At 36.4% G+C, this 72089-nt stretch overlaps 1 protein-coding gene across 5 annotated transcripts; it reads right to left on the reverse strand.

Annotated features, from left to right (window-relative positions):
• Positions 1-1960: 1960 nt before the first annotated feature.
• On the reverse strand, positions 1961-48701 carry TSC22D2 (TSC22 domain family member 2). Of its 5 annotated transcripts, XR_012496804.1 has the most exons (5): positions 45637-48695; positions 34205-34276; positions 22316-22474; positions 4642-4693; positions 3579-3665 (listed from the first exon to the last, which is right to left on the reverse strand). XR_012496804.1 is itself a non-coding variant. In XM_019748881.2 (4 exons), the coding sequence occupies exons 1-4, from the start codon at positions 47610-47612 to the stop codon at positions 3405-3407; spliced, it is 2361 nt and encodes a 786-aa protein (XP_019604440.2). In that variant the 5' UTR covers positions 47613-48695; the 3' UTR covers positions 1961-3404. The 5 variants fall into 5 exon arrangements, 3 of the variants coding, with proteins under 3 accessions (XP_019604440.2, XP_019604441.2, XP_019604442.2); XM_019748881.2 differs by lacking the exon at positions 22316-22474 and having other exon boundaries at positions 1961-3665; XR_002138886.2 differs by lacking the exon at positions 34205-34276.
• Positions 48702-72089: the final 23388 nt, after the last annotated feature.

Below are 72089 nucleotides of genomic sequence, written 5' to 3' on the forward strand. Positions count from 1 at the left end.
GTCAAGAGAACTGAATTATGTCCCCAAGTGCCTGCTACGGAACTACAAAGCTTCCATTTAAAACATATGTGACTTCATCTTAAAAATTTGTTGCCAGAAAATTAGCTAATATTTCTGGTTCTACAAAGATGCATTTCTATGAACAGGTATTTTGGTTACTCTAATCTTAAGGACTGCCCGCCCCCTTAAAGGTCCAGGAGTGACTAGAGTTTGGAACTTGGAGAAATACCATAATCTCTGACCTTGGAAATTCTTTGTGATTACCCATCACTGGGGGCTTGATGGTTAAGCATCCTTGTGTTAATACTTCTACTCAGCTCAGAACTTGGGAAACAGAACTGGAAATACCCAGCTGTTGAGACACACGAGTTAAACACATACTTAATATCCAAGGTGTGGGTGTGTGTAGTAAGCTGTAAAATCACATTATAACTACCTAAAATGAATTTCCTTTGAGGAAGTTAGGTTTGTATTACAGACACATTGCCATATCAGAAACACATTATTTTCTGGTTTAAATTAAACAGAAAATTTATGTGGCACCTTGGTCTATGGTCATTGCACTGAGAAAATTATAGATGGCATTCCTATAAGACTGTGCCCCCAAACTGGCATCTCAATAAATATTCCAGTCAGGTGGCTCAGGAGATCCTAAATCTGAGGTAAAACTGAAATTTACTTCATATCCTAAACAAATGCATTGGGGGAATACCCGAGGTTTCCAAATACAGAGAAGTACACTAGCTTTCCCACCCTTGAGTTTGGCCCTGACTTTGGAGAGGGAGCGAGCTTCATGACAGTAGGTTTGGATGTAAAGGCTTCCTTTCTGTTATTTTTGGGGGTGAACGTAGGGAGGAGATTGGGTTCAAAGGGAAAGAGGGATAGGAGAGCAGCGGACAGGCACTATTATAATCTTACATTTTTTGAAGATTGCATTATGAGTTGAGTATCTTCTGTCATTAAACTGAAAAGTTTATTAATATTTAAGGCTCTTGATACATATTGCCAATTACTTTCTATAAGTACAGAGGAACGCTTGCCTTTCTACATTAGGCCCTATTTATCGGTTGAACCTTTAAAAACTGCCATTTCTTCTCTGAACTATCCATGTTTTCTCTTTTGTATTGGTTTTTTTAAAATGTAAAAATAGAAGTAATTGCTTTTAATTACCATTTTAAACTAACATTAATCATTTCCTCTGTGACTCTTACTTTCATGTTTATAAAATGTTTTCCTAGCCCCAGAACCAAAATTTGTATTCTCACAAATTCCCACCTTTTCTAATACTAGTTTTTCTCTGCCTACATTAAATATCACACTGTTTGCACTTGAGGGGTACAACTGGTTAGCCTTTTGGTTATTCCAACATGGAAATTTCACTTTCTGTCATGTGTGGCAGCTCTACTTAAAATCTTACTCCACCCACATCTTTAGGGATGCTTCTTCAAGCCTATGTACTAAGTTTCTTTAGTTATTTCTAATGTTATCATTAACATTAAAATTTTGTTTATATTGAACAATATATCCTGAAGAACAACTAGAATGTAAGATATTTGGTAATCCCATGTATGCTCCGATTTTATGTATTTAGTTTGTGGCTCATCTGATTAAAATTTTATGTTAAATAGATAAAGAACATTTATCTTCTTTTAACGCAGAGAGCTAACTACTGGTTCTCATTAACTCTTGATTAGCTAGCTGGCTATAGATATAGGCACCTTTCTGAATTCAAGTAAATGTTTTGGTAGACAAGGATTTCCTACTTAAATGTCATTGACATAATATGAATATTGAGTACAAATATTGCTCACCATTCTTGCATTCTTTAAATTATTTTACTTTGAAAATTTAAGAACTATCATCAAGTCATTAATAACATAGGTTTTCAGTAAGGAATATTTTGAACTGTGAAAATACAAATCTAATCAAATTAAATTTTGAACACATATAGAGCCAAATATTTCAACAAAACTGCAGTTTAATTTCAGAAAATGTGTTAAAATATATATTTATACATCAATTTCTGACATACACTTAATGTTAGTATACACAAAATGATGCTTTCTCTTGAAACTGTATTTATGAAATGTACATTTTAATTTAAATACTCAGTATACACTGCACTTAATCTGCATGTTGCATTTATTAAATACATTAAAATCTGCAATGTAACAAAACGTTTTCTGCATACGAAATTCAAAACACCATTTTAAATGAACAAAAGATGGCTCACTTCATTTTTTCTTGTATTTTACAACTAGTGTACAGTACACTAGCTCAGCTCCACATCCTACCTGTTCGTTCTTTTTTATCTGACATTGTTCACAGACTAGTACATATTACAATAAGAGTGCTGGATAAAAACATGAGGTACGAAAGTGGTTCAAAGAGTATAGATCATGCAGATCATGCTAGACAGCAAAGAAAATTGTGACCGAGAAAACACTAAATAAAAATACATAAAGAATGTGCATTATAAAAAAAAAAAAAAAAACTCCATTACACAGCTTTGCATCTTTGGTTACAAAGTAGGTTGAACAATTTCACAGCTTTTTATTCCCACCCGAAAAAAAAGTCATACGAAATGTCGAAAAGCAGAGGAATCGTGGCAATTTCTCTATTAGAAAGTAGAAACAAATGAACAAAGTTTTCTTCATCAAAATAGCCCAATTATTTATTATATCACAATGACTGGTGACTACCTGTACAGCTGCACTATGTTCTTCATACTTACACTATACAAAATTTACATTCAAGCTGGGTCTTTACTACTAAAAATAAATACCAAAGGTAAATTGCCATTAGTGTTAGAAATATGCCAGGATTCTTTTGTTCAATTATTGCCTAAACGTTGTAACTATTGAAAGCAATCCTGTTTTCAATTCCTTTACTGATACTTATAATTATTCAAAAAAATTAAAAAAGTTCTGTGACATTGTTCATGTACATTATGAAAATAGCAGCCCTGTAATAAATAAAACACAAATAAATGAAAACTTACATAGGCAAATGTTACTGATATTGAAAGAAAAGTGGCTCTTTAGATGAACTGTTATTTATAATGTGAGAGGAAGGCTCAGGGTAAATCCATGGGTATAGGAAACATGGGAGAGCCACCAAAGCTCTTAAAGACCCCACTCATGCGCACCAGGTAAAACGCAGACTTTGCTCGCCTTAATAAACCCCATCTATTATTCTCCTTGTGTTCTGATGACAAAACTGGACATCAACAGTGCCGCGTGACATCTGAGAGAGGAAAAGCTCTTGCAGAATGATTGTCTAATACTGAAAAGGCCAAACACACAACCGAAGCATGGCTACTTGCTTTCGTATTAAGTGGAAAGAACACCAGTGGCACACAAGGATAGATTGCTTTCAGTTTTTCTTAATGAGGCAAGAAAGCTTTATGCTGAGGAGACATTCGGCTGCTGTGGAGGTTGTGTTGGCTGCGGAGGCTGTGCTATCACTGCTTGCTGTTGAGAAGTGCTACCAGGATTGGCCTGTTGGGCTGGGAGTTGGGATAATTGATCATTGTTTGAAAGAGATTTTAACAGTGCATTTTCTCGTTCAAGTAAAGAGTTTCTTTCAACTAATTCTTTTATTTGTTCCTTTAGAACTTCCACTTCTTCTCTTACTGCATACATCAAATGGCTTTTCACCAGATCCTGTGAAAAACAAAATTAGGAATATCAAAAAGAGATAAAGGGGAAGGTGCTGTTATTTGGTTCTAGCTTACCTGCTGCCTTATAAACATAAGGTGTTTTTCTATTAGTTTCCCTGCTCTGGCTTTTCATGCTTCTACTGTATCCACCCTAAAGGGGGTAGGGTGGAAAAATAATCCAGTTCCCAATTAGGGCAGCAAGCCCAGGATTTTCTTTTCAAAGTTTGGAGTAATTTCCAAAAATACTAGCTCCTTAAATTGTCAATTATAAGCTTGGAATTCAAGAAAGTTTAAAATCACATGCTTAAATGTTGACTAAGAGAACAAAGGATATGAAACTGTCTGATATTAAATTAGTTACTGCTTTAATAGATAAGGTGAGCTGCAATTTCCAACTTTAAAACCTTAGTGTGTTTTTCTTAATAGTTTGAGAATAATGGTCCTTATTTATAGCCTATCTACACTTTTAATAAACTTGAATCAAAATAGTTTATATAATATGAATAGTATATTTTTAATGGAACAAAAAAACTGATAGTAATAGCAGAAATCAGAACCAGAATCAACAGAAAACAAGTCTACGTACTAAAGTTGAGTACAACAGTGTCTGTAAGTGACCAAAGGATGACAAAAATTTCTAGCTGAAGTTTTCATTTAATAGCTTTTTTGTCTCAACTATTTTTGATGCTGAAATATTTGGGGGAACATAATACATTGTATGCTTCTCAAAATGGCCCTTATAAATGGTAACACCTGAAATGTGAGATGTTCAAACGGGGGCAATATTTACTCCATTGGTATTTCTTGACTAAAATTTCTCAATGTTCTAACATCTTTAACTAAATCTCATTATCAAAAAATATACTTTAGACATCTTGGTTTAAAGAAATCAGGTGTTTGTTTTTTAGAATTGATAAAAACCAAGTGCTTCGTAATAACCAACAACCTATGAAATGAGAGAACTATGAAGTTTTACTTACCATTGCTTGTTCTATTTTGTTGTCAATGGCTACACCACCTCCCCCAGATGCACTGGAAAAAATTAGAATATTTCATTAAATTATTCTAAAAAATGTAATCTCCTTTCCAATCCTTAAAATAATTACGAACATTTGTGTTTTACTTAAAATAAAAAATAGTAAGTTAAAATAGCGTATTAAGTATATTTTCACAATTTCAGTACTCAGAGCTCTCATTGTGAAAATGAGGATCTCAGTAAACAGGTGACTTCTAAACAAACATCCTTTGTAGTTCCAACTTTTCTATTTTGCCTATGACAAAATATGCTACTTTAATAGTAACTCCCAATTCTAGTCAGGAGTTCTCGATTCAGTGAACTTAGAAAGATAAATTCTGAATGAGCAGTACCCTCTGTACATCTCTCTTACTTCATTTACCAACTATACATTCTAATTGCCTTTCAGGTGGAAATTCCAGTAGTTACTTATTGCATTACAATTTGGATGATGCCTTTTCTTCTATAGATTTTATATGTTACTATTCGGGTTTTAAATTCTAGGGCTGGCTTCTAAAAATGATTCAGAGGGCTTTAGGGCAAGCCGTATTTGCAGGATTGGTTAACAAAGAACTCAACATTCTGGCAGACCTATATGCTTTGACTGTAGTTTATTAGCTGGCAAAAATCACCTACTAAGGTATGTGCTTTGGACCAGTTTTTCCTGGAAATAATTGGAAGTAGTCTAGCTGATAAGTACATCCCAAGTTCAAAAATCACCTTAGCATTTGTATGATAATGACACAGAAGATGAATAACTGTATTCTTTGGCAGTTTATATTCTCCCACATAATAGCTTAAATATTAAGAGCAGCGAGGATCTTTTTCCTTTCCTTGGTGTTTTTGTAAATTTTGAAGAACAGTTATTAGGTTGTCTCATAAAGACCAATCTGATACTTTAATCCACTGTATCAATAAAAAAAGAAGTCTTTAAACAACTTTTATATTACTAAATACTCTTCATAAAGTATACCCCACCTACAATTTAGATGCTAATATATTTAAAGACTATTTTCCTTTAGATGATGTGGATCCTCAGTGTTATATCAAACTGAGGCTCAGAAATATCCTGTCTGATGTAGTGGTGCCTTTTATATTATAATCCAAGTAGATGTGGTTATAATCCTGGTTCTGCTACTCACTACCTATGTGACCATCAGCAAATCAACTATTTAACTTCCCTGGACCTCAGTTACCTCATCTGTAAAATGAAGGGATTGGTGTCTCAATACCTCAATGGACTTTCTACTTCTAAGTCCTCAAAACTCTGACTCAATACATGAAAACACTAAGCTGGTTTATCTGAGCATTAAACACATTAATTACAGCATACTACTTCACTTCTTGCTGCTATTTCTAAGATGATAAGGGGTTTCTGTATACCTAAGTGACTAGAAAGGAATATATATGTACATATATACACATATATGTATACACACACGTATGTATCATTAAATACTTTTATGTTAGCTTTTAAATGCTTCGAGAGAGAGTTGTACAAAGTACGTCTATATGTAACTATAAACTATACAACTATATAAACCATAATGCTTCACTGTAAAGTTCAATCCAGACACCATATGGATATATTCACCAAATAATGGCCACAATTTGGTAAAAAAGATAGTGATAAGGATTTAGAATTTGCCTCAGAATCCTAGATTATACTTTCTATATTTTTTATTTCTATGTCAAGGAAAAACTGAATTAGTTTTAGTCATTTCATGCCTTAAATAAATTCTTTTCAACACGTTTTAAACAGAACACCTTAAATGCTAACTTTCATACCAGTTTTATATAAGCAACCAAAACAAACAAACAAAAAAACACACAAATAAACCCCAAATCCTTTAAAAAAGGGTTTATGGCTTCATTTTTTGATAATTAAAATAAAATCAGTAAGTTTCCAAACCATTCCCTTAGCTAAGAAACAATAATTAGCATGCTATTCTTTGCTGATCTAATAAACTTAAGTCCTGACTCAAACCTCTTAACAGCAACAGAGGAAAGGGTTTGCAAAGTATAAATAGATCATGTTGAAGATGTGTTCCTTATATTTCAATTTTGTTAAGCATCGTACTGTAGCAGAATTAAATCAGTCGCAGATACGCATAAATTACTATCCCTACAGTGACTTTGGACTATTTTGAAGGGTGTTTGTTATTCAAGAATTCTATAACCTGCCGCAGTGGTTCTCAAACTTCAGTGTGTACCAGAGTCAGCGGGAGGTCTTGCTAAACACAGCCTGCTGGCTTCCACCTCAGTTTCTGATACAGTAGGTCTGGGGTGGGGCCCACGAATCTTCATTGCTAACAAGTTTCCAGGTGATGCTGATTCTGCTGCCTGACAGAACGTTAAGTATTTTGAGAACCACTGGCTTACAGAGATTCAAGTCAGAGAAATAAGAAAAACCCAGTTCTATTTTAAAAACTTCTTAGCCTGGTACACAAAACCCTTCATAACCTTGAACCCTGCCTTCCATAGTCGCCTTTCTTCTCATACTCCATCTGGCCTATTGTGTGGTGGCCTTACAAAATTATTTTCAGTCTGTGGGACATATGTTCTTCTCAGGTTTCCATGCCTTTGCAGAAACTGCTCCCTCATCTGGAAACGCTGACGGTTCAAATTTATCTGGTTATTTTTTACTTGTTCCTTAAGATGATCCAGTGCCATCATTTCTGTGATGCCTTCTGATTTTCTAAGGTAGACTCAATTACTCCATCCCTCCTGTGGTCCACTAATCTTCATACACTTTTTATAGTGCATAACCAGGAGAGCAAAATAGCAAATGTGAATTCTGGGAAATTATTTAACCTTTCTAGACCTCATTTTTTTCATCTCAAATAAAGATTATATGCCCCAATTCATAAACTCCTGTGAGGATTAAGTGAGTTTAAATAATACTATCACTATTAACTCGGTGCTCCATGAGGGAGATTCCTTATCTTCTTCACCTCTGTGAAGAAGTGAACACAGTGCTTGGGACATATGAGCTCAAATGAATGAGAGCATCATTATGATAGTAATTGGATGTGAAACAATTTACTGGCTCATAGTAGGACACCATTAAAAATGTCTGAGTTTGATTAAATCAATAGTTCTCAAAGTGTGGTCCCCTGCCCAGCAGCATCAGCGATCACCCGGGAACCTGTCAGAAACGTAAACATTTGGGTCTACCCCCAAACCACTCAATTAGATATTCGAGGTGGGACCCAGGAAGTCTATTTTAATAACTCCTTCAGGTGACTCTGAAAGAAGCTAAAGTTTGAGAACCCCTGCTTTAAATAACCTATTTACAATAAAGATACCAATAGGGTGATAATAAACAAGCAGGTAAGAGGGTATTCTATTTCAAGATCCCAGAACATGGTTTAAGAATTTTGTTTCAATGAGGGTAACAGGTTTTCTATTGTGTTCAAAGTCAACGTAATTGTTTGGGCTCCATGTTTCCCTTTTAAAATGAGAAAGATCAACTGAAGCAGAATGAATAATTTTCCTTAGTTTTCTTCCTTGACCCAACATTATAGTATTACACCTGTTTTCTTTTTTATTATTGCATTCACCACACTATAACTTGGTTAACCAGTTTCAGAAGCTAAGTTTCTTAAGGGAAGGCTTCCTGTTTAAGACTTTATAATTATTCTTATAAACTGTAAGTACTAGATAAAGGTGAAGCATTTTTAAAAAGAAACTTTGTTTACTATGTGTCATTCTTTTGAAATAAAATTGTACCTTGATTAGCATTTACTAGGTGAATTAAAAATTATGGGTATGGGGAAAATGAACAGAAATACAGAACTGTGGGCAAAAAAGACAAGAATGATCCATTTTTATTTACTTAAATAGTAGCCCCAAAGGAACCAAATAAGCTTGAATTTAGTGTTTTTAAAAAGTCAATTATGATCACATTCAAAGGAAAAGTAAAACTCACTTAAAATATCAATGCTAGGCTACATCAAGACAGCTTGGCTTTTCAGGCTGCAGTTCATCTTTGAATTCATCCCAACCGGCTGCCACCAGCTTTTCTCCCCAGGCCGCCTACTCTTCTCACGATGAGCTCACCTGCAGCCTCACCGAGACTACAAGAGGCCAGGTATGAACCTCTGGCTTTACAAGTTCCCTACATTTTTATCCTTCTTCGTAGGCTAACTGCTTATTTCATACTCTCAGCTTAGCAATGTTGTACAAACCATCCCCAGTCTTTCTGTTGGCAAATCTACCTGATACACTAATGTTCAAGCCCCTTACCCAAACCAGGTAAAAATGATTCTTCATAAATTCACAAGCAGAAGCTATAATCTTTCCTGGAGGCCAGTCCTCAAGAATCACGTACTACTGTTTCCAATATGTCACCTACAATCTTCACCCCTTCAACCTCCAGTAAGCTCTATAAATATAATCATTACTAACTAAAATGCATTAATTTTAACCTGGGTAATATTTTGCCTCCTCCCTAAGAAATGCACGTTTTTGTTTTTAGAAAGGAACCAAAAAGCTTAAGCTGATTGCAAAAAAATACATCTAATGAACCTAGCTCAGCAAACCTGTGAAGGTTAAATAGGGGGGGAAAAATCCAGCAGTCTTCTGTAAGAAGAATCTAAAAAAATACTTACAGCTTGACACTTAATTTAAAAGCAAATAACAATTCTCCTTCCAAAAAGGAGTCTAAACAGATAAAATTCATGCAGACTTAATCTCTGGCCAAAGCAAACCTGTGTGATTAAGAACAAAAAATATCAAAGGTAATAATAGTAAATAAAGCTGAGACCTTAAAACTTTATGTATTCTAATTATTGATCATAAATCCTACTAATGTAAAAATAATCTGTTACATTTCATGATGTTAAAAAACTCATTAAAATGCCCCATGAAGATTTTTATTATTGATAACACTAAGTTATTTTTTTATGGATGATAAAAGCTAAGCAAAGGAGGTAAAATAGCTACTCACTAAATATTATTTTTTCAAGTAACCAGTCTTATAATAGTGTGAAAAAAGCTTTTACCAAGGACCTATTAAAAAAATCCAGCTAAATATTTACATAAAGATTGATATTTGGTTTTAGCATCTACAAAAACTTTGCTTACTACTGCCCTCAGCATATTTTACATTCATCTAACTAATTTTAGGTCAAAATCCTGGCCAGAAAAGAATAATTTAAAAGAGGAAAAAAGGATCCATGCTGTGGATTGCACCAATGCCAACTTCCTGGTGTTGGATGCTACACTAGTCATGCAAGATGTTAGCACTGGGTAAAGGGACACAGGACACCTCCCGGTCCTTTTTTTTTTTTTTGCAACTTCTTATGAATCTATAATTTATAATTATTTCAAAAGTTAAAAAAGATACATACACATGGTAAAAAATTCAGAGTATACACAAAAAGGTATACAATCAATACAAAGTCCCTTTCCTATGTTACCTGTATTAATGGCTTTTAAAAAAAGCCCATTTTAGGAAGAATTTCTTTAATACTTTAGAGTGCAAGAGGCCTTTCTAATTATGTCTCAAAAATAGAGGAATATAGAAAACTAAATATAGAAAAACTTTGTTAATAATTTCCCTAAAATATAAAGTATTAAAAAAAATAAAAAAATAAAGTACTTCTACAAATCTGTAAGACTAGAATCCCAATAGAAAAATCGCTGGAATTCACATGGACAGTTCACAAGAAATGACATGAAAAAACAGTCAACGTCTCATTCATAATACAAATACGGATTAACACTACAATGTATCATTTCCCTAAACAGACTGGCAAACATATTAAAGTTTAATACACTGTTAGTGAGGCTGTGGGAAATGGGCTTTGTCATACAGTGCTGGTGCAAGTGCTATAACGGCATGCCCCTATAGAGACCAATTTGGTTACACCTAACAACTTCTCTCTCTCTCTCTCTCTCTCTCTCTCTCTCTCTCTCTCTCTCTCACACACACACACACACACACACACACACACTCTGTCTCTTATTTATTCACTCGTTGAGCCAGCAATCCTACACCTGGGAATTTATCCCATAGATTTTTTTACATACATAGGAAATAATGTATTTACAAGGCTACTTATCATAGGAAACTGGTTAAATAAATCATGGTAGAGCTATCCTTCAATTGAACAGTACCCATCTATTAAAAAAATCATCACAAAGATGCTTTTCTGTGTACTGAGATGGAAACAATGCATCCTGGAGATCTTTAAAAGTAAAAGTACAGATGTGTGTATATTAGCATTTGTGTGAAGGGGGATAAAGAAACTGGAAGGATACACACATACATACTAAGAAAGTGGTTATCTATTTGGGAAGGCACGCAGATGGGGAAAGGGATAGAAGCAAGACTACTTTCAATGAGTTATGAGTTTTGGAGAATACTGAAAAACATTCCAAAATGAAAACGACTCATGAAGGAGTTATTACACTATACAGTGTGAACTCATGGCAGACAGGAAAGGGAGAAAGAAGGGACAAGGAGCCAACAATTCCACTTTCTTCAGGAACTATTTCATTTGGAAGGTAAGGTACTATGTTCAACATAAGAAACAACAATCAATGTTGTTATATTTATGATTTGTAAAATTTATTTCCTTGGCTTAGGGGGAATTATAGTTCACTAAAAAATATATGGTGTAAAATAAATAATGTTCATAACTCCCAGTATAGTTATTTCTGTTCAAAATGATTCTGGTTAAGTAAAAAGTACAATTTTGGGATAAACATCTATGGTACAATGGGTTACACAAAAATGTTAATTAAAAATGCATTCCAAAGAAGGTGTAGATAAGATTAATATTAACTTCACCTTTTTCCAGGTCTCTCTACATTTCCAAGTTATGATATTTTGGGGGGCATTATTTTAGTATTTGGTAATAATATTCTGATATAATTATAGTTTTTATTTGTAGAGCCACTCTAAGGAAACAATTCAAAAACTAGCTAAACTAAAATTGTATTAAAACACTCAAGATGGAAGATATGAAAATTTAGTCTGGAAAAACTAGAGATTGATACAAAAGTGAAATATGCATAGCAATTTTACCATTACAACTCAGATATTCCAAATAAACTAAGAAAGTTTAATATTTTATTATTTCAAGTTAAATACTTAAATGTTATAAGAACATGGAATCATATCTACTTAAGATACATGAGCTTATGGACTAGCTAGTTATTTCATATTATACTAGCATTAGGCAAGGTTTGACAGGATGAAAAAGTTATTTCCTTCCTGAGTCACAGTGAAATAAGAAAGGGGTAGAGGAGAAGGGTGGCATTTCTCCAATGTTGGAGTGCTTACATTTAGAGCAGGCTCTCTTGAAAGAGATTTCATTGTACTGTTTACACAGCAGCAATAGGTAATTTGATGACAGCACAATTCATGACTGGAGAATGAAGAACACACACTAAAGGGCTTAAGCCCAAGTTAAAAAATTTGACACTATAGTCCTGGCTACTTTAAATTAATTCTTGGGGACTGGAAAACAGTGTATGACTGACAATTATTTAGACTGATATATATATATACTGGTACTTAAAGAGTAAAAAAGGGAGAGGGATTTAGAAAGGATTTCAAATTTTGCCAATTGACATCTAGCTCCAAATACCTCACAAAAAATCTAAACAATATAGTTATACTGAAAAGGAATAAAACAGATGCAGTTCCATATATTCATTCTAGATATAAAACCATTCCTTTAGAATTTTGGGATAGAAGCTGATGGAAACCAACTTCTAAAAACATCAGAATTTTAGTGATTAAAGTATACCTTAATCTAGTAAAAGATCTCTGTTTTTCAATACTGATTTTAAGGACTATCTTTTCTAGGAAGTACAAAATTTTAATAGGAAAGGAGAGAAAATTTCAATAAAAATTCTTAAATATAAATGAAGACAATAAAAAACTAGGAGTTCAAATTACTTCAGCTGTGTTAGGAAAACAATACAGATTTAGGAAAAATCTGCCAGGAAAAGGACTGTTTAACAGTCATTTTGTAGTAAAGATCAATTCTCCTCCAAAAGGTTGAAAATAGCATTCCTTCCCTTGACTATGAGGAAACAGCACTTTCACCACCTAAGGAAATTTTCATGGTGTAAATGTATGAAAATGAACAAAATTGGAGAAAGAACATGATAGAAAAAAATGTCAAAGGAAATAAAAACAAAAACTCTTAAGATTTGTGTTTCATTTCAGAGACCAACAAGCATTGAATAAATTTTCACCCAGCAGTGGGCCTATTATAAAAACAACCCTTTTATATAGCTAAATCCTTCTAACATTTCTAAAATGATTCAGAATTCAATGACATAAAAATGGGCCAAAAGGAAAAAAAATAAGAAATGAGCTTACTAATTGATTTCCAATGCTAACCATTACAATTCTCCCCCATTCTAAATGCCAGCTGAAAATTTAAACTGGGTATCTGAAACTCCTGAGACCCACCATGTCTCACTCGCACTCTTTGCTCACACTGTTTCTTACTCTCTAGGTACTTCTGTGGAAATTCTACCATTGTTTTTATAGCTTTCAGCTAAAATATTTTCTATAAAGGCTTTTCTAACCCTTTCAGAAGTACTACTACTCTTACTGCACTAACCCCATAGACTGTTTTAACAGCTGTGTGTCTCTCTTACTAGACAGAGGTATATGTGCTATATAAAATCTACCACAAGGCTGGCAGCCATCTACGAAAGAATTCATATGTTGTAGAAGCCTGGACTCATAGACTGTATACTTGGAATCTGAGTTCCAAATATATCACTTGCACTTTCTCTAGCGATGACATGAGGGAGCTGTACTGGATCATCCCCAAAGCCACTTCCTACACGAACACCAACAGTTTTTCCAAGCAGTCCTAGGACATGGGTAATGCTATCATTTTAACTAAACTCAAAACCAATAACTGAGGAAATATTCTTTAATCTTATTCCTCAGTCTGGAACTAAACTTGCTGTGTGTCCCTGCTGCCTAATATCTAATTCAGACATCTAGGTAATCCAAATTCCTTTGGAAGCAATTGAGTCCTAAATCCTGAACTAACTTTGTCTCTTATTTCCTATATGGCTGAGTCTCAGTAACCTGTTTCTAGATGACACTTTTATAAAAAATGATGAATCCCAATCTGTCTCCTCTGCACAAAGCCCAGCACTCAATGCGCCCTGGATGGAAGAATACAAAGGCGGACAGTGTCCACCACCAGGAAGATCGCTAGGTGTGGCCTTAGCAAATACACGGTACAGCGTGGCCTCACCTCAAATCTGCTGTGTGCTGAGGCAGGTTAATAATCTCACTGGGCTTTTTCCCCTCATCATTAGTTTCAAAGACTTTTATGGAACTTAGTGTAACCACTTGAATGTGGTTTTTGGTCTATGGAGGTGGTGGTGGTGGTGGTGGGTGGTGAGAAGGAAAGACAGACATTCAAGAGAGATCTTGAAAAGATGTTACCTAAGTAAGCAAGAGAGGAGGGCTAGCAGGGCACTGCAAAATGTCTGGTCACGGGCATTAAGGAAGGTAAAATGATACAGGTTTTGTAACTGAAGCATAGAGAATCTGTGAGATCAGAGGGATGATAAAGGAAAGGGGCTCCCCCATAATGAAAAAAGGCCAGGACGACTAGAGTTTTTAGCCTGGAGCAAGTAGGAGTTAAGAAGACAGTTAATGTGTCACAGGAAGAAAGCCGTATTTTGTCAGGAGTGGGGGGTAGGGGGCATGAAGACTGAGTGACAGAGGAATTTGGGAATAAAGATGATAAAATTAAAACTTCAAGTTTCACTTGAGACTGCTGAATTTTGGGACATCTGGAATGTAGATCCTGGAAATACAGAGAGAAGGTTGGTGGAAATTGGTATCTGGAACTCAAGAGTAATCTGTGGCATAGGAGTCCAGGTTTGCGAGTTGTTGGAATGTGGACAACTGTGAAACGTGAGCTGGCTTGTCCAGTGAAAAGGCAAGTGGGGCCAAGCATTGGAGAACACCAACATGTGAAGAGTTATGGGAAGAAACTACCATTCTTGGGAAACCTAATTATTTATTTCACTGACTGGCTTCATAAATGTCTCTTCTTTCTCAAGCATTCTATTTTTCCCCCCAACAAAACAGCTACTGTTGAACAAATCCTCTCAATCCCATTTCTACAATGAGGCTTAACCAAATGAGTGAAAATGAGACTATCCCCTTGAACACCAAATGCCAAATACCAGTGAAGAGCACATAGGTAAATTTTGCTCATGTCATATAGTTATGGGCATAAATCTTTTCATTTATGCCCATTTCTTGAAGGCACAGAGACATTACTTAAAATAGCTTTGTAAAAAAAAAAGCATAATTCTATAAACAACATATTTGCTTGCTACCTTGTAGCTCTTCCTAATTTGTCCCCACAGTCCAGGGATAGTAATAAATAAAAATGGAGGCTACCAAGGAACTGTTTTAAAATAGGCATCAACCCTGAAGAACACACGAGTGCCATGAGGTTTTTAAAGAGATAGTTGCCTCACTGTGATTCAGACCAAAGGGGACAGCACCAATCATGGTCATTATGCCTTAAAAAAAATAAAGAGAATATTATATCAGGAAAGAAAAAAATCTGGTCTATTTAACTTTTACTAAATCAATGAATGTTTTGCATTTGGCATATTTTAAAAATTTGGATTGGCTTGGGTCTGAGCAAAGAATTAGAATGCTCACCTTCAATAAATATACAGTAAGTACTGGGAATACATGCTCTGAAGAGTTCAAGTTTTCTAAGTTATCAGTTTACTACCACTTGGCTTAGTCTCTCTTGCTCTCTACTTCATTCTGGGGGCAGACATTCTGGGGTAAGAGAGCTAATCTCTTAGCAGCTGCCTATGCTAATGGCTGAATTCTCAAGAAATAATAAAGTGGTTTAAAAGCACAGGCTTTAGCATTATACAATCTGGTTTTATATCCCAACTCCACGACTTAATGGCAGGGTGATTCGAGCATGTTAAGATACTAAAACCAATTTCCTCATCTGTCTATGAGGTCATGGTTATCTACCTTAAAGGTTTGTTGTAAGTATTATATGAGACTTTTTACAATAGTAAACACTTAAAAAAATTAGTTCCTTCTACTGTTTGAATCAAGTTGGACTTCAACAGTGCATAAGGTCTACTATCCCAATGTATTTTAAATTACAAAGTCATGAGGTATAAATAAAAATCAATTATGATTAGCATCAAGAAATAGCGTTCGTATTTATGTCTCAGCCAAAGAATGAAATAATCCTAGTTATGCCTTAAATTTACTTGATTTCTTTGTAATTAGTCACACGTTAAAAGATTTAATACAGCCACAAAATATATGCTAATAAAAATTGTTTGACTTGAGATTTAAACTTACATCAATAGCTCTCAGCACAGCGTTCCTGTGGATTGAACATTAACAAAGTTCTTACTGATCCTCTTTAGGATCTCAAGGCTTCATTGTGTAGGATAAAAATCATCTTAACATACTGTGGGAAATTTTTCCAAAGGCCACTGAGATATAACCAAATTAATTTAATTAAAAATAAAAATTTCCAAAACAGTGTTTAACTAAAAACATCCTATACCTTCCTTTATATGAAATTTCAACAATCAACATTACTAATAACAAATTATAAGAATGGGATAAAGTGTTTCTTTGCTTCTAAACCACATATTACTCTAGTTGAGAATCGTTGCTTTAGAATTACCTAACTCAAAAAGCGATTCTGGTACAGGACAATAAACAAAAATATAAAGTAACACTATTATAAAATCTAAAGGGTTTTAAGAGTTTTTCACTCAAGCAAAACTGTACTCAAATAGGTACATTTTCTATGACAAGAAGTTTTTAATAGCCAACAACTTTTCTCATTTCAGTCTAGATCCATGTCCTTGAATTATAGGCAATAACAATTCTATAATATAGATATGGTAAATTACAGAATTTTACAATAGTTTGTACACATCACTTTGTGTAAAATCGATGACTTCTAGACTTACATCATAACGTGAAATCTGTTAATTCGATTTAGATTCTAGAGTTAAGACTGTCATCTGAAATGGGATGCTTCACCTACATCCTCTTTGCTCTCTTCTTTTCTTGCCAATAGGCCCCACCCCTCTGATTCTTCCAGAGATAATTTTGTTTTTATTGCCTTTATTGAATGTTCTTCTCCTTGAATTAAACCTTAAAGGCAGGAACTGTGTCCATCTCAAGGGTCTATGAATTAGAACACTGCATATAATTGATACGTATTAAACATTTAATTGAAAAAAGGATGGAATCAAATGTATAGTATTTAATATATTATCTAATTATAATTTGTAAGTTCAGTATGAACTTATCTTATGTTGGGCTCATCATGCCAGTAAGAAGAAGAAATTAATCCGCTATTTAAATGATTAGAAACTAATTAGAAGGGTGTCACTGGCACATGGTAAAAATGTGCAGACCTCCTGAGAAGTTGTTTCTCCCTGACAAAGACAGCTTACATACAAAGCAAATAAACCTTTTTGAGATGTTCCTTGAGTCTGGTGATACTAACTGAGGATAAAAAGTTAGCCGTTTCTATATAATATAGGTAACTGAAACAAGGAGAAAAACTGTTTAGGTTTGATGAACAGAGAAGCTAAAGCTAGGGATTTTCAGGTTACTTTTGACAAAATTATACCATAGATAAAGTCACAGAAGACTTCATGGAAAACAAAGTGGACTTTAAAAATTCTTAATGGTCTTTTAGATAAAAACCTTGACAAAGATCTTTTTATATTAGAATCATGAATTTGTGGAGAAATCATTTTCTAAACCCAGTGAAAGGCTTAATTGTATAATCATGCCTCATAAATATCCATCTGCGGGTTTTCTCAATTGCCCAATATCAGTCTATAGACGACCAGAACTGAATCTAAAGGGAAGAGGTGAAGAACCCAAAACTACCCCTGAAGGTGGGACGTGGAGGCCAAAGCCTTGCTGGTTTGGTCCGGGAGGATACGGAGGACAGTTCAATTGTTATGCAGTTAAGTCTCCCGGACAAGTAGAAGTTCTAAGTGAACCAGGTCCAGGAGTCTGAAGAAATTCAGATGCAATTCACTCTTTTTACCCTGGTGGGTCAAAGCACATATGAAGGAGTTGTGTGAAATCCTTGCATCATAACCAGAATCAACCACCAGGTGGGAAAACACCCTTGTGATCTCTAATATATTAAACAATGTCTCCTCAGTCATTTTTGAAAAAGAATTTTAAAACTACATTTGTACTAACACCAATGACCTATGGCCAAGAACAGGAACCCGTATTTTTTTACTATGGCAGCTATGAAAACAGACATAACTAGAGAATGTTCTCAGTTCAATGTTTCCACAGAATTGTAGTGCAGCTTATATTTTTACATGAACCTAATCTCTTTACTAAATGCTTTAAGTGATGTCAATCATCTGATTTTTCTGCTTCACATTTTAGTTTTTGTTGTACAGAAAGGGTTTACAAAAGGTCTGAACGTGAAATGGAAAGGAAAGAAGACCAGGATGCCAAGATAATAAACATCACTGGAGTTGTTCAAGGGTTAGATGACAATTTAGAAAGTGTATTGTAGCCATGATTCAAGTATGAGAAAAGTGGTTGCAATAAATGACCACTAAATTTCTTTCCAAGTCAGATTCAGAATTCTAGACTCAGAAGAGAAACTCAGAGGTGGTACTGAATAATAGGCTTGGGGCTCTGGAGTCATACCCAGGTTTGAATCCCAACTCCATCACTTTTATGATATAACTTCACCAAGTTATTTAAGCCTTTCCAAAGGAAATAATAGGACCAGATACTAGGTTTCAGTAAGATAATGCATTAGTGTCTGGCACATGGTAAACACTTAATATGTTAACTATATAATTTGTATTACTAAGGTATAGTGACAAAAATCTAAGGATCATGAAATACACAAGGAACACTGACTTAGGAGTTAGGGGATCTGGTTTCTACATTTGACTCTTGTCTCTAACTATATGTAATTAACTTCTGACATTCTTTCCAGATACCAAATTTTGTGATACCACACTGCAGAGGGATTTTAATGTACTTAAACATTTAGCAAATGCTGTTTATAGGGTTACAAAACAAATAAACATAATCCCAGAGTTGATAATTTAGTGCAAGACCGACAAGTTAGAGGTGTGATAAATGCTAAGACAGGGCAAGATTTCAGAGGGTGTTTTAGGGTCAGGAAAGAATGTTAGTAGAGGAAGTGCCACAGCTGGGTAGAGAAGAAAAGGGACACGCACATGTTCCAAAAAACAAACAAACAAAAAAACAAAAACCCAAAATCATGTTAGAAAACTCAAATAATGAAGACCAGTTAGAAGGTTGTTGCATTTCCATATAAGAAAGGATTGTGTCCTGAATGGGGATGAGAGATGTAAAGGCTGAAGAAATACTCAGGAGGCAAACACTGATTCACTGACTATGAGAGATCAGGGGAGTTTCAATGTAAGGAGAGATGCCTTGGTAACAAATTTGGGCTTCCCACAGCATAAGGTGACACTCAACACCATCTATATGCTCTAAGCATGATGAAGAATGTGAAAAGAGGGTCCTGACAGCACTTAAAAGGACAAAGAGAAAGGAAAAGCCTGCCAAGGTTACTGAGAATAAACAACCAGAGAAGTAGAAAAACTAGAAGGGATGCTGCTTTCATAGATGTTAAAATATCAGTCCAAAATTCAAACTCTATGACCTATCAGTATTAGCTTTGTACAAGCAGACGAATATTTGGAACACTAAAAACTAAAAGCTACTTAAACATGATTGCAACTATCAATATCCATGCATACATGTATGTATCTCAAAGTCAGGAAGGGAATATGCAAACACTGAGACTGTGGCTGTGTTAAAAACATGGAGTAGGTTTGAGTTTCTTATTTTCCAAACTTTCCATAGTTTTAATTTTCAAAAGGCAAATACATTACTACTAAAGAAGCTGAATGCAAATTATCCAAAAGAAGACTAAAAGAAGATAGGATTCTCAAATTCTGATGATCTATCAAGCTGTATGTTTTTAACCATGACCCTGAAAAAATTAAGTTTATACTTGATCTGCAGACTATTTCAATTTAACTGAAGAGTAAACAAGTTCTTATGATTTCACTTTTTTTTAAGCAGTACTATTATTGTGGATTTAACTTAAGCCATATTTAGACAAAGGAACTTTATTATAAACACTCAAAAATAGAGAATCGGTTATAAGGTTTGGAGCTCATTTGAGAATAAAATTAAACCAACCAAAAGAATTTGCACAAAGTTGGTGCTGGATTAAAAAATTCCATGTATCCAAAAATAAATTTTGTCCCATTCATATTTTAAAAGTAGACATAAAATAGGTTTTTTAATAGAATTATTCACAATTAAGAACAAATGGGAAACCGATGTAGCACTTAGTAGGGGGTTTTACATGTGACCCCCCCAATTGAAGAAACATTTGCAACTCAAAGTAGTTTTTTAAACTGCTTCCCAGTATTTGCTATTTATAAATCCTAAATATTAATGGTTATACTTAGTACAATACTATTCTAAGTAAGTACCAAAACTTTTATAATACATACATAATAAATTTGCTTATAATCATAAGCATTAAATTTGAACAGAGCTTATTTTTTAATGCAGCGAATACTTAGACAGTAAGCAACTGTCTTACCAAATTTATTTTTTGGCAAGTGCTTTAAAAGATGGTTTTGTAATAGAGAATGACCCATTACTACGTAAGTCCAAAGGAAATCAAATTTATGTATCCACATCTTTATTCAATATAAATTCTCTTATCCTTCGCGTTTTCCAGGGTTACTCTGCGTACCTGCATACCAGTTGAGAGCCCAAGTTCCAGTGAGAAAGCTAGATTTGAATCACAGCTAACAGCTATGTGGCCTGAGCAAATTACTTACTCTCTATAAAACTTGCAATTTCCTTCTCTGTAAACTGAAGATATTGAACATACTAGTATCTATGTAACATGGCTATTATGGATGTTAAATGAGATAACATGCCAAAAATACTTAGCACAGTATCTGATGCATAGTAACCACTCAATAGGAAGAACAAAACTATTCTGTGGAGAAATCCAATCAACACTGAGCATACAGATTGACAGTATGAAATTCCTCAACTGCAAGTGGCTAGGCTCTGATTTGTTCCATCAGTCTAATGATCACTTATAAGAAACTAGCCTTGGATAAATAGCAGTAAAAGTTACAGAATCAGTGTATTCATTAAAAATTTCTTTCATGAGTTACACACTTAGGTGTCTAACAAGGCTTGTCCCTTAGACACATTCACTAGCAATGTTACTCAACTGTTTTTGAAAATCTGACAAATGCTCTGAACCTTTCACTGAAAAGTGAACATACATAAATTTCAATCCATTATTCCATAGGGTTTATAACCCCTTGACTACTAAATATGGATATCATACACTAAAGAAATTATAAATTATTTTCCTAATTACCAAAATTATATAGATTTATTGTAGAAAATGAAAAAAAAAAAGTATATAGAATAAGGGACAACTGTTGTTAGTTTGTTGTATTTCCTTCCAGACTACCACTGATTGCAATTACTGGTTTAAGAAATCTAAGTTTACAGAATACGGTCAATACACAGCCATGGACTACCATATCAGAAACCATTTAGAATATTATTCAAAAGATAGAATGGGTATGAGTATGTGTAAAGGAGAGAATAACGTATCTCTGGTTTAGAATAAAATCAGAGATATGGTACCCTGTTTAGATGATAATTTCAAATAATCTTTGATAGACTTCCACGATCTGTGTACCATACCTTAACAAAAATATTAATTCTACAACTCTATGACCATGGACATATATCACTTAACCCAGGTTCTTTTTTGTCACCTGCAAAATGTGATCATCAGATTACAGATTAAGATCTTATTCTAATCTAAACTGTATTATTTCAGGAGTCCCCCTACAAAATACAGCTGTGTTAAAACCAAAGCAAAATAAGAAGGTACACAAAACAGGTTAAAAAATTATTTTCTAAGAAGAATATAATTCTGAAAGGAAATGTTTTAATTTTCAGGGGATACAAAAAATGTATATTGACTTCTAACATATAATTTTCATTTGATATTGGCATCTTAGGTGTTCTCAACGTAAGAACTGAGAAAATTTTCTTGTCTTTACCTTTAGAGACATCTAGAAGAAAAAAGCCTTTTATGAAGAGAAATAAAACCCCAAAGGCAATAAAATTAATTTAAACTCTATTTTCTGAAGAAAATGATTTTTTAAAAAAAATAAAAGATTAATATATTATTTCTCAAGTATCTCCTGGGGTAATAACTAGAAAGTATTTGGGGCTCTTACCTATATTGTAAGCATCTACAGCAGATGCAATAGCAATATTTAAATAATCTTACTATAATACAGGATGTCACTTTATTTTTTAAACTGATTATTAAACACCACTGCAAAGATATGGCCTTTAGCCAATTTGAAAAAAATTACATACTTCAAGTATTATATTTAAAATTCCAAGTTTTAACTTATACTTAATACTATACTCTTACTTACACACTGTGTTCATTTTCATAAATATTCATCTCAATACAATAACATCAGGTATAATACATAAAATCTAATCCATTAAGTCTTACCAATTTATGACCTGATGAGACACTCTTGTGGACAACATTCAGTCCTTAGAAGCTAGAATAACCCTCCAACCATGTGAGGGCATCACAACTTTTAAACTTTCGGCTTTCGATCATTATTATGTCACATTCCTCCTCCGATGCTGAATTCTAAAAAAAATTCTAGCAAAGAGTTTAAGTAAATAAGTGTTTTAATCAAATAGCCTTTAAAAATTTTTTATAGCAAAGTTTTATGTTTTACCATGATTACACAACTGATATTTTGTACTTAAGTATTTTTTTGATGTAAAATAATTTCATATTTAATCTGGATACTTCAAACTTTAAATTTCAACATGGACTTTCAGGCCATTGGAATACTTGTTAGTAAAGAGTCAAGTAGAAATGGAATCAATTATAAGTTTAAGATCATGATCTAGAAATTATGATTTAACACCATAACTTGCTATAGACAGCTTGGTAGTCCTGTAGAATGGCACTGGAATTCTATTGTTTGGTCCACATCCACATATAAGTTTCTAGACTTACAGCACAGGTGGCTGTATTAGCAGTCATCTATACCAATCATTTAAATGCTCAAGACAGCAATTTTTATACCTAAATCTCACTCTGTTTCTGCCACTCCCAATTTTAAAATTAGACGTGATGGAAAAAATAAAAAATGTTATTATGTATTTTATATAATAGCCATAACAACGTGTCCTGTTCATCTGTGTCTGGGCACATAAGAAAACTGGGTGTAGGAAGATTTAATAATGGTAAAAATTACTTCATTAAGAATATAATCTTAAATTTATTAAATTTTTACAAGAACCTTTCAATTGGGCATCTATTTTAATCACTGAAGGGTAATATTAATAAAAGTTTGTCTGATAAGGCTCATTTATATTTTCAGTTGCCAGTTATCCACAGAAAAGGCAACCCACATATTTATGGGCATTTTTTTTCTCCCTAAATTTACCTCCTAATAACATAATGAGGCAAGGGGCAAGAGGGAAGAGGGAAGAAGGGAGCCCATTATCGAGGAAGATCAATATGTGCAAAGCTATAGAAAACTCAAAGACAGCATTGTAAAGGAAACTGCAGCCATCTCCAGATATTCAACCCAAAGATAGGGGTCTGAGTTATGCTGTTACAGATTTTAACTTTTAATGGAACTTCTCTATTACACACGGTCATTTAAAAATCTCCCATAGAATCTGAAGAACTATTAGGATTTTTCCAATTTATAAATATAATCTTTCCAAATGTAATCTCACAACACATTTGACTTCAATAAAATCATACTTTACTGTCATTTGTCAAAGCACAGCCTTACAATGTAATCACCTGGTGAAGGCAAAAATCCGTATCTATGAGGATAAATAAGAGTTTAAAGTTGTGGTCATTTCATCAACATATTACCAAAATGTTTTCAGAAAGTTTTAATTCAACTCGTCTCCTATTAACCAAAGTACTACCTTAATTTTTTTTTTAATGTTATTTTGATGATTTTTACCAAGCCATGTTAAACAAAGTATATGCTTCCTGAAATACATGTATCTGTAATGCTGGTAATTTGCTTGCCTGTAAGGCTTTGATGAACTGGTCATTTAAAGGGTAGACTACCTGACTCTTTGGGCCTGCCAACAAGCATTGTTATGATAAACGCCTGGAAAGCCTTTGGAAGATAGAATTTATACCAGCCATACAAAGCAAAAACAGTTACTTCACTATGAAGCTTGTAGAAAAAAACTTTAAAGTGTATGTGCATAAATGTATGGTAAAATTTGGACTTAAGAGCTACATACATTTAAAAAAATATGCAACTTCTATATAAAAATTTTTCTGAGCATGCATTTTCAAAATTGCTACCAAGTACAGGGGTCACACTTGAAGAGTTTCAATCACTAAATTCCACCATGTAAGAATTCTTATTAAAAAATCTGAAATAAAATTAGGTAACTGAAAGGCATGTGGATGAATAGAGGTAAGATTAATTAGATATCCTTTAAATTTAATTTAAAATTAGAATTGTCCTAAAAATGTATATTTACTTAGAAAGCTGTTCTAATATAGCAATCATAATGTTTAATCTCTGGCAAAATTGCTATCAAAAACAAGTCCTGAATGTTTCCTATAGTTATTTCATTCTTTTTCAATTTGTTATGAGGAAAAATCCCATTTAACTGAGAATATCCTATTAAAAGTTCTTATAGTACAGTCCAGCAAGAACTAGGCTTAATTTTACCATTATTTGGCTAATTTTAGTGGCAATTTTATATTAACAGAACAAAACAGAGAGCAGAGGGGCAAAAAGGTAGATGATTTGTAATTTCCAAGTCATTATTTGAAAATTGGTATGTGAAATCAAACAAATCTACAAGAGCTCCTAAAGGAACTTTAGACTATTTGAATGAATGTGCTTAGCTTCACTAGATACAAAATTTCACTTTCAAGTGTAAACTACATTGTTTAAAAAGTTCACTACACTCTTTTGAGAAATCCTAGACATGATAAACCAATGCTTGCTTCTCTAAAGGTCAGAAATGCTTATTTTTGAATGGAGAATGGCGAAATGGAGCAACCCTGTATGCCCCCAATAAATTACATAGTCTTCCCATAGATAATGTACTGAGGAAATGATGCTAGAAATATCAAAGATAAACTTATAGAAAAAAATTAGTCCAAATGTACATGACAGAATGAGAATACTAGAAAGACAGTGTGCTCCAAGAAATTCACACATAAAAAGACACAATTATAGGAAACCTCATATATCTTTTGTTGAGCCAAGATACTAAGTAGTTTTTTAAAAAGGTGTTTAGTATGTATGCATTGTATCAAATGCACCTATTGGTGGAAGATATGCAAAAAGAATAGCTTAAAGAATTTCATTAATACAGCTTTAAAAAACAGCTATAACAAGATAGGTTATTGATATTTTTAATTTCTACTCCTCATTCTTTCAAAAGGAGCAGAGAGAGATTACAGAGATACAAAAAAAGAAATTGAAACCGGGGGTGGAGGAAGGTAAAAATGGAAAAAGAAAGTTAAGTGGAAGCCAGCTATATATTACTAAAATATATGCAATAAGGACCTGCAGGCTGTTAACAGAAAGCTCCATATCTGACTCTGAGCTTTTATTAATGACAGTTAGCAAAAAGGAAATACACTGCTCTTAAAATTTAAGATGCTATCATATTATGCTTTTAAGAACCGATATCTCATTTCTTGAAACAAAGTATGTTATGATCATCCCAGACATAATTAGTCACATTTTTTTGGAGAAATTAGCAATATCTAAAACAAACAACTGCTGCAAATAAGCACAGAAATTTTCTGAAGATCAATGGTTAACAGTCACTGTGAACAGAAAAATGGGATTAGTCAGACACTACAATTCTTTTCCCTCCTTTTTCCTCTTCTAATAGTGTGTAGGTCTAGGAAGAGACTGCCTTATTTATCTTGATATTACCAAGCATATATGTAGAAAGATACGTTTTTGGATTCCAGGATACAGTTTATGTACACCACTATTTCTGGGCCAAACAGCTCGATTAAAACCAACCAATCAAACAAACAATGAGCACCTTCTGAATCTTTTAGTATTTACAATGAAGGATCTTCAAACTTCGAAAACAACCAGGAAACAAAATGGCATAAAAATACTATTTCTTAAAGATATTTATCAGGGATACACATTCAAAATTATCAGCATCTGTTTAAATTTATTTCTGTCAAATATGAAAACTATTTTAGAATTAGTCAACTGAAACCTCAACACAGAAGCTAATTTTTGGTAAGCTAGTACATTTAAATACTCTATATCAATCACAAAATCTATTGTCTGATTTGAGTGATTTAGAATACTAATACACAAATAGAGTGTCAGTTATTCAGTCATCGCTCTTATCTAACTACCTACCAACTCAAATCTTAATAAAAACAAAAAATTAAAATAAGCCTACCTTTTTTTTCTTCTCAAAAGGCTGCCAAACTACATACAGGTTTAAATACATTGAAGAAGTGTGAATTAAAAAATTTAAATTACTGAGGACTAGAAAACAAAACAAATGTTATATATTTGTCTGGTTTAACAATTCCAGACTATATTTAAATTTCCTTCTCATCTGAATAAGTTCAGTAAGAGTTTTTTCTTAAAAAGTTATGCTACAAAGTTCTAGATTCTATAGAAAAGAATAAATTGGATTTAGTAGACTATTTTATGCACTTATAAACACACAAGTTTCTCTTCTACTCAAAGATTTGGTTTACTTAAAACACATTTGGTGAAAAGTAAAAATAAAATAAATTCCCAACAACAAAAATAATGTTACCAACTATTTCTACCCTTTTCAACCGTTTCTCGATTTCACCCTGAAAATAATTACCATGACCTGTCAGAGCAGGCTGTGGTGACTTATATTGAGAAAATTTACTAACTAAAGAGGAAGATGGTAAACACATGAGCAGAAGCATATAATGGATAAGCAGTTAGTAATTCCTCATCACCAATTCTGAAGTCTAGTCATGTGCTGAAAATAACGCCTACACATTAGGTGTCCCATTTCAGCTCACCACAGAAAAGCTAAGAAAGGAGAAGAAATACTATATATAAACATATATATATATATATATATATATATATATATATATATATATATATATATATATATATCAGTGTTAGTCCATCAATCAATCAATTTTCAGTCTCTTTTTGCCTTAACTTTATCAAGCTTCAGGTCTGCAGCTCCAGCTGTACCCTGAGTATTTCCACCTTAACTTTTCATCAGTTCTTCACCTCTTCCAAAGGTAGTTAACAACAGAATCTCATCACTATTTTCTCCTTCCCAAACCAATTCTTTCACTAAAACTTTCAATGGTACCTCCACTCCCTCAGTTGGGTTTGACACTTTGGAGTCAAATTTAACAGCTTCCCTATCGTGTCCAATCAGTTGCAAAACTGTATAATTACTACCTTCTGATACCTATTCTTTCCTCCTGTCCATTGCCTAATTAAGGCCTTTATTACCTCTCTAGTATCTTTGGTTTCTACCCAATCCAAGATTTCTTCTCTGTTGTCGCCAAATGCTTTATGCACCAATCAAATTTAACCATCTTAAAAAAAAAAAATTAACCATCTTTATCACATAAGCCCCGTACTTTCACAATGGTTCCCAGTAGTTTCTCTAACTGGAATGCTCCCTTTCCCTCAGCTCTTTAACTCTTCACGACCAAATTCTACCATCTTTCAGGTTCCAACTCAAAAAGCCACCTGGAATGAAGCTTGACCAATCCTGCCAGCTGTACCTGAGAGGCATAAAATGCTTAAATTTTAAATGATAGTTATCATTTTCAATCATGTGATGATGTTCTTACCTATCTTTTGTGGCAGGCCTTTCCCCTGCTAACCAATACTATACAATGCAGTCAACTAACACATCTGGGTATTTTTTAGTCTATTCAACCTCAATTTCAACTTTCCTGAATTTACAATTTCTGTACATGTTTCAGATTATTAAATTTATAAATGCTGTCATCCAATAATAGCTGTAACTTCCTGCTTTAACATCTGAACATTTTTTTATTTTTATTTATGTTTTATTAGTTTCAGGTGTACAAAGCAACGTAATAGACATTTAAACCCCTCATAAAGTGATAACCCACCCCAAGCTACTACCCCTCTGACATCTTATATTGCTGTCTTCCCTATGTTGTACTCCACATCCTGTGACTATATATACCTATATATTTAGTTATAGGTGACATTCAGTATTATTCTACTTCAGCTTCAGGTGTACAGTACATTGGCCAGGCATCTACATAGTCTATGATGTGATCCCTCTGATAAGTCCAGTGCCCATCTGGCACCTTACATGATCTTTACAACATTGTTGATTATATTCCCCATACTGTATTAACTACCAATTTGTATTTCTTAATGCCTTCACCTTTTCCACCCTGCCCCCAACCCCATTCCCATCTATCACCTGATAGATCTAGCACCTACTTGGCACCATATCTAGTTATTACAGTATTGTTGACTATATTCCTTATGCTATAACCTACATCCCCATGACTACTGTGTGACAACCAATTTGTCCTTCTTAATCCCTTCCCCTTTCATCCATCCTTACCCCTGCTCCCATCTTAAAGAAGTCCCTCTAAGATTCCTTGTAATACTGGTTTGGTGGTGATGAACTCCTTCACCTTTTTTTTGTCTGGGAAGCGCCTTATCTGTCCTTCAATTCTAAATGACAGCCTTGCTGGGTAATCTTGGTTGTACGTCATTGCTTTTCATCACTTGGAATATTTCCTGCCACTCCCTTCTGGCTTGCAAAGTCTTCGTTGAGAAATCAGCTGATAGTCTTATGGGAGCTCCCCTGTAGGTAACTAACTGCTTTTCTCTTGCTGCTTTTATAGTAAGATTCTCTCTTTGTCTTTAACCATTGGCATTTTAATTATGATGTGTCTTGGTGTGGGCCTGTTTGGGTTAATCTTGTTTGGGACTCTCTGTGCTTCCTGGGCTTGTATGTCCATTTCCTTCACCAGGTTAGGGAAGTTTTCTGTCATTATTTGTTCAAATAGGTTTTCAATTCCTTGCTCTCTCTCTCCTCCTTTTGGTACTGTATAATGTGAATGTTGGTACGCTTGATATTTTCCCAGAGGCCCCGTAAACTCAATTTTTTGGATTCTTTTTTTTCGCTGTTCTGGTTGGGTGTCTTCTGCTACCTTATCTTCTACATCGCTGGTTACAGCCTCTGCTTTATCTAATCTACTGTTGATTCCCTGTAATATATTCTTTGTGTCCATTATTGTATCCTTTATTTCTGACTGGTTCTTTTTCATGGTTTCCATCTCCATTTTTATGCTTCCTATCTCTCTGTTGAAGTTCTTCCTGAGATCATTCAGCATTCTTATAACCAGCGTTTGGAACTCTGAGTCTGACAGATTGCTTATTTCCCTTTTGCTTAGTTCTTTCTCTGGAACTTCGTTCTGTTATTTGGGACGTTTCTTTGTCTCCCCATTTTGGCTGCCTCCCTGTTTTGGCTGCCTGTGTTTGTTTCTATGTATTAGGTCGGGCTGCTATGTCTTCTGGTCTTAGCAGAATTGCCTTATGTGGTAGATGTGCCGTGGGATTCAGTGACAGTCTTTCTGGTCAGTTGAGCCACGTGCTTCAGGTGTGTCCCTTGTGTGGGTTGTGTGTGCCCTCCTCTTGTAGTTGAGCCTTGGTTGATGTTTGCACATCAGTGTGAGGGACTGACCCTTGGGCTCACTGGTTGTGAGGATTGGCCTTGACTACAGTGGAAGAGTTGTTGTGCAGGGGCTGATCCTATGGAGCAGGATCTGCCTCAGCAGGACTCTGGTGCCTGCCCAGTCTGCCCCTTGGGTGTGTCGTGCTTGGACCTGGCTAGGTGATGCTCCAGCTCATTTTGAAGCTGCCCTCTGGGGGAACCAGCTCCAGGACCACCTTGGAGGGGATCTGCTGTAAGTCCACTTCAGTCACAGCCTGTGCCCCACCCGGGGCCACCCAGCGGGAGCCAGAAAATAATCCACAGATGGCTGCTGCCTGTGTTGCTTGCAAGTGCCTTGAGAGGCCAAGCCACGGACCAAGGCCGGCTGCCACTAATGCGGACTTAGGCCTGTTCAGCCAGAGGTACAGGATATGCTCAAGCCATCATCTGAACACTTTATAAGCATGTTCTTAGGTTTTCATCTAAATCTGAGACCCAGAACTAAAAGGTGAAAGGTCATTAAAACCTTGTCCTCTAATTTCTAGCGTCTTTGATTATGCTGTATTAGATATCCTTAACTGGAATAGGTCAAAATGTAATCAGGTAATAAATTATGTAAGTACTAGAGACAAATTATTCGGAAATATATTTGGGGTAGTTACAAAACAGTGCGGGTTCATATCCTCAAGGTACTTAATATAATTATTAGGAGAGGACATTAAACCAGTAACCATCTCCAATAAGTAATCCACTATGGTGATTCTTTTAAATTAATTATGTAGTTCAGATCTACAATTACGCTGAATCATATGGATGAATCTCAAACATAATATTGGCTCAAAGAGAGCAGACACAAAATATATAGTGTATGATCCCACTTATTGGAAGTTAGGATAGGGGAGGGGAAGTGATAGGAAGGGGGCATGAAGAGCTTACAATTTTCTTTATCTTGATCTGGGTGTTAGTTACAAACGTACGTTCAGTTTGAGCTGTACATTTATGAATGGTGTACTTTTCTGATACAAATAAAATGATTTTTTAAAAGTCACACCACTGAGCATTCAAAAATTAGATTAGTCAAGTTCTGAAACCTGAGTTTTACGATTTGGGTTAACAAGTAGTGTTAGTGATGCATCCAGCTTCTTGGAGGATAAGTAAAACAAAAACTGTCTCATACAAGCAGCTTAGTTCTGATTTACTCTTAATTTCAAATATAAAATCTCATAGGGAACGATGATAGGAAATACTAGAAGCCTTTTCTAACACAAAATACTTTAGGTTACTTAAACAAGAATTTTTTTAATCCAATAATTTAAAAATGATGTAAATAATTAAAAAAAAAAAGTTAACTAAAACCATTAAGTATCTAGTAAAAGACATACCATAAATGTATGTAAGCATTAATTTTAAGTTAATAACCCATGTGTACTTCCTTCCATATTTATTTCTCTTTAAATATTCGTGTTATCATAAGAACAAGCTGACCCCAGGGGATGGTGCACCTAGCAAATGTTACTCTCCTTACAAGCTACCTGATTTCTTCGTTTAGTCTACCTGAGTTAAAGTTTCTTTCCTCTAGTACTCCTTCACCTTACTGACATATTTACAAGAGGGTAAAATTGTTTGCTATAAATTCTCACTCTCAGCTTTTGCAGACAAAGGACTCGTCGCAATGAGCACCTGCTTCCCAGTGATCAAGTTTGTAAACTAATTGTCTATTTAACAAAGCAATGCCAATAAGTAAGTTTGGAAAGCTGTTCTTTAAAGCAGAAAAGTAGGAAGTCAAACTTTAAAGTTACTATAATGAAATGCCAATAGGCCATGATATCACTAAAAATGAACTTCTTCATAGTAAGATAATCCCCAGAAAGCAAACTATACAAGCTGCATTACTCATTTTAATAATCGGCGCAAACATTTGGGCTTCCCTAGAAAGGTATTATTTTTGAGCTATCAGTATCTATTAACCTTATATTTGGTGATGTGAAAACAGTTTCAGCTGATTCCCTGAGGACTCTGCAAATGACACATGGGGGAACTAGAACAATGATGGCACTTAGGAAAACGGAAAGGAAAGCTTTATAGTAGCTTCAACTTTTGTACCAAAACTGAATACGCATAACACTTTAAATATCCATGGAAACAATAAATATAGATAGAGGCATACTGTTTGATGAAAAACTTCTCAATTTGCTAATTCTAATAATTAAAACAGGAAAGGAAACAAAGGGGCTGGGCTCTGAGAGAAGAATAAGTCAATGTGAGAAAGATTTATTAATTACTTATATTTTGATTAAAAAATACTCTGGGTAAGGAATCCTAGAAAAAAGATTCCAGTCTTTCAAATAAGACAAATCCAGCAATCTTCAGATTTCTAGGGCAGGTTTAATGAAAACTGGCACAGGGCTTATAAGCTACCCCTACTGAAAATGATTTCCAAGATTTCATAAATAGGAGCCTGAAATATGGTATCTATCAACTGATAGGCAAATTTATACCTCAAAGCAAGGAGATTAACAAAGGATTTATAGTCCTTTAAACTCCGAATGGTTCTATTTAATAGAATCACCACTGCAAAATACTTATTTGTCAAATTAGTAAAATTTTAAAAAATTCTAAACTTACAATAGTCAAAAATAAACAAGACATTTTGGTGAGATCTAACACAAACAAGGTCAGGAGAAGTTATGATATGTTTTAAAGCTTAAAACACACAAATCTTCAACTCCTTTTTGCAGCGAAAAAGAGTATCCCACAATAGTTTATTAGCCAATACACCTATTAAAAAGTCTGTATATTATTTGCTAACTGAAATTGCAGATAGTTGGAACTAATAAAGCTAGCGACCACTGCTCTTCTCAATTGAAAATTTAATAAACTAGTTAAAAAGTTAAAAGGAAGCCACTAGTCAGTTTCCATTGGGTTGGGCTTGGCACCCTGGTACCAACAGGCCAACTTACAATGAAGTATGGGTCATCTAGAATATAAATTCTGGTTATATTTTGGCTTCAACATACTATAAACAAGTATCCATTAACTTCTTTGGCTCTGGACAACAGGCTCCAAGGAGAAGAGAAAATATTTTCAACCCATGAAAAACTATAGATACAGCAATATGCCTCATTTCTGATACCTTAAATGTTTCTGGTATCTAAAAAAGAGAACAGATAAGGAGTATTTAGCTGTAACAACAAACGAGGAGCAGACAATTTCTATGGTTGTTTTATAATGAAACAAAAGAAACCTTTCAATATTAAATCCAAATTACAAAAAATAAAGCTACATTAATTTGATGAAAATAGGTATTATTCATATTAATGCCAGGGTAGCTCAAGAAAGTTAGCCATTTGAAATAAATTACCATACCTCTGAAAACTATCCTTATTACATTTCTAAACAGAGTGCTATGTTTCCTTTTTCTGAGGGAAAAGTATAAAGTACACCCCAAAGTACTCACCCTGGCTACATCTGGTAAGCCATTTGAATGTTTAAACCTTTATGCTTGATTCATGCCACAATTTACATTTATGTCTCAATTTATATTGCTATAGCTATACAATTTAAAAAGTGAATCTATAAGCATGGTATTATAAATTTTAAAATTTCTTGTTCTACAAGTAACTATTTAAATACATTTTTAGTAAGGAACACATCATCAAAAAGATAAGTTTGTTAGAAAATTTCTTAAGAGTGACACACACAGCAAATCAAGCCAAAGAATTAAAAGACTGTTACCATTTCTAGGCAATGTAGACCACGTCTTAGCATGACATGTACATGCACTTAGCAATACTCTTTCCTAATGGAAGACATGGAGTTGAGTCTATGAGTGTTATCCAAACAATGCCAGAGGACACAAATGCGTTGCCAGGCAGAGTTAAAAAGAGTTTTACAAAGCTTTGTGAATTTTAAAAACATCATTTGAGCTCAACTTCTACTAATTAGACACAGAATGATGGTGTGCTAATAAATATTCAGCAAAATAACCGAACAGAGCAAATACTACTTAAAATGTGTATTAAGCAGAAAGATAAACCAAAGTATCTTTTGCCATAAATGAACTCCAAGACTTCATTCAGTACTTTAAAAACTTAAAAATAAAATTTATACATTATTTCTGTGAGAAAACAAACCACTTTAGGGCTTTACAAAACAGTAATGCAGATCTAGTGAATTCCAGCAAACAAGCTTGATGTTGCAGTTTCTCGCCAAGAGTTAGCGAATGACCACTACACACTGATTCCTTGGTCTTATCTCCCCTCCGATTTCTTAATATAAAATAACATTTTGCTTTGAGTTACTAAGGCTCTTACAGAGAAATCATATAAGATAGCACAAATTAAAATAACTGTAGGTAGTTTATTTTATAGAATATATTTTTACATTAAAATGAACGTGGGCTAAGTAAATATTTCATATAATAAAACACAATAGAATATGTAAATCCTTCCAAAAAAGTAAATATAATTAAAAGCTCAGTAAGAAGAAATGTTTATATTCTATTTAAAATATAGACTGTCCTTTTGGTTTATTTTGCTGCTTTATCTCATGCTAGATATGTGATTTCCCCCCTAAAATAACAAAGATCAGTTTTAGTGATGAGAAACTAGTACAGCGCAAAGCAATTCATGCATACACTTTTGCATGTATGCATTCCATATGTGAGTATTCATACCTATCCCCGAGGTTCTTTGATTCCTGAAACGTGTTCAAATGGAACGCTTGGTAGAAAGCAGTTGAAGGATTCCTGTGAGATCCAAGAATCAAATGGAAATGAGGTTGAGAAAGTACAGTAAAATCACTGTTCAAAAAAGATGGAAGATTTTAGATTTAATACAGCGCAACTGCTTCAATACAAAGAGAAAAAGCGACATAAGCTTGTTAAACGCATTCTGAAAGAAATAATTGGACAAAATTTAGCCCCCGACAATAATTCAGAGTCGCAGTGCTAAAAGAAAGGGGTAATAGAGATAAAATTAAATACTAATTAACATTCAGGTAGGGGTGTGTGTATGTATGTATGTGTGTGTGTGTGTGTGTGTGTGTACACAATTATATACATAAGAATGTGACCAATTCGCAGCCTAATCAACACTACTCTGTACCAAATACCTTTATAAATGCCTGTAAGTTTAGTAGTTTAACAAAGCTGTTCTGAGGTACATGCAAAATAAGCTAAGCTATAACTTTATAATATAAAAATTCTTCATAGGATCTATTTGACAGGGTTTGATGATGGACAATAAGTCCTTTTCTGAGTTGGGCTTGACACAATTTCCACCTTCAGAATCCATTTATTTATTTAGATGTAGTCTCTCTGGGTTAGGGCAAAAAATGGTGCTACAATTGTATGGCAGCTTTTGAACTTCTTGTATTAGTACAGTGTCCTTTTAAGAGGTAAGAGCTTAGGCACCTTAATCACCATCCACTTCTGTAATTCCCTGGGGACACCTTCCCTAGGGCTATAACCACAGAATCTTAACTGACGGGCTCATCTGGGCAAGCTCCCAGCCTGCATGATTCACCTCACATCTCAGTTGTTTCTCCTGGGACTAAACCTTTGACAAACCTGCTCTCTAACAGTTCCCCTTGCACCTCAGTGTATTTTCAAAGTCTCTCCTACCCCCAACCTGTATGTTAGGGAGCTAACAAAAACTTGAAACATCACCTCTAAAATTCTTGACCTTTTGCTGTAGCAGAATAACAGCAGCAAGCGTATTATATACCAGACACAATTCTAAGTATTTTACATTTATTAACTCAAGTCTACAATAGCCCTAAGAGGTTGGTGCTATTATTATTTCCATCTCTCAGTAAAGGAAACTGGGTCAGAGAGAAGTAACTTGCCTTATGTCACAGAGTCAGTAGGTGGCAATCTGGCCCCAGAGTTCCTGCTCTTCAACCACTACGCTAAACATACAGCAGAGTTAAAATTTAACCTCTTTAGGTCTGTCTCTTTATCGGTTAATGATATTACTATCCAGACTTGCAGGGTGGTTCAAGAACTGAGACTATAGGTAAAGCTCCTGGTGCATAGTTAGTGCTCAATAAATGACAGCTATTGTTTTACCATCAAAATGAGGTTCAGATACAACACAGCAATTATGAGACCCTAGCAAGAACCTTAAGAGAGTCTCTGCAGTATTATTAGTACAAGAAACCCATTTCCAAGTTTAGTGGAACAGCAAGCAAGTATCAATGAACATCAAACAAAACAAATACTCAATAGAATTCCATGACTTCAATACTCAGATTAAGACTCACTGTGTTATCTAATGAATTTCTTAAAAACATTGTTAAAAGGCATTTTTAATTTTAACCAGTAGGGTACCTCTTAGATGATCCAAAACTAGGAAAGGCAGACAGCCACTAGATACCAGAGTGTCACCAAAGCAACTGTCTGATTAATTACTAGTCTTCAGTAAGTATACTTCTCTTTGTTTACCCTACTTCAACTCCTTTCTACTCTTTTAACCCTTTCTCTACTTTTTTCTTGACTAGGTCTAAGGCAATCAAAGGCACTGATTAGACCTACTAATATCAAGTAAGGATTAAGAGGCTGCTAACTACTATTGATTTAACAGCTTGTATCCTCTCAAGATGTATTTGTCAGGCCGCTTTTTTCACTTAGAAATCAGTCTGCCAAATTAAATGAAAGCTAACTGAACCAATTGAAAACCCAATTTAGCTTTTTTACAAGGCTTACCCAGGACTATATGGGAACAAGTATGCTATTCAAAACGGTCTGTTTGGAGACCTTAGGTTTAAAATAAACAGTGATTCAAACAGGAAGGTAGTAAATACAAGAGAATAACAGAGTAAACTTGGAAGTTATTCTGTAAGTCTGAAATTTAAAATTCATTAAAGAGTATTTATAAAATATTATAAGGACGACATTCTTTAAAAGAATTTCAGATCACCTGATTTTGGAAAAACATATACATATACATTTAATTTGAATCAAATTCATATGCTAAATAAATTGGTTCTAAATGAAGTAATACAATTTAAATTATGAAATTCCAGCATTTTTGCAGCATAGACTAATAACAAAATGTTCCTCATAAGTTAAAGGTAGACGTGAAAACAGAACTTAACTGCAGTTAGTTGTGTATTTGGGGGTGAGAAAAGAACCTGTGAAATAAAATACTGTAAATGGACCTAAAGTCCTTAGAACATGTCAGAACACATACATTTAGGATGCAAAAATTTGTAGTTAACAGTCACTTTCTACATATATTCAAAATGAAGAAGCCATATGGAGCTACACAATCTATGAAAAATTTAAGTAGTCTATATTCCCAAGATAAAGACAGTCTTATATGAAATTTTTGGTTTCTGGAATACTTCAGCAGGGATGTTATCCATAACTGAGGGATTTTTAGCAAACAGCAACAATAAAAAAATTAATCTCAAAACAGTGATTCCTAACGGGCACAGATTAAAGGAGACAAGTCTGTGAAACCTAGCTGATTAAGAACTGCAAAACACCCATCAGAGACTGAAGTGTTCGATCATCAGAGACTTGTTTTGGAATGACATAAAATTGAAGAAATTAAGAGCCCAAGGAAAACGCTGTTAATGGAACATCATTTCAAGGTTACAGTCTCTGAAATCTGAAAGGACCAAGAGGCAACTGACATTAAAAAATTTATTAGAAAAAAATACTGAATTTTATGCAGCACTGGTGACAAATTCTCTTCTGCCCAAGAAATAAAATTTGAAACCAGTTTTCTAACAACATATCTGATGTTAATGTAAACTACTAAATATAGAGTCAACGAAACGCTTTTTAGGAAAACTGAGGTGTGGTTATTCTGAATTTATTTCAGCCACCTAAATGAAAATGACATTTTCCTATTTGGAGACATTTTTCAAAACCAATTAATAAAATGTATTCTTTTCTCCCTGTCTTTATATAATAGTCTATCATGTTAATTTCCAAGTACATGAAAGTAGTACATCAGAAAGTGAATCAAATGTGAATATGTCTACCTGCCTTACTAAGGTACTATCATTATAGGGTAACTACAAAAGAAAAAACAAACAAACATATACATATACTGTATCTCAAAACTAAAAATCACTGAAGCTTCAAAGATAAGGTACATAAGCTCTGCAGTCAGAGAATTATCTTTTTCTCCTATGTCTAAATTCAACTTCAGAGTTCTCTAAATAGAAACCAGGGAAATACTACAATAAGCAGAGGAACAAGGGCCGTCTCTAACATTATTATGTAGGAATTTTAAATGTTAAAACTGTCTTTTAGGTAAAGGATAACAACACAACAGATCAGTGGCTACAGTAGGTTTTGCTTCCTCCTATCGTACAGTCAGCAAAATAATAAAACAAAGCTAACTCTGGGAATATCCAAGAGCACTGCCTTTGGAGTCAGAAGGCCTGAATATGAATCTATGCTTTGTCACTTAATAGCTATGTGACTCAAATCCTGTTTCCTTAATTCACAAAAAGGGGAGGAAAATACTTCCTTAGAGTTGCTTAGAAGACCAAATCAGATTATGTATACGTAGGGCCTAACACAATTAAGCTTGGTTTGTGTTTAATATAGGGCTATAGTTTCCAAATTATGCTACATAAGAATCAATTTTTGGTGAAGTATCTTAACATATACCAAAATATTTCATCATTATTAAGGTAATATGGAGGGAAACAAACTACTTAAGACAAACAGAATACTTAAACTTAGAGCTACGTATACCAAGCTATTTAATATATTCCATTGGATGAGAATCCTGACTTCTGGGACTCAAAACTCCCCCAGTATTTCCTTACACACAACTTTTATCACAAGATTTTAATTAAAAACACAATAATCATTGAAAAGGGTACTGAAATGATTCCAAGACATATACTACTTCTATAAAAAAAGCTTCAAGAAACACCTTTAACAGCAACCATACACTTATGATAAAAATCTCAACTTCTTACCATGACATTTAAGCCCTTCACTCCTGGTTCCTGTCAAATTAATCACATCATTTTCCAAATCTGACACATTCCTACTCTTCCACTTTGTTATACAAACTGCCTTCTTCCTCCACTTAGAAAAATCATCCCCTTCTTTTATCAGTGACCTAATGAGAATGACCCTTTTGAGATTCAGTTCAAGAATTAGCTTCAGAAGAATGCACAAGTTATGGCTGAAGAGGAGGTGTCAGGGAGACTTCCAATTTATATTCTTGCATATTTTGAACTGTAAAATGTTATTGCCTATGTAGAGAATAAAATAATTTTAAGTGTAAGTCAGTTGAAATACTTCCTCTCCATACCAGTCTGACATGATATCCTAAATTGCTCCCATTAGCACCTTATATTTATTATTTTCATATATGGTCTACCTAGCCTTTGAAAACAAAACAAAAACAAAAGAGGAGAGGAAAGCTTTGTTCTAATAAAATCAACAGTGTGTTCAGTTATATATTAGCATGTTACATGAGTGACCATTACAGACCACTCAGAGAGCACAAAGAAAGTTGAATGATTTGACTCATTGTTGCTTTAAATGTTTTCTTGAGCATTCACCCTACTTAAGGAGTATCTGTAAACTTCACGCTTTTTTTTAAATCACCATAGTCTGGTGGAAGGAAAGGGTTTGACAAGGTGAATGCTTAAGATGGCAGCTCTTCAATGAAACATGTCTAAATGTATGAATCTTACACACAGGTAACCATAAAATTTGACCAAGTCTCAAATTCTAATTTTACCAGTGAGGACAACTGAGAGAAGTTAAATGACTCAACTGAAGAAACCAGCTAAGTGTAGAAGAGCCAGCATTAGAACACAAGTTGCTGTACTTCTTACTACATCAAAATTTTTCTGGCCTAAAACAATGTCTCCTTTTCTGATTACATTCATACCAAGCAATTACACTTTCAGATCAAAACTGCAGTATGATTTGTAGCATGTCAATGGGGTGATCTGGGAAAGCATTTTAGACACTGAAATATTGATGCTTCTGTGATGTAGGCTTGCCATGTTATGTACATACTGTTCATAACTTACTTGCATAACTCATTTAATCCTGACAGACTCTCAAAGGCAGGTATTATCCCCATTTTTTCATATGGGGAAACAAGAGGCTTAGATGGCTAAATAAACAGCTCAAGGTCAAATGCCTCAAGTAATGCAGCACAACTGGATTTCAGTCCAGGTATTTCGGACTCCATTGTCTGTAATGGTCAATCATATAACATGCTAATACATAACTGAACACACCATTGATTTTATTTAACAAAGCTTCCCTCTCCTCTTTTGTTTTTGTTTTGCTTTCAAAGGCTAGGTAGACCATATACCAAGGATTTGTTTTGGTTTAACTTATAAAACCATTTAGAAAAACTGAATTCTAATTCTACTTTAGAAACAAGTTGGCTTTAAATTTTGCTTTGTGTATCCTTCACTCACAAATTAAACAATTTACTTGAGTAATAACGAAGAGGGATACCCTATAACATTAAAAATAACATTTAAAATACACTGGCAGCATTTATAATAATTGACACAATTAATCAGTTTCTCTTCTACACATCAATATTGTTTAGTCAAATTTCAGTGACAGATTATGGGAAAGAAGGCTTTATGCAATTTAACATTCAGACTTCTCTTATGTGTCTTGCCTACTCTGATATGTGTTTATATTAGCAAGATATTTACTCATAGTCTGTGTCCTGGGTGATTACTATTAAAATTAATTCAATGATCTGCTGAATTTTCAAATAACCACCAATGTAAATGTACAACTTAAAGCCTGAGAGTTCATCCTTTTAAGCAAATGTTAGCTTTGGTTCAAAGAAATAAAACTACAAACTTAAATCTGATTTGGAGCTTTAAAGTTGAGAGGTAAACAATCCATAGTGGCATAGATGACATTTAACTCACCTGATTTAAAAGTAGAAATTATGTACTTACTTTTTAGAGGTAAAGCAGATAATCAACCTTTAATATTATCAGTCAAATTTGAACTGTATAAATTAAAATATATTATGAAAGTCAGGTAATTATACTAATTGGTTACTGTTCCTAAATCTTTATGGAGGAGTCCCAATTTTTGTCCTATGCAACGCCAGATTAAGAATATAACATTGGGTAATTTGGTATGTTCAAGAATTGCTGTGGAAAGATCTAAGTTATACCGTACCAATAATTCAGGTATGCATAGTCTTTGTGACTACAGTAAATCATCTAAAAGACCAGCCTCAAATTATAAGTCCACTGGCTTCGTATTAGGAAAAAAACTTAAAAAATTTATTCCTATTCAAGAATTTTGCTAAACATACCCCTTTAATACTTTCAATTATGAAGACTTATTAAAAATCTGCTCTTCCCATTAATAATTACTTAGGGAATATCATGATTCAGGCTACATTTAACCAGACAGATCTGTTTTTGTAAAGCCTCTCTTCCTCATACTCGAGTATTTAGAGTAATGCAATAGAGAAATAAACAGTATCTGTTCAGAAAAAGAATACATACTGGTTTAAACAATTATTAAAAGAAGGAATTAGACCATTGTTCCTCAACAATGACAAATATTCCTATTCCTTCTGAGACTACATTTTATGTCATTTCACTATATTTTCTCTGTCTTGGTTATCTGCAATCACTCTCTAGCCCCACATCTCCCCAAATCCTGCCATTTTAGGAAAGAAAAGTCAAAATCCTTTTACACTCCCCTATCAACCATTCCTCAGGAAAGAGATCCTTTCTGGTTTCTTTACCATCTGACTGGAGGGGCTGCTCTTTGTTACTGGAGGACACTAGAGAGTATGACTGCTTCCCATCTCTTGGTGCAGAGGAACACAGAAACCCTAAACTCCATTCCAAATTAGCAAGTACCAGATCCATAAATCCACTATCATGTTTTACTATTTCCAAATTAGTGTTGTCGAATAGATTGGTATTACATTTATTCTCACGAATTAGAAAACATATCAGTACTATAAAAAATGACTTCTCATAAAGGCGATTTAGTTCAAGATACCTTCCTTCCTTCCTTCAAGATACAAGGAAAAAACAAGGGTAACTAAGTTATTTGGACTGTGTCTTATCCTCACACATACAAGCCCATATGCTTTCTAAAAAGTTAACCAATGTTCAGCCTATATAAGTTAGTTCACACAAAATTTAAACAATGTTATGTGTCCCTGTGAATAATAAAGGCCATACTCCTACTCATACAACATGGTTTTGGGAATTGCAGGTACTTTTGGATCATCAGCCTTTCTGGAAATCTATAATTTCCTTTACTGAGAGCCATGCTGATGGCTACAGTCATCAACTTTATACTTTAGTCATCAACATGGCTCTCTGATGAATGCATCAACATCAGTTTTTATAGTAAATAATAATGTTACTCATACCCAGGATTTTACACTTTGATTACAAAATCCTCAGTAAGAGTATTTAGATACTTAAATAGGCATAAGATGGTATCCAGTGTGTGATTTAAACATCAACTGTAAAGCTGGAAGGGCAAAATTACCTCCACAATTCAATATAAAAAAATATATGCTCCCAACAAATACAGATTTAAGTAAGGGGCTTTCATTTTTAAGACTTTCAGAACTCTAAGAAGTATCTATAAATTTTACAACTAAGTGACAATTCTGCCTGCTGATATACATTTACATAATCCTCTCTTGACTTAACCATCAAGTAAAAAAAAAAAAAAACTCCATTAAAAAAATAGAGATGGCATGTGTATATACTTGTATATGAGACATATATCTCACATATAACCATACAAACAAAATTTGTATTTATAGCACATATCAGAACATACCACTAGCCAGTCACAATTATAATACTTTATCAGTAGTCATTAGCAAACTACACAAATAAAACCATTAACAAGATATAGAGATATTTGTACTAAGGGATCCTTACAATCAGGTTTTCAACAGTCTTTTGGTTGCAGTTGACAGTTCACAATTGCAGCCATTCATTAGAGTTCCTGGAATGTGGCCTACAGAGTTCACACTGGTCAGCTATCTATGGAAAAACGATCTGTACTGCACATTCACTTTCAAAAAGGGCCAATAATATTTCGCATCGTCCCCATTTACCAAAAAGGAGTTTAAGTGTGTAGGTAGTTTAAACAATTTTTGTTCACCATAAAAGTGACTACAGATTTTTCTATGAACTGTATTTTCAACCATCATTTTAATCTCCAATTTATACAAAATCAATTTGATGAATCTCAACAACTGACTGTCTTTCTAAAGAGAAAAGCTAAAATGATACATTAACTTTATGGTAATTAATAATATATGGTCACTGGGCAATGGTAACTAGGAACTTTAAGACTTTCCTTACTTTGTATATACAACCATCAGTTCTTTTAAAGGTATGATAATATTAAGTTGTATTAATGTAAGGTCTTTTCTGATTCTTTAAAATAAATGGTCTCAAAATGAGCCAATATACAGCCTTGTATTAGGTAATGAAACCAAAATCACAAGATAGAGTTTTCAATATATCTACCGAAATCATCTCAATGATTCTGTGTGAATTGTCCATTTTCCTTCCTTTTCTCAATGCTTTTTAAAAAAGGAAACACCCTTTTAACAAATATTTTCTTAGGACCTGACATTTGTCAACCTATTCAAAGTTTAAGTCATAATTACTCAAGACCTCTCACTCCAACGTTATATTTTACATTTGAATGACTGCAAGTAAAACTGTATACAGATTTTAATTTAATAAGGCAACCCCAAATCACCATGTAAAAATTACTATTTTGTTATTACTATCTCCTCAAAAGTACTCAACTCAGTAATTTAAACATTAGCCTGGAAAAACTGTTATTTAATTTCAAGCATACAACTTTAAAAGGCCCGTTTACAAAAAAAAACAAAAAACTATATCTACTTAATGGATTTATTCCTTCACCAGGTGTGTTGGTGCAGTGACAAAATAGTCAAACATGTAAGATTACATCTTGGAAACTAGCATGTTAAGTTAAAAACCAATGAAAGACTAACAAAAATTAGAAATGCACATTTGATAAGCAATGTAGATTTTAAAAGACTGGGTGGGAAGGGAAGCGCCATATTTAAAATAGGACTGCACACGTATCAAAATCCCTGCACTGGATTAAGTGTTGCAACTGGTAAGCACACTGATAGAGTAGGATCTGTAGTTCAAACATTCACATGTTTAGAAACCAGATTCTTGAGATTATCAACTCTCTTAATAAAGAGAGGAGAAATACAAGGATCTTTGAGGTCATGCCCTAAAGAATACATCCCAGAATTTCCATTTGTCAACAGATCTCTGCTTCTTGCCAAATCAACATATTAAAGTCATGGGGGAATGTAATTACATATGTTGTAAACCGAGAGAGGTGTGAAGAGGGGAGAAAATACATTTTCATTCATAGGTGTGCATGTGTTTTGGAAGGGGGTTGGGTTTGGAAAACCAGTCATTTCTTGAAGAAATATGGGGGCACTGTACAACAGGAAAAGAGAGGTAAACAAATAGCTATTTACCAACCCATCATTAAAAAAAGGCTTCTGGCAGCTAGAAAAGGGAAGATTGCCTGTTGACTATTACCAAAGGTGAACAATTAAACTCAATCTGCATTTCAGGTGTGCCTCTATGTATGGAAAGTACAATATGGGAGCAAATGTAAAGAGAGATTTTTCTGAGTGGCTTGTGGAATCAGTTTCTCTACTTGGTAGTACAATTTCCCAATGACTAGCTAGCTGAGCTCACTTATGGACACGTGGTATTCTCTAAGAGTTCTCAAATGGAAGAAACACTCCCCATAAGCAAGTCACCTACAAAAAAAGATGAACTTTGAATTACAAAAAGCAGAGAAGATGAATTGCAGTGAGCATTTTTCAAATCAACGTAAGTATATGACAAAAATACAAGGATAATTAGAAATGAAAAGTTAAGAATGTGAAGGAACTCAGAAGAAACATAGGAAGAAAAAGCTTTAACAGATCTCATTGTATGCTACATAACAATTATTCTAGAAATCCATAAGAACAGTTTTGATCTTTTAACACATCTAAAATTAACCTCTCTCTAAACAAAAACCCAAGCAAATAAATGTCTACCTGTAAAGTACCTGAAACTTTCTCTGTAATTTTAAAATATAAATTTAAAGCTTGTAACAAGTCAATTTTTTAAAATTTACATTATACGTCAAATTTTCATGTGACATTTCATGTGACGAAACCATTTAAAATCCTCATAAACCATAACCAAACATCAACTGTTGTATTATTAATAGGGCATTACACCAACTTTCACTTAAACCAATAAAAAAGCATCCCTTAAATGGAGGGAGCCAATAGTTGACATTTACCCTTTTACTATAAAAATCACTCTAATTTCAAGAACTACAGTTTTTACTACTGTCGAAGAGTCTATCTCATACCTCCCTTTCCTACAGTAAAAGATTGATGGAAGGTGAGAGCATCTTCAAATACACTTTTGCTTTAAAAAAAAAGTATTTTAAAGAAGACACTGGTAAGACTTTCTATCTTTTATTAAAGGCTGAATGAAGATATGATCTTCAAAGCCGGATTTGACATTTCACCATTATCTCTCCAGCCTTTCCAGATACACTGGAGTAGATAGATACCCTACTCGGATCTTTTTCTACTAGAGGGCGTTCTGGTTTTCCAGAATGAGAAACTTCTCATTTTAAGTCTCAGTCTCAAAACTCACACTGACAAAAGTCTCTGCTGTAAGTGCTCAAGGGTGACTGACATCTAAGAAGGGGACAATCCTTCCGGGCATAACCTACTAGCTAGCTACCACCTCAAAATTGAGGATTAAGCAAAAATCCACCTTTTTGAATGAACAATTTTGCATCCTTATCCACTTTAGTATTTTTAAGCAATTGTGACAAGACTAATTCTCTCACACACCTTTACATCAGCAACCTAAAGCTCATGTCTTTTCAATCAACTTTACTAAACACAAACTAATTTTTATATTTAGAAATGCTAAGGGCCTCAAATTGACCCCCCCACACAAAAACAAAACAAAACAAAAAAAACTCTCCCAAAGCTGCATCCTAAACTACATTTGGCCAAGCATTCCTATAAAATATTTTAAATAAGATTTCCATACCTGTCTTCATCACCATCAACAGGAATAGCTATGCTGAATACAGAGGTGGCCAGACTGTTCATAGGTGTTAACTGAAGGGGGTTTGCCAGGGCATCTGCAACAGGAGGCTTCACAACAGGCTTATTTTCAGCAATGAGAGAAAGTGGTGGTTGAGGTAGGGGTTCTGATTTTCTTCTAGTATCGTCAACTTGCCCGACTAAAGGCTGGGTCTGAGTCTGAAACTGGCTTAGGTCAGACTGTGGTAGACTTGGTGCACTGGGTGTGCCTTGCGCTAAAGGCAGCCCAACATGCTGGATTATGCTGCCGCTCCTGCTGACTGGCGTATGGCTGCTCAGCTGCTGCGACTGGACCAGAGGCGCGGGGACATTTGGCATAGTAACAGAAGTGGTAGACACACTAGGCACGCTTGGAGCGGGCACGGCGGCAGGCACGTTTGGAACTCCGGGCACCACGGCTTGAGGGCCAGTAGGCCCGGCTGACGGCGCACCGCTGCCACCCAACTGCGGCGGAGGGGCAGACTGGGGCTTCCCGGCCCCGGCAGGAACCAGGCCCGGCTGCCCCGCGCCTCCCATAGCAGCAGGGGGGACTCCCGCCGGCTGAAAAGGCGCGGCCTGTCCGCCTGGCGAGGGTCCCGGCCCCGGGGCCACGGTTTCACTGGGCAGAGAAGAGGCGCCCATGATTTGCGTGCCCCCCGAGGAGGTATTATGGCCGGTGCCCACCGGAAGGCTGGCCGCCGCGGCGGGGCTCGCTCCGGCGCCGGTGGCGGAAGGCTGCGCGGGGCTTGGCGTCTGTAGGCCAGCCACGTGCTGCTGCTGTAGGTACTCAGTCGGGCCAGAGGGCTGGACCGGCATCAAATGCCCCGGCGGAATCTGAGGCTGGGGATACGCGAACTGATGAGGCTGCTGCGTTGCAGAAGCGCCGGCGGCTGGGCCCGGCTGCGGAGGCAGGGACACGCCGGACTGCGCTAGGGTTACATTCGTCGGAGGCAGACCCTGTGCACTGGGCCCCGGAGGGACAACGCCGGGTCCGGTTCCCTGGGGCTGGGTTGGCGGCGGGGCTGCCATCATTTGCTGCGGCCCGGCCGCAGCTCCCGGGAACGACGGCATCGGCGCGGAGCTTGGAGCCACAGCCCCACCTACGGGCGGCGGCGGCTGAGGCTGCCCAATGCCAAAACTCAGTGGCGGGGCCGAAGCCGGCAGGTTCATTTTCTCCGACGGGGGTAGCTGTGACACAGCAGTCAAAGAACTGTCAGTTCCCGAGTCGGGCCCATGCGCCCCCGGCATGGAGGCCACCACCACCACCACCGACCCTCCGGTGGCGCCCAGGCCGCTGTCCCGTTCCGCTGTCTGGTCAAAAGTACTGCTGTGCCTGATGCAATCCCCGGATCTGGTCAAGACGCTGCTGTCGGAATCTCGCTCATAGTATTCCATACACGTCCATCGGCCGCGTCTATAGGGCTCCCCGCTTCCGTGGTCCAGCTTTATCACGCGAAAACGGGAACTACAAGTGGTGGGGGGCTGCGATGGAGCTGCAGTCCCTGGCGCGGCAGATGAGCCTGCGGCTGGGTGGGCGCCGGGTGCCCCCGAGGAGGGGGTCGAGGTGGCGGCCGCCGACAGAGTATTGGCCAGCGCCCCTGCCACGCTCCGGGCCGAAACGGCTCCTCCTCCGTTGGCTGGAGCAGCCGCCGCGGCCGCCAGCTGCCCGTCCAGGGGGAGGTTTGGGGAGACCGTCCCGGGAGTCTCCGCATCCCCAACATTGTTGAGCGTCTCTTCGGAGGAGCTACGCTCGCAGACCTCCTCGGGGCCATAATCCGTGGCCCGAGAAACGTCGAATATCTCAGAGGAGACGTCCTCTGTGCGTGACTCGTCCGGGTCGTCCAGGCTCTCGGTGTCCTCGGTGATGCTAGTGGCCACCTGGGCCGTGGTGACACTGGTGATCTGGAAACAGCTCTTCTTTTTGGCCGGCATCTTGGACATGGTGAAGGCTGGAGAGCAGAGAGGCACGTCGGCTCCTCTGCGGTCTTGCCGGAAACCAGGAAGGACAGAGCACGGGCCCCCAAAGACAAAGTCCGAGTCCGCGCTGGGGTCTGAGGCCCGCCGCTGTGAGAGTCACGGGCAGATCCAGGCGCCCGCCGTTCTGTGAGACATCCTCCTCCTCCCCGTTTCCTTCTCTGTGTCGGTCTCTTCGGCTCTGCCCCCGTCTCACTCGCGCGGCGGCTCCTCCTTCTTTTTCGCCTCCGCCAGCCGCGGCGCCTCAATTCAATCCCCTCAGCGGCGGTGAAAGCGCGATCCCAGGGGCGGGCCGGCTGCTTCTTCCTCCTGCCTCCGGGCCACCGTGGTCAGTCCAGCTCGGCGCTCCGCGCGGTCAGCAGGCCTTGGCGGGGGGGTGGGAGTGGGAGGGCGAAGGGGAGGAGGCGGCGGCGGCGTGAGGGGCGGTGCTGTCCCACTCCGGCTTCTGAGGCCGGTGCCGGCGTCAGCTCCAGGCTCTTGGACGCTGAGGAGAGAAGAGGAAGGAGCGGCGGGTCCGGAGCCCGGGATTTCTGATTCAGCCAGGAGTCGCGGGCTGGCGACGGAGCTTCGGTGCGGGCGGGCGGCCCTCCCTCCCCGGCTCTAGCCGGAGCTCAGCCCCAGACCATGTCGACGGTCTCTGGCGGAAACCCACTCCGGGAAAGGGAGGGGAAAACCGACTCGGTCCTCCCCTCACAGGGGGAGCCACCCCCACGGGCGGCGGCGGCGGCGGCAGTCCCGGCCTCCCCTCACGGCTCTTGAGAGAGTGAGGGGCGGCGGCCGGCTGACGGGCGAGCGGAGGCGCTCTGGCTGTGTGAGGTAGCGGCGGTAACTTCTTCGGCTCCTCTCGGTGCGCCCGGTTCGCAGACCCTGTAGAAACTGAAATTCAAACTGCTGAAGCGGCGGCTGCAGCTCCCTCCCCTCCGCCAAGATGGGGCTGAAATGGCCGCGCCAGGGATGCTGGGAGGAGCAGCAGTCCCGCTGCCGCCGCCGCTGTCGACTAAAATGCCGCCGCTGCCGCAGCCACCGCCAGCGCCGCAGCCGCCGCCGTTCCGTGACGCACCGGCGTCGTGACGTCACCACCCCGCCCCCTCCGGTTTCCTGCAGTTTCGCGTGGAGGCTTGAGGGTAGCGGCAGTGGGCGTGGCTAAAGGTTAAAAAAAAGGGAGCGGTTTTTTATTTAAAATTTTTTAAATTTAAATTTTACGTTGTAGGTCTTTAAGAGTTGAAGAACTAAGAACTCTTAAATTCCAAACCCTAGAGAAGCTTACAAGCGCACCAAGCGAATGTTTTTATATCTGTTTCGAGACACTGGAAGACTGGAGGTCATGTGCTATGTCTAATGTTTAGCAAAATCTTAGTGTAACAAGGGCGATAGGAATGGGGGTTGGGGGGTTCAGCTATAATAAAAAGGGATACAGCTGGAGTAACCGACTCACTTAAAAAGTCTTTCCTGAAGATAAATGTTGACCACTACAGTCAGAGGAGTGAAATGTTGAGAGAAATAGGGATGATTAACCAAGAATAGCAAGCCAGATTGAGTCAGAAAAATGATCTTCCAGCCAGAAATTGTCTCCAACAATGGCATCAGGAGATGGTTACTTGCCCAGGGTGAGGTCAGTTTAAAAAAAGATTAGAGGTTACCAACATACTCCTAATTTTCCTGAATTTGCTGTGATTCCAGGATCCAAGAGTTCATTTAAAGTCTTGAGACTGTTTTTACTTCCCCCAGGAACTCAGCTTATGGGCTCCATAAATGTAGAACCTACTGCGTTGAATAGTTACAGTTCTTCCTTTTGTTTATTCTAAAACTCTTAGTTGGAGCCAGAGTGTTCTATGGTTTGGATTGGGCCGTGAAAACCAGAACAATTCAGAAAGCACCCTTTCCTGTCCCAGTACAGATAGCAGCTATGAAAGTACTGGCAAATTTATTATCTTTTACCTACTTTCTGGCCAAAGAAAATGGTAAGGCCATTATTTTAAACCATGGGAAAAAAAAATGAGGAAGGAGGCTCTTGAACTTTGACATTCTAATACGTTATTTAGGTAAAATTTAAGAAGTCTTGCTGGGAATCAAAATGTCCTATCTATTACAGCTTTAGCAGTCATATCGTGATCACTTACGTAAATCAGTCATTATACTCAGTTCTCTAATATTTGAAAAGTAGAAATGCTTTTTTTCCCAAAGGATGTTTTGATAATTAAAATTTACCAAGAAATTTTTAGGTCCTTAGTTGTAAATAATATACAGAGATATGTCTTTTAACCTTGGTAGAAACCATGTCTTCCAAACCCAAGTGACTGAGGTCAGGATGTGAAATAAGACCACATAATAACATCCCTGTTTCTTAAGGGGGTGGGAGACAGTGAAGGAACAAAGTGTGGCATTATGCTGCTATTGTGGCAGAGATAGCTAATGGAATGTTTCATTTCTAAATCTATAATTTCAGTAATTGTTAGAGACAGTTTTCCATCAATAAGTTAGATCAACTGGTTAAATCCAATATGAACGTTTAAAAGCTTAATTTAATTTTGGATTGATTTACCAGATTGTTAAAAGTGGTGATCAATGGATGATGTTGAGCATGTGGCTATTGGAAAAATAGTTTCGTATGCCTGCTTGTCCCATTACATTCTTATTAGATAAACTTCTTGATCACTTGTTATGGTACTCTTAAATCACACATTTTAAGGAAAAATCTTAATCTGTAAGACCGTTTCTCCTTAATGAACATGTAAAGGATTTATTATGAAAGTGATGATAATTTAGGCGAGATCAGTAAATGGGCTATATTTCTTGTAAGGATGGGAGTAAAGATGTCTAAAGACATCTTAGCAAAAAAATAAGATTTATTAAGTTAAATGTTTTATTTATATGTTTAAGGATTTGTGTATGTTTAAACTAATAAAATAATTCTCTTAAAAGTAAGTTTTCCAAAAGTTTTAAAGGCCCTAGCTTTTTTTTTCCTTAATACATTTGTTCTTTAAAAATGTAGAGACTTTATTACATAAAACTCCCATGAAGAAATGATAAGAATTCTGGTTGTTGCAAACAGGTTTGAAATCATTTTACAGAGGACAAAAAAATCATATATCATCAAACTACAAAAAACTATGTAATTCATGGTTGGTCCACCAAGGGTAAAAAGCCTTTTTATAACGAATTAAAATAATTGAAAGCAGGATATTTGTGCAGGTATGCATGCTCTGTGTGGGGAGAGTTGATAGTAAGTAAACTATGATAGCCTAACTCACTGGAACTGGGGAGAACTCAGTGGAACTGGGGAGATCCCTGCAGTCCCAGACTTCAAGATCAGGGGTCTTACTGCAGCTATCCTGGCTCCAGGCCTGCACCCAGAAACTATACGTGGAAACTGTGAGAATCTTTAATTACTGTTCCAGAGTCCCCAGCTTGACAGTCTTTATACTCATAGCTGATAATTTCGTCAAAGACTGAATTTGAAGCAATGTATGGGAAGTACTCTTAGAAAGAACAATGAGTGTGGGTGGGTGGGGGGAATGACTTAGAAACTAAGGACTGTTTCCGCTGATGAAAAAACAACAAACTGCAGCAAGATATTTGCATCATACCCCCAAATTTTACTAGGTTATTATCTAACCATATCAGTACCAGATGGTAAATTGTTTCACGGTCACAAGACCCTGGAATGTGAACTGCAGATATTCAAGAAAAACTAGCTATTTTTGAATGAATGCATATTATATTTTAAATAGTCATGGTTCATTAATCTAAACAGACTGGGATAGAGAAAAGAAAAGCATACATTCCGTAAAAATTAAGCAACTGCTTAGGCTAAGAGAAATAACCCTTTAGAATTAATACTATCAGTCAGTCAGTGACATTTATTGAGCACTCCCTGTATATATTTGGAATTGGACAGCCTGTATCCCAGCCAACAAGTTTTTCTGAGATTTAGAAATAGCTATGTTTATTTTCTGTTTTTATCACCAAATTGTTAGACACATAAAAAATGGAGGACTAGTTTTCAGGTTCCAAAAAGCATTTGATGGAAGTAAGTATCAGTTGTCTGAACAAGTAGTACTTGATTTATCACAATGATTTTCCTGGGGTTCCGTTTCTGGAGCAATATCTTATCAATAACCCCGTGCAGTGAGGCCATTTTGTAATATTATCCCCAAAGGGGAGAAAATGCAACGAAATTCTATGTATGCTTTTATAAAGGAAAACATAATCTGATTGGCATGCATAAATTTTACTTGAGAATGAAGTGTGTAAAATTTTCACATTTAAGAAAAGTTCTATTACTCTTCTAGTATTTAATATACTATGAAACAACCATGTCTTTTTTAAATAGTGAAGGTTTCCATGAGTCCCAAAGACTTTTGAAGCTCAGGCAAAACAGCAATTTGGTGGGGTAAATGGGTATATTTTGAACTAATAATAAATATAATGCCCTATTAAAGCTTGTTTCCTTTTAAAACGGAACTTAATTTAGAATCCAAAATATGTATTAGTTCTGTGGTTTTGAAATCTAGCTTAAATGCTGCAATGTATGGCAGCTTCAATAGAAAATCTATTAATGACTGTATTACATATATACACATATATACCGTGTTTCCCAGAAAATAAGACCTAGCCGGACCATCAGCTCTAATGCGTCTTTTGGAGCAAAAGTTAATATAAGATGTTATTATTTTATATTATATTTTATATTATACCCGGTCTTATATTAATTTTTGCTCCAAAAGATGCATAGATGCATTAGAGCTGATGGTCCGGCTAGGTCTTATTTTTGAGGAAACACAGTTATGTGTGTGTGTGTGTGTGTGTGTGTGTGTGTGTGTGTATGGGTATATACAGAGGGTGCCAAAAAACGTACACACATTTTAAGAAAGGAAAACTATTAAAATTGTAATAATATATACCGATAATGAAAGATGAATACAAGCCACGTTTGACTTCTCCAATTATAAGCGGTTCTCAAACTGGTTACCGTTAGCGTCCAGATGTTTCTGGTTATGGTGAACTACTGCTTGAGCAATGTTGACCAAAGTGTCCACTTGTATACATTTTTTTGGTACTCCCGGTATATATATAATATATGATCACTAGGGATAGAACTAAAGAAATCTACATTGCCTAATTGGAGAAAACTTGAGATCAAGAGTATGCTCTAGTTTTGCTATAAACTTGTTTTGTGACTGCTGACAAGTCTATTAATTACTCAGTTTGCGATTACTAAAATGAAGCAACATTGTGGTCATGAAGTCTTAAACTACCAATCCCACTGAAAGAGTGGATAGGGAAAGGTAACACGTGTGGCATCTTTGGGAGAAAAGAGTGCAACTCAATGTGATACTATTGGCAGTAATATTTTCAATACCATTCATTAATAAAAAGAGAAAAACAGTTTCTAGGTGTACATAATTTTATGAAGAAGCCATATCCTGTCATCGATGAAGTAGTTATTTACAGACATTTAGTGGATTGTCCTTTGGTAAGGTGAATCATCACCATCTATTTTGTCTTTCCTGTGTATATAAAGTTGGTGTGCACACAGGTGTGATTTTGTATCTCTTTAAGTGGTAGGTAATATACCTGTAATTTTAAGTTGTAACTTTAACACAAAAGAACATTGAAAGACACTGCCAATTTCTAGTCTTCTAGGTTATAATACCTTCTGAATGTTACAATTATCAGCTTATAGAGTTTTTAAAAAGTGTGTTTGAGTGTAGAAACTTGTATAAACTGATTTTGACATGAAGGATGGTCTAAGTGTTCTTGATTGATCATCTGAAGGTCATTCTAACTTGGCTGATTGGACTACTTTTAATTCATAGGAGCCAAGGGTTGAAAGGCACAGATAGAATCTTGACTACTTTTTATTCAGTTATGTTTTAATTCAAAGATAACTGGCTCTTTAGTCACTGGAAACAAAACACTTTTAGCATTTAACTTTAGAATACTTGAAATCCTAGTTTGACAGCATTCATACTCATTAAAAGCTCAACCCATGATCCATGTTTGCACAAGGATTTGGGTGTTACTTAAAATGGCCATGTAATAAGCTGCTTTTCTGTAAATTAATACTTACACCCTTCCCCCATCTGTAACCTGGGATCTTTGGAGAAGAAGGAAGCTAGTAAGCAGTAAAGAAATAGGGGGAAAATGCAAAATCAAAATCATGGTGAAATATTAACCATAGGGTCGTTCCAGTTGTGGCCATCAAATCCCTAATGAATAATCAATCGGAACAGTCTTATTATGACACCCATTTTGTGGCACTTACCTATTTTCAAACTAAGTCAACTAGATACAAATATATTTTCGTCTTCAAATATTTAGAATATTTTTTCCATCTTCACTCCATTTCTTTTCCTGGATTTTGATACTAATCTTTCTTTTTTGCATTTGCATATTATTTAGTCAACAACTGATCTAATTCTAGATTTTAAGTTTGTAGGTATTACATTCTTACTTGTTTCATAGGCACTCCATTAATACAATGGTTCTACCCTTTAAGGAAAAAAAACATCAGTCCATCCTACAAAAATGCATATTTTCAAGAAAGATAAACTATGTGGTGATGATTCATTCATATTAGTCAAGTATTCGCCACCGAATTTCCTTAAGCTTAGCTACTGTGTTAAAAATCTTTCTTCTATTATTTCATTTGAAATATTTTGGTGTAAGAAAAATAATTACTAGTAACATCAATCTTACATTTTGAACAAACAGCTCAAAATATCTGCTTGTTTATTCATTCAACATATATTTAGAAGCCTCCTCTGGATGGGCCTTTTTGCTAGACTTGGGGAAAACAGTTATGAACTAGACAAGAAAGGAAAGCCCTAGTTCTAATAGGTCTTATGTTTTAATAGGGGAAAAAACACCAAAGAAATAACTAAATGTGGTAACTTCAAATATTCAATAGTGTTAAGAAGAAACAAACTAACAGTGGAAGGCGGAGGCAATGGCCCCTTAGGTGTCTGGCAGGTGGGCCTGAGGAAAGGCTCTGTGAGCCAAGATCAAGCTCATAGTCAGTAGCCAGTATTTAAAGAAGAGGGACAGGTGTGGACAATGATCCTTTGGTAGAAACTAGTGTGTGGTGGGGAGAGAGCTGGGGGCACCTGAGAAGGAATAAGGAATTTAAGATGGTATCTGGAGGGATCAGGGGCCAGATTTTATGGACTTTGTTGGCCAAATGAAAGAACTTGTATTTTATTTCAAATGTAATGGGAAGCCACAGAAGAGTTATAAACAGGATTAACATTATCTGATTTACATTTATAAAGAAACTTTTTTATTTTCTTAATCTCTCACAGTTTAGAATATGTTGTGTATTATGTTTAGACAGGTGTTGGAAAAAACCTCCTACATAGTCAAAGATAAGTTTCTCTTTATAGAGCTATAATATTGTATCATGCCAAAATGGTAGAAATATTTAACAATGTACATGACATTTCTTATACAGAGACTTAATAACTTTATAGCAAAACAAATTAAATACTTGTAAGAGAGAAATCTTTTTCTCAGTGAGATCCTAAGTAACTTAATTGCAGTGATTTTGACTACTCAAGAAGAATTTGAAATGCCCCATTTACAAAACAACAACTCTGAACAACTGTGGAAACGGAAACTATTTTGTTTGAATATAATTATTAGATAAGTGTGATAGAACCACCTGACAAGGAGAACGTCTAACAAGTAGAGCTAATTTTAGGCTCAGCCTGAGCTTCATTTTTCCAATGAGATAAAAATATACATAGATAAACCTAGGGATACTTTGAAGCATTCAGTTAGTCATAAAATAGCCACAGAGGAGGGAACTTTATGGAAGAGGTAGGAGGCAAGGCCATATGTTTTGGTGTTGGTGGGTTGCCTTTCTTTTTAGACAGATACACATGTTCTAGTGTTGTATTTTTGTTAAATATCATTCTAAAATTCTGAAATTATTTTACAACTTAATTATGAAGCTTATGAATATTGATCATATTGGTTTATAATAGCACCTTGGTATGGGTTGAAAAATATTACCCAAACTTTATAGTTCACCTTGTTAATGAACTTTATTTCTAATTGACTTCTATTTTCAAAAATTGAAACCATTTTGAAGATGAATGTCATCATTTGATGATATTTCAAAAATGATAAATATGGTAGAATATCAAATTAAATATATTTTTAAAAGTTGTATTTCATCTTTGAAAGAAAATAATATGTATGCATAGGAAAAGAATTTTGGGGAAAATACATCAGAATTTAAATAGTGGCCATCTCTGGGTGATGAGATTATAGGCTTTTTTTTTTTTTTTTTTTTTTGCTTAATTTTCAAAATGTTTTCCAAGTTTTCTACAATGATCACATACAATTTTTATCTGAATGTATTACTTTTATGTAAAAACAAATGTACCCACATATATCACCTAAACCAAAAGTAAAGGTATAACAATTGTCGAGACCACAATTTTAGTTATGTGATAGATGCCACTTTATAATTGCTATCCAAAGATAAATTGCCCAGCAGGAATAGTATATATTTGAATGCCATCAAAAGATTAGGAATAATTAGTGCTTTTTCAGCTAAATCAAATTAATGCAAAGAATCTTTAAAGTTAATTTATGAAATCAAAAAGGAATTTAAAAAGGAATTAAAAGGACAGAAAAATAAAATATGAGAAGGAAAGTTGAAAAAAAATGGGGTGTCAGGAAACCTTTGTTCTGTCGTAGGCTCTGTAGCATTCTAGCTAGCTGTGTGCCCTTGAACAGGTCACAACCTCTCTGAGTCTTATATTCTTTATCTGTAAAATAAGGGAGTTGAATGAGAAGATGACTATTTTTGGTTCTTAAATTTTATGGATCTAGACTACCAAAGGGCAAGTTCGGAGTCTTGGCTTTGCATGCAGTGACAACATATAAATGGGTCCACAAAATGTTTTTCAGCTTTGGTAATACTCATATTTGTTGGTTATTGCCTGAGCCCCCAAAGTACTCTCTTGCCTCAGGACCTTTGCACTTACTCTACCTTCTGCCTAGTCCCTGAAATATGTGCATGTCTAATTCCCTTACCTCCTTCAAGTTTTTGTTCAAATGTCACCTTTTCAGTGAGATCTACCCTGACTACACTATTTAAAACTGCAAACCTCTCCCACTCCCATCCTTCTTTCCTGCTTTATTTTTCCATGTAGCACTTATCACCTTTCAATATATTATTTACTTATTTTGTTTGTTGTCTATCTTTCCACACTAAAATGGATTGTTCCGAGGAGGACAGTCTTTCATCTGTCTTATTCATTCTTGTATTCCCAAGGTCTATAGTAGAGCCTGGCACATATTAGATTATCAATAAATACTGTATATATAAATGAATTTTCCATTTTTTACAAGATCCTACAACATTTTCATTCAATATTATGAAAGTAAAGTAATAAACATGCCCCAAATTATGAAACATTGGTACAGTGGGAAATTCCCTGCAAAACCAGGCATTTTTATAAACATGTATCTTTATGATGACAACAAAAAGGAAATAATTTTAATTGTTAGACAAAAATTTTTTGAAACCTTATTGAAGCAATTTTATTCTTTGCAGAAATTTCAGAAAATATGCAAGCTCTATATTGGATCACTGGCAGAAGTATTCTGTAGAAAGCAGCTTTAGTATTTCGAGAATACAGCACTTTAGTATTCTGTAGAATGCATAAAGTTGAAATTTTGATCAAGATACACATTGTTTTGACACAAGCCATTCTTAATCATATTTAATTCAAGGTGCATTGAACCATATTTATTTGATATAATAGTCTGGTTTAATAACATTTTTTTACATAGAAAAAATTTAAAAATAGAGCCACTTCTAGGGGTAAAAACTTCTTATCATTTAGTTTTTAACCGTAGGTTTATAGATATGTCACTATAGTAACAAACTATTAGGGGAAAAAGGCTCTATTTTGAATTCACAGCGTCTAAATGCTCTGGATTAATGAATACCTAGGTTAAAAAATGTCTTTTATAGACTCTTTGGGCTTTGTTTTCTTCAACTGTTTGGTTTGGCTGCTCTCATTTACATACTTGTTCTCATTAGGGTTTGAATTTCAGAGCTGGCCTTGCTCTGCAATGGGAACAAATGTCTTGCCATGTGATACTAACTTTCCATTACATCCTGAAGCATTTGCAGTCCCAAAGGCAAAGAATTTATGGTTGGTACATGAGAGATGGAACTACCGCATAAAAGAAGCCAAATTTGACAACATTTTTTCTTGTGGCCAATATAGTTTCAAGATAATGAGAACTCAGAATAATCAGCTAATGACCAAAAATGAATCATTGTTAAAACACTTTTTTTGGCATGAAATAGCTAATGTTTTTAGTTGGTTGATAATTTTCATAGCAACCATGGTATTTGGCACGTCCTAAACACCTTTCATTAGAGGCCTTCAGACCCCTTTGAAGCAGATCATTATACTCTGAAACAGTTCTGAGAATAAGGGAGAGTAATACACAAGTTTTGCTGATATTCTGTAGCTGTGTAGAGAGCATAGTGTAGCAAGTACTTTAAATGCACTGCAAGATTTCTCAATAATTCTTCAGCCAAGTAGGAAATTGAGTAGATGAACAAGAGAGATTCAGAAGGACTGAAAGTCAATCCCCCAATTAGAGTTCGATCAGAATCCCAAACTTAATTGTTTTATTCTTTAAAAAGTAAAGAAATAAATGAGTCATGGAGGCTATTTCAATAGCAGGAGCACTATTAATATCTATAAAAATACCATGGCACCATATTTCCAAGGAGTTCTGTATGCTTCCAAACTTCTCCTTATTCTTCACTATAATCCATGAGATTTTTTTGGTTGCAAGTATTATTCTAGTTTGGGCCAGAAAGTCAAGGGAAAAGACTATCAAGAATGGAAGTCAATAAGCATTTATCTCAGTCTGTTGAGATCTTGCTTCCAGGTGTATCTTCTGTTTGACGCAAATAAATTTTTATGTATATACAGAGGGTGCCAAAAAAATGTATACACATTTTAAGAAAGGAAAAAACTTAAAATTGTAATACTTAGTATATACCAATAACAAAAGATGAATACAAGTTACATTTGACTTCTGCAATCACGAGAGGTGCTCAAAGTGGTTACCATCAGTGTCCAGACACTTCTGTTTATGGCGAACTACTCTTGAGCAATATTGACTAAAGTGTCCACTTGTATACAGTTTTTTGGCAACCCCAGTGTGTGTGTGTGTGTGTGTGTGTGTGTGTGTATGAAGTCAGTAACTGTAAGAACTCGTCGTAGATCTCTTTATATCTCTGGTCATATCTCGTATTTGTGCAACATTTTATAGTTGTCAAACTCTTGCCATGCGTCATAACCCTATATCTGTGTGACCTTGGGCAAGTCACTCAGTTCATGGCCATGGCTCCCATTTGGTAAGCTGTGTTTAATAGATGCCCTCTACTGAGTCTACAGGAAAGCTTCAGAATTAATAGTAGAGTAATCCAACACATATGAGCTCTTTAAAACAAAGGTATTATTATAAATGTAAGGTATTATTATTATTCATCTAACTTGGGAAACAAATTTAGAGAGACTGAGTTGGCTCTAAGTATTTAACCACATTGATCCCAAGAAACACATAGAACCATAGATGAAAATGTTTATATTTTACAGCTTAGGTAAAAGAGCATGAGATTTTGTCACAAAGGACAAAATATTGCCTCTTAAATGGGAATAGTGCTTTCTAAAAATATATAATCAAATATTCATTCTGAACCATAAACTCACTACTTTTGTTTAAATCCATCAAACTGAGTATGATTTCATCAGTTATTGACCAACATTTAGGCTACATATGACAACTGATGACAAAACCAATTTGTTTGAAAAGATGCCTAATTTTGGGATAATTAATCCCATAATTATGATTTATATAAACTGAAGAAGAAATAGGTAATATTTTTGATAAAAATTGTATTTTCCATATATATGTATAAAATCAGAAAAATACTTGATAAGTAATACTTAAGGAAGTTAGCTATGATACCCTTGTCATATAGCTCACATATTAGAATAAAACCTCCTTAAGGACATTAACTATTTTATAAGATGTGTCAATTTAAATGAAATGATATTCTCTAGCTTCTAAATTATTGTTCTTTTAAAAATATATCTACCTGAAGCCACGTGATTGACAGATTGTTTGTACTAACTAAACATTGCTAACATCAGAAAATGATCATTTGAAATTATTTTGAAATTTTTGTTTAATGAATGACAATAGTTACATATTTAGCTAGGTTCTGAGAAAATAGAGAAAAAAGTGAGCAGCAGAGAGAGATGGAAAAAAACGAGTGTTTAGTATGTGCCAGGCAGTGTGGTAGACATTTAAAATGTCTTCATTTCATTTCTACAACAACCCTATGGGATAAGCACTATCATCTCCAATTTAGAGATGAAGAAATTGAGCCTCAGAGCCACTGAGGACGTCCTCAAGAGTCCAGAATCAGAGCCACATTTGAACTGGACCCGAGTACTCCCCAGGTCCATGTTCTCTCTATTCACTGCATTTTATAATTTATAAACCACAGTTTAAATGTTCCCAAACTTGTGAAGAGGAACTGCTTTGTGCGTTTTTGTTTTGTTGTGAGAGCTTCTGGTGGCAGAAGGGAGAGGCCCAGAGAAACGGGTTGGACCTCTTACAGATGAATTTGAAGAGAAGGGCTGCTGAAGTGAGGTTACTGAGTGGGGAAGGAAGTGGGGAAGAGGTAGTTTCTTGCCATGTGAAGAAGCAGTGGACCAGTGCAGGCCCTGGGGTGTACCACTTAATTCATCTGGTGGTGGGAACCGCTACTGTGCTTGGATGAGGCTCTCCGGGGGGCCTTTTGTTCATTTATATTAAGGAGCAGAGCTTTTATAATATGAGATAAAGAACTTTATTTTTCTATTCCTAAAAACCAAAAAATAAAACAAACCCCAAACTAGAGGTGTTGGTCTGCCATTCTATTTCAATCAAAATGAAGATGCATCTGTAGCTGGAATGTATGTGTAACTGTTTTGGAATTAGATGCTCCAGGGTCAGACTATCTCCACACAGCAGACAAGCAAATTCCCGAGATACCAGGCAATGTTTTCAGCAGGCTGCTTCTTCTTCCTGTCCCAGAGAAGAGGAGTCTTTGGTTCTAGTCCCAGCTCTGCAACTGGCAAATCATCTCACCTCTCTGGGCCTCTGTTTTTCCTCCTTTGAAAAATAAGGAGGTTGAACATGACAAATCCTAGCTCCCCTTCCAGTCCTTCTGCCCTGTGATTCCAGGAGAACAGAAATTACAGTTTATTCCTTAGGCACTCTGAGGGAATAAAACCAAAACAATTACCTTCCATGATAAAACTCTTTGTCTGCTATTCTAATTTTAGTGTCCAAAGATTTAAAGTCCATTAATCTTGTAGACTTGTCGGGAAGCAGGTCAATTGACATTTCCATATGCTTATTTGAATGTGTTTTAGCATTGTTAGACAATTTTTCTGTAGGCTGAAACTTTGCTGGGAGTTAATTCAATTTTCTTTTTTTTTTTAAATCTTATTTTGAAATTTTAAAGTAATTGACTTGTTTTGGTTGTTCTATTTGGGTGCTTTTTAAATCTCAAATAATTTTGTCAAACACTTTAAAAATTATAATCTGTCCTCAGAAATTATTTTAGGGACAATTGCTTGCTATATGAAAAACAATAGATGAAAATATAAATTTTAAAATATTTCAGTTATTCAAACATATATACCTTAATGATGAATACATGCTGAATGGAAACAGTTTGCTATAGTATTACTTCATGCTTTTATACTGCCTAAGGTTCATTAATTCACGAATGGGTGGATAATCTTGGTAAGAAAATGAAAATACTTTTAATTGTGGAAAATAGAGATTCATCTTCTTTTGGAGCTGCACTTGCTCAGTACACACATGTTGAGTTCCCTCTAACTTGATGAGCACTTGTTGAGGTTACACAGATGAGTCAGACATGTTCCCTGCCCTGGGAAAATCAAAGCTAGTAGAAGATGCTTGTTGTTCATCTGGAAAAAAGAGAGCTTATAAAGTTTTTCTATTATATTACCTTATTAGAACCAATGATGTGATATTATTTTCTTTATTTTACTCACAAGGAAACCGAGTCTCCTAGAAGTTAAGTTATTGTCATAGTTAACTTGTTATTACTTGCTCAAGTATTTGTTGTCCTATTGAATAAAGTCTGGGACTTTGTCATGTCTATTGTTTTTACTTTGTAGCCCCAGTGCCTAGCACTGTACCTGGAACATAAAAGGTGCTCAACACACATTTGATGGGTTAATAAATATTGGATTATTAGCACATCCAACAAATATTGGATCACAGATAAGCATTCATAGTATAGTCTTCTCACTCTTCAAGTAAGTGCTCTTTCACTATATCTTGCTGCCTGTTTAATTATATCTGTTTAATACTAACAGAATGGATGTTTGAGGTCTGGAAAAAGAATTATGTACTACCTAATTTTTTAAAGAAGAAATGAGATTGCCTTTGAAAAGCAGAAGCTGAATACCCTTACGAAAAACCAGGATGAGGGGCAGCCGGGTGGCTCAGTTGGTTAGAGCTCGAGCTCTGAACAACAAGGTTGCCGGTTCAATTCCCGCATGGGATGGTGGGCTGTGCCCCCTGCAACTAAAGATTGAAAATGGTGACTGGGCTTGGAGCTGAGCTGCGCCCTCCACAACTAGATTGAAGGACAATGACTGGGAACTGATGGGCCCTGAAGAAACACACTGTTCCCCAATACTCCCAAATAAACAAAATAAAACAAAACAAACTATATATGAAGGAAAAAAAACCAACTCTGAAATGATATAAAAATGTCAAAAGTGGTAAATCCCGCCCCACCCAAAAAAAAAAAAAAACAAACACAAAAAAACCCAGGATAAATCCCAGAGAACTTGGATCTTGAAATTCAACCATCAAAGTATTCTTTTCTTTAAGAAGAAATAATTATGTCATATGTATCTAGCTTCCCATTGTTTAATGGTGTGGAATAATTTTGAATTGGCCATTAGAAGAGATGGCAATAAGTTTGAGGGTCTAGAAACACTTTGTGTGCTTCATTAGTAATTTGGAGGATATTTATGAAGCTCAGTTTATGGCTGATGCTAAGATACAGGATTATAAGCACTTTAGAATAAAAGAATGGAATTCAAAATGACCTTGGCAAAATTGAGAGTTGTTAATCCTAAGTAGGAACATGTATAGACAGGAAAGACAAATGTACAATAATTGCAATACGCAACTGTGGCATGAAGGAGTTTAGAGTACCAAATTCATTAATCACAAAGTAATTCCTGTATTCCATCCTTCAGACTGTTAACTGAAATTCTCTGGTCAGCCATGGGCCTACCAGTTTAAGGGATTTGTAACAAATTGTATGAAATTCAGAGAATATGGAAAATAACTGAAGATTGGAAATCTGGGGATGTGAAACATAGAAAGTAAGTTGAATGTCAGTCATGTAAGGTCTCAAATATTTTTACCTCTCAAACACCCGTTCTCAGAAGCTACTCCAGATGTACGCCACCAAAAGGACGGAATTAGCAAGACAGAGGAAGACAATGGATATAGGATACAGGCAAAGGGAGTTCCCAGGAGGTAGGGGAGGGAGAGCCCAGATGCTAAGTGTGCACCTGGTGTCCAGGACCATCCACCTAGTTGATGTACATTACAAGGTCAAAGGAGAGACTTCTTTAAGAAGAGAAAAATGAAAAAATCCTGATGTGTTTGAATATTTTCAAGAAAAATGTTGGAGGAGAGTTTGGGATTAAATTAGTGAGATTACATAAACAAATAGTACATTTGACAAAACAAACAAAAACAAACTCCTTGGAAACAAAAGTGTGAGCCACAAAGAGGAGTTATAGTATTATACGACAGAGCTTAGCTGTAAATAACATTTATATACCTAATATAATATAAACAGTAACATTAATCTAATTAAATTATTATATAATGAGATAGAGTGAATGAAGAGATGAGAAGGGGAGATGTATATGATGGGGAGGGTGGTGAAAGAAAGCTGCATCCTTATATTCCAAAGTGAGAAGTCATGGAAAATGCCCACACTTGAAAAACCAATTAGCAATATAAGGAAATGTAGCACATTTAGATTTGTAGAAATAAACACCAAAAACATTAATCAATGAATTAATCAAACAAATAGCTAAAAATGTTGAATATGGTTACCTTTGGAGTAGGAAAAAATGTGTATGTTGTGGGGGAAGCAGGAGGGACTGTTATGTCATAGCAAACTCAATTGGATTCTTTAAACTGAGTGCATGTATAATTGTCATGTGGGGTGTCACGCGGGGTCTCAGCTCCGGCTCCCCACATAAGAACACAAGATATGGTGAGGCCCAAAAGGAACACTCACAGAGCCATAGATAGAGGAGTCACACCACTATAGTCTCGCTTGCGGCTGGTTTGGAGACACAGGAGACAGGAGCCACACTATCCGCAACCTGCCATCCACTTCTCTCTCTGCCAAACAACCTCACTTGCTAACTGCAATCCGCTCTTGCTAGCTCAGCCACCATCTTCTTGCTAGCCCCCATTTGCTGCTAGCGTAGCCACGGCAGTTATATTAGTGGCCAATGGCTCACTGGTTACAGCTTCCGGCCAACTAGCCACAGCTGATGGCCATCCAATCACAGTTGATGGCCATTTACTACTCGAGCCAGCAACTTTCCATGTGAGGCCGAAAGCCTGGAAACTGCACTCCTGGCTCTGTTCCCACAATAACTAAAACAAACAAACAATAAAAGAAATGAAATTATGCAACCATATTAAAAAATCAGTTAAGAGTTAACCTAATAATATCAAATGTGGGGAACTTGGTGATTTTTCAGGGTGATAGCTAACTAACTGCTTGTTGTATTTGTGAAGTCAAGATTCTGATTAATGCTGTGTTTTGGTAAAGGTGGTTCCACTGGTGTTTCTACACAGATGGGGCATTTCTTTTCCTGAAATGGTGTGGGACTAACAATCTACACTCATCAGTCTGGATAAGGCCTGAGCGCATTGCCCTGGCTCATCTTCTGGGTTCCTTCTGACTCTGGGGGCCTCTGGCAGAGGTGTGAAGGAGAGAACCCTGGCTTTGCAGACACACAGACTTAAGGTCAAACTTCAGCTCAATCACGTGCTACTCGTGTGACTTCAGAAAATTTACCTAACCTTTCTCAACCATAATTTCCTCATCTGTATAATGGAGTTATGTGGTACCCACCTCATAGCAGTGTTAAGTGATTAAATGAAATTATGTTTATAAAGCACTGTGGCAGATGCTCGGAAAATATCAGTTTCCTCTCCTCTGAGGTAGTAATCCACTCACAGGTTCAGAGCAGTAATCATTTGAATCATATTATTATGGTGTCGATTCATCTCTAATCAGGTAGAGAATTAAGATGTGCATTTTAAATATATGCTTGTTTTACCTTTTACACGATGCAAAACAACTATTTCTCTCATCCTAGATGGATATGCTTTAAAAAGAATTGATTTGCTCAAATTAGATGGCTATTTTGATGTCTTGTAGACACAAGCTGAGTGTTTACGTGGTATATGTGGCATACTATTGTGAGGAGATTTCAGAAATGCTCAAGGCCTGTAGGTGATGGAATAGTCAAAACACGCCCTATCCAGCCTGTCTCTCAAATTGCTACATAACCCCTGAGACCATGTGAATCATGGTTTATAAACAACTATTCATAGATACAGGTATTTCCCCTAGGGTATTATTTATTTGAGGCTGCTAAAGAGCAATTTTTTTTCTTTGCTAAGTATTAACACTAGAACCTGGCTCACAAAGGGTGAGGAGGGTGGAGAAGAATCACTTAGAAAAAGAGGTGAAGAGGTCCCTTGCAGAGAGAAGATAGCAAAGACAAAGAGCCTTTGAAGAAAATCTTCCTAGGTAACCAGGACTGTGTGGTCTCCTGGTCCCCCATAGTCCAGATGCCAAGAATAAATGATCCTGGTTGAAGAGCAATTTACCGTTTTACTTAGTTTCGTGATTCTGCCTGAAATGGATTTCCAAATGAAAGATTAAAAAAAACACAACACAAAAAAAAAATAAAACAACTCCATGTTGCTGCCTCTCAAATCTGCTCAGATACTAACAGTTCAGTGCCTATTTTCACATTGAAATTCTTTCATTCAATAAAAATATTTTCATTTTACATATTTTTACTAATGCAGCCAGTAACCATATTTTATTTTTCCAGAATCAGCTCACAGTAAAATAGATTGCTCACTTTTGATCTAGGTGAAAGAGTATTGAGTTCCTACTTTGTATTATTCTATTTTTTTTTTTTTTTTACCTAAAACAAGAAGAAAAATCCTTTCAATCAGCTATCCCGAGACATCACAAGGCCTGCATACCTATGGATTGATATTGAACTCAGAATCCCTTTTGTTTGATTGTCTTTACCTGTCTGCTAATGATATTAGTGATAATAATAGTTATACTTGCTCTTTGAGTTTTTCTATGTAGTCCAAGTGTTTATGATTACTGGTCACATGTAACTGTTAATACTCTTTGATGCCAAATACAGAACAAATGAGACAGAAGGCAAAACTATTCTGATCATGATAGTTCATGGGATAGAAATGATCCAGAGTGTTTTTTCTCAGTGAAGGCCATAAAACCCGATTGCCTTCCATTTACCTGCCCTTCCCTTTTGGGGAAAAATTCGGCCTCAACTCAGATTCCATCCACAATGGTCAACAGGATGATGTTGATACTGAGACTTCTAGGAATGAGTCTTCCTAGGGTTGTGAGACCAGACTATCCGATTAAAAGGCTGGTCATTGATGCATCCTTCAGATTGATTTATGACCAAAAGGGGGAACTGTGGATGAAAAAAGGGGTTCTGTGGAAAGTAACATCACAGGGAGATCTGATCATAAATTCCTAACCAGGCAGGTCATGATGGGTAGTCACATGCCAGGCATATGACTTTTTAGTAAAAGGTTTATCTTCATCTTAAGTCAGCCCTGTCCATTATTTCTATGCATCTAGGTTAACATACCTTTGAAATAAGCTGTAATCACCCTCAAGAGAGCACATCATCTTGTTAACTCTCCTGTAATCCAATCCCCGCTTTACTTTCTCCCACCTCAGATGTACTTCCCTCCTTAATTTCAAATGTGTAAGATAAACTATAACAGTGTTATTCTTGGGAGCATTTGAGATTTTGCTCCCCAGCATATGTCATTAGTTTGGCTTAAATAAACTCTTACAAAATTTTTTTAAAATTTCCTTTCATTTATTCACCAATTGAATTCATCAGATCCTGAATTGAGTACCTGTTGCACTCTGGGGATACCAGATGACTGTGACAGAGTAGCTGGCCTGGAGGAACTCATTTTCCATGTAGGGATGATGGTGGAGGGAGAGGAACCTAGATTTGGAAATGGACAAGAATGATAAGAATGACAATAAAAGTATGTACAAAGGTTTAGATAGCACAAAAACTAGTAAGTCCAACCCTGGGGCTTTCCGGAAAGGCTTCCACAGGTGAGGTGAAGTTTTGGCTTGGTCTCGAAGGCCTGTAAGAGTCTGCCAGTCAGACAAAGAGACATTGAGGACAATCGTGAAGGATAGCAAAGGAACCACATACGGTAAAGGAATAGAGTTTAGAACCAAACAGTATGTTTAGGTGATGGCATGAGACTTTATGGCTAGGGTGGGCAGTGTATGTGAGAAGGTGGTGAGAGGGGTGGGACATCCCATAGATAAGTAACAGGAGTGACAGGCTCCGAGATGTATTGTGAGGACGGGCTGGAGTGAGGTGAGAGACTAGTCAGTAGTCCATGTGAGAGACAGGGAGGTCCTGAAGTATGACAATAAGCATGTCAAGGAGGGATACGTGATTAGAAATCATTTTAAAACGTTAAGTACTATGTAAAATCATAAAAAGATATTTATTCTTGCTATTACTATCTCTTCTAACTTGGAGTCTGTTGTGACAACCCATGTCCAGTTTAATAAATATTTTCTGTGGCCCGTCTAATGCTCAATGCCATCCACAGTAGGTATGTGCTGCCATCAGTCTCATGACTTCCCAGAATTTGTTATGAAGGCTATTTGTGGAACAGGCTCATTTTAGTCTCTTTAAACATCATAAAATAAACCGAGATCACCCATTTGGTTTTCTTTAAGTATCCTGCAGAAGACAATTAATTTTGCCTCGAGCACAAAAGATACTGTCAATATAACTTCTGTAGAACTGATAAAATGGTAAAATTTAAGAATGTGGCTAAAGAGGCCTGTGATTTTATAGGTTTTTCATTGAGATGAATAACTCCATGGCTTTGCCACAGCATTTTCAGCATTCCAGGCTTGTGATAAAATAGAATCAAGTTCAAGTTTCTTTTAACCTTCATTTTAAGGAACCAAGTGGCACTTATGATTAGATATGTAAACATTTGTAAATAGACATGTTTGGATTTGACAATGATTTAACTAAGTACCTATGCTAAATCCATCAATGACACAGATGAGGAAATAATTTCTGGGAGAATTTTTACTGTTTTTCAGTGTTCCTTAGGCAGGAAGCCACAGGAAACAATGTATTGTGGTACATGTTTCCCTGCAGGATTTGATGTGTCATTCATTGTGCAAAATTTTGCTTTCCAGCTGCCTGTAGTTCACATTTTTGTACTTATTTTTCCATCCAGGATAATTTGATGAAGTCAGTTCCTCAGAGATAGAAAATGTCTTTGTCATGCAGGGTGTCATGCAGGGTCTCTGGTCCGGCTCCCCACATAAGAACGCAGGATATGGTGAGGCCAAAAAGGAACACCCACGGAGCGAAGATAGGGGAGTCATACCACTATAGTCTCGCTGGCGGCTGGGTTGGAGACACAGGAAGCAGGAGCCACACGATCCGCAACCCACAGACTGCTTCTCTGCCAACCAACCTCACTTGCTAACTGCAATCCGCAATCCACAATCTGCGCTTGCTAGCTCAGCCACCATTCGCTGCTAGCATAGCCACAGCAGTTATATTAGTGGCCAATGGCTCACTGGTTACAGCTGACGGCCAACTAGCCACAGCTGATGGCCATCCAATCACAGTTGATGGCCATTTACTACCTGAGTCAACACCTTTCCACGTGAGGCTGAGAGCCTGGAAACTGCACTCCTGGCTCTGTCCCCACAGTCTTTTTATTTTTTTTAAGGTCAGGTTTGTTTGTTTTTCCCCAATTGTGAGATAAACTTGATTAAACAGAAAAGATTTAAGTAGCCAGAATTAATTACTTTGATGGATGAAATAACCATGATGGCAATATGAAAATCATTAGATAATTTTAATAATCTAATAGGATATGTGTTTTTGGTTAAATTAAAATAAGGTCTATCAAAGCTGGAGCAGATTAAGATGTAGTACATTAGAACCTGGAATACGAAACTGAAAGCCACCCTTTTTCTGAGAAAACCTCACTATTATTTTATTAGGTATGGTTTTTACTTTAAAGTTTCTTTGCGTTTCTTTCTTTTTCACATCTCTGCACCCTTTATTGGAGAGTGAAATGTTTTCTCTACTCTTCAATGGGAAAGCGGTAGAATAGAATGTTTTTCAGTCAGGATTGATACTCTCATGTTAAGCAACTGTTTTTTCAAACACCGATTCCAGGACTTTTCAACCCTGCCTGTGCATTAGAGTCACCTGGAATACTTCTTAAACAATAGCAACTCACAGACTCTACCCCAAGAATTACTGATTTGATTGTATGGGCTGGGGCCTACTAGGTATTCACATTTCTTAAAACCTCCCAGGCTGACTCTAATGAACAGCAGAGTTGAGATCAGGGACCTCTGCTGTCCTTTGTACAGGTTTTCCCAGGCTCATTTTCAACCTGTCATACTTGACTTCCCCATCTACCCACTGAAGGGCTGCTCTTGGGATAACGGTGACAATCAAGTGCAGTGGTCTCAACAGGAGGGAGGGACGCAAGATGATTTCTTAGGGTATGGGGAAAATACGAGAACTTCTATCTCCATTTTTTATTCTCATTCTCTAACGATATCTGTTTTTAGAGTATTTTATGGTATGCATACTAATTAGTACAATAGATTTTTTTCTGTTTTTGCAGATGGGGATGCACCATCAAAATGTTCACAACCTTTAAGATAGGCAGAACACAAAACACACTTTTCCCCATTACTTAGGTCTCGATTCTTTGTTGTCACCAAGAACAGCTCAAATGTTGGCTGCAGTCTTCTAGGGCTATGTATGGAGTCTTACAAGATGTTTGTTCTCCTCTCCAAAGCCCCAGAAGGAGCAGAAAAAACCACAGCATACAGTTCTCTTGCTAGATCTCTGCTCTTTCCAGAGTTCCTGATACAGCTTCACCTCCTGGCCCCTTCTTGTAGTAAAATTTTCTCTTACCCGTCTAAGCTATTCTAAAAAGCACAAGCACTTTTTGGAACAGCAACAGAAAGAGAAGGTTTAATGTAGAAATGGTTTTAAAATATCTCCCAATGTTAAGGAATTGTTTTTAAGATAAAATAATGATATTATGGTTATTTGAAAGGAATGAAAGGAATCCTTATCTTTTAGAGATTCATACTGTAATACTTATGGATGGAATGGAACAGTATATGGAATGTGCGTTAGACTAATATGAGAGTATAATCAGTAATTTAAAAACAACTAATATGAGAAGGGGGAAATGGATGGAGGTTGGATGATGCATGACTCACTGGAATTTGACAATTATTGATTCAGGATAATGGGTGCATGAAAGTCATTATATTCTGCTTGCTTTTTTGTATGTTCCATTTTCTATAATAAAGTTTTTAAAAATCTCTTGGATCATTTATGCTTTGCTTATTAAAAACAAAAACAAACCCTAAGCCCAATATAATAAGGGTATCCCATAGCTCTTGGGCCTGAACAATTTCAGATTTGGGCCTCAGATTGTGTTCTGCAGTGAATTCTGCCCCCTCTGGGGCTGTTTTCCTCCATCCCCTCTATCCTCACCCGCTTTCCTTCCCCTCATCCCCATGTCTGTCATCTATCTGTCAACCTGCTTATCATGACTTTCCTACAGCTAGCATCCCCTCTTCTATGTTCTCTTCCATCTGCCTATATACTTTTCCCATGAGATCATTTTGTTCGCTGCCTCACCATGAGTTCCCCTCAGATATCATATACTTGAACCTAGTCAGTTGCCCTTAGGCCATTTTCTCATGCCACCACCTAGTTTTGCCACACAGCCTGGCCACAGCACAATCTTTCTCCGTGGTGTTTCTGCTCTGGAGGCTGATGTGCCAGCAGGGCCAAGAAAGCAGCTTCCCTCACCTCTTTTGTGGGCTGATTTTTGATCTCCTGCATGTGGCCTGAAGTCTCACCCAGTGTGCTCTGCATCTTCCAGCCTCATGTCCCAATCTTGCATGAGGGGATTTCAGATATTTGCAGACTGAAGGGAGGTGACCTTTCTGCTCCCTTCTGCTAGGCCCAGTGGAAACCACCCCCTTCCTTGTCTCCGTGAAATGGAAAATCTAGATGCAGGTTTCAGAGTTTCTGTTGGGGGAATTTCTAGGATGCCTATGAATTTTCCTGAGTTTTTATATCCCTTTTAAATATACGAGTTGCTCTGAAAGTCCCTAAAGCGTTTACCTTCATAATTGTAATTCATTCCTGGTATTTGGAGAATTTCAGGGTTTTCAAATAACTTGCATATATGTAATCACACCTGTATCATCATTTATTGTTCTTTTGTGATGTTCGCAACACCTGCTTTGCACTTTGTATAACTATAGGTGAGAAGGGCCCCTCTCTGCTCCTCCATTTATTCCACTATCTGGATCTTGTTTTTTTCCTGACAACTTTCTGGTCCCCCACTCCTAGCATGGCTCTTAGCTATTGCATCACCATTTCCCTTTCTCCCACTGCTCTGTGACCTAGCATGTGAACAGCCCGGTCAGTGTGAACAAGCTGGCATCACTGTGTTGGTAGCCGCATTCACCCCAACCTATAGCTGGGCCTGGTTGGGAGATTTAAGGGAAAGAGCTGGAGTAGGGAGACGAGAGAAACTGGAAATTGTTCACTTTCTCTTCTCTCTTTGCACTTCCAATTACAGAGGGACTGGAGGCAAATCTGCTGCTGTACGGAAGGCCTCCACTTCCACTCGTGTTTCAAGGGCACTAGGAGAACTAAGTGTAGGACCTTCTAGCCCATCTGCATCCCCAGGACTGAGACCAAATAGAGGAAGGGAGGAAAAGGAAGAGGCACCAGGGCAGGCAAGGCAGTGCTAGGAAAAGGAGGAAAGAAGAGAGAAAGAGAGGGAGAGGGAGATGGAGAGAGAGAGAGTGGTGGGAGAAGAGACAAGCAAAGAGGGAAGGGAGGAGAAAGTAGAGGAGGAGGAAAACATTTACTCTTTCATCTATTTCTTATG

This window comes from Rhinolophus sinicus, linkage group LG01 (assembly GCF_036562045.2).
Source record: "Rhinolophus sinicus isolate RSC01 linkage group LG01, ASM3656204v1, whole genome shotgun sequence".
Classification (NCBI taxonomy): domain Eukaryota; kingdom Metazoa; phylum Chordata; class Mammalia; order Chiroptera; family Rhinolophidae; genus Rhinolophus; species Rhinolophus sinicus.

Bases quoted from the DNA above. Each gene is read 5' to 3' on its own strand.
- TSC22D2 (XM_019748881.2), bottom strand. From the start codon at position 47,612: ATGTCCAAGATGCCGGCCAAAAAGAAGAGCTGTTTCCAGATCACCAGT. The intron at 34,277-45,636 runs GTATGGAAATCT...TGGATCTCACAG, and splicing joins GTTGATGGTGATGAAGACAG to GAATCCTTCAACTGCTTTCT. The intron at 3,666-4,641 runs GTAAGTAAAACT...TGTTTTTCACAG, and splicing joins ACAAAATAGAACAAGCAATG to GATCTGGTGAAAAGCCATTT.